The 71,069-nt window shown below is 47.0% G+C and overlaps 15 non-coding genes across 15 annotated transcripts; 12 read left to right on the top strand and 3 right to left on the bottom strand.

Moving 5' to 3' along the window:
- Positions 1-34,334: 34,334 nt before the first annotated feature.
- Positions 34,335-34,498, top strand: LOC134898716 (U1 spliceosomal RNA). The gene has a single exon (XR_010172407.1). It is a non-coding gene; the product is annotated as a U1 spliceosomal RNA (small nuclear RNA).
- Positions 34,499-34,650: 152 nt separating this feature from the next.
- On the top strand, positions 34,651-34,813 carry LOC134899230 (U1 spliceosomal RNA). The gene has a single exon (XR_010172911.1). It is a non-coding gene; the product is annotated as a U1 spliceosomal RNA (small nuclear RNA).
- Positions 34,814-35,484: 671 nt separating this feature from the next.
- On the top strand, positions 35,485-35,648 carry LOC134899060 (U1 spliceosomal RNA). The gene has a single exon (XR_010172746.1). It is a non-coding gene; the product is annotated as a U1 spliceosomal RNA (small nuclear RNA).
- A 152-nt stretch (positions 35,649-35,800) lies between these two features.
- Positions 35,801-35,963, top strand: LOC134899493 (U1 spliceosomal RNA). Its single transcript, XR_010173165.1, has one exon. It is a non-coding gene; the product is annotated as a U1 spliceosomal RNA (small nuclear RNA).
- A 671-nt stretch (positions 35,964-36,634) lies between these two features.
- On the top strand, positions 36,635-36,798 carry LOC134898872 (U1 spliceosomal RNA). The gene has a single exon (XR_010172560.1). It is a non-coding gene; the product is annotated as a U1 spliceosomal RNA (small nuclear RNA).
- Positions 36,799-36,950: 152 nt separating this feature from the next.
- LOC134899355 (U1 spliceosomal RNA) lies at positions 36,951-37,113 on the top strand. The gene has a single exon (XR_010173034.1). It is a non-coding gene; the product is annotated as a U1 spliceosomal RNA (small nuclear RNA).
- A 671-nt stretch (positions 37,114-37,784) lies between these two features.
- On the top strand, positions 37,785-37,948 carry LOC134898871 (U1 spliceosomal RNA). The gene has a single exon (XR_010172559.1). It is a non-coding gene; the product is annotated as a U1 spliceosomal RNA (small nuclear RNA).
- A 152-nt stretch (positions 37,949-38,100) lies between these two features.
- On the top strand, positions 38,101-38,263 carry LOC134899210 (U1 spliceosomal RNA). Its single transcript, XR_010172890.1, has one exon. It is a non-coding gene; the product is annotated as a U1 spliceosomal RNA (small nuclear RNA).
- Positions 38,264-38,934: 671 nt separating this feature from the next.
- On the top strand, positions 38,935-39,098 carry LOC134898996 (U1 spliceosomal RNA). Its single transcript, XR_010172684.1, has one exon. It is a non-coding gene; the product is annotated as a U1 spliceosomal RNA (small nuclear RNA).
- A 152-nt stretch (positions 39,099-39,250) lies between these two features.
- On the top strand, positions 39,251-39,413 carry LOC134899359 (U1 spliceosomal RNA). Its single transcript, XR_010173038.1, has one exon. It is a non-coding gene; the product is annotated as a U1 spliceosomal RNA (small nuclear RNA).
- A 671-nt stretch (positions 39,414-40,084) lies between these two features.
- On the top strand, positions 40,085-40,248 carry LOC134898824 (U1 spliceosomal RNA). Its single transcript, XR_010172514.1, has one exon. It is a non-coding gene; the product is annotated as a U1 spliceosomal RNA (small nuclear RNA).
- A 152-nt stretch (positions 40,249-40,400) lies between these two features.
- Positions 40,401-40,563, top strand: LOC134899442 (U1 spliceosomal RNA). The gene has a single exon (XR_010173121.1). It is a non-coding gene; the product is annotated as a U1 spliceosomal RNA (small nuclear RNA).
- Positions 40,564-63,366: 22,803 nt separating this feature from the next.
- On the bottom strand, positions 63,367-63,529 carry LOC134899620 (U1 spliceosomal RNA). Its single transcript, XR_010173273.1, has one exon. It is a non-coding gene; the product is annotated as a U1 spliceosomal RNA (small nuclear RNA).
- Positions 63,530-63,681: 152 nt separating this feature from the next.
- On the bottom strand, positions 63,682-63,845 carry LOC134899150 (U1 spliceosomal RNA). The gene has a single exon (XR_010172832.1). It is a non-coding gene; the product is annotated as a U1 spliceosomal RNA (small nuclear RNA).
- A 670-nt stretch (positions 63,846-64,515) lies between these two features.
- LOC134899400 (U1 spliceosomal RNA) lies at positions 64,516-64,678 on the bottom strand. Its single transcript, XR_010173076.1, has one exon. It is a non-coding gene; the product is annotated as a U1 spliceosomal RNA (small nuclear RNA).
- Between the last annotated feature and the right edge of the window lie 6,391 nt (positions 64,679-71,069).

Raw genomic sequence — 71,069 nt, 5'->3', positions numbered from 1 at the left:
GACACCTCTTACTGACAGATACCACTTACTGACATGTCACAGACGCATCTTACTGATACAAACACTGACACACATACACTTAATGACACAGACACCGCTTACTGACAGACACCCTTACTGACACAGACAAACACACCTTACTTACACACCACTTACTGGCATATGCATACTTAGAGCCACCCCTTAGTGATACAGATACAAGTTACTGATACAAACATTTACTGACAACCCTTACTGATACAAACACTTACTGAAACACACACTTATTGACACAGAGTCCACCTACTGACAGATATCCCCTACTGACACTATTTACTGACACATTATCATACATATCTACAGGCACACCTTACTGACAGAGAAAACTTACTAACACAGATACCCCTTACTGACACACACAACACACTTATTCACACAGATACGACTGACTGACTGACTGACTGTCTGACATAGACACCACTTATTGGCTGATACCTCTTACTGACACACAAACCTACTGACATGCACACACTAACACACTTACTGACACAAAAACACACACTGACACACTTACTGACATACACACTTCATGGCATACATTCAGTAGCGGATCTTGCCACGGGCAAGCAGGACTTTTGCCCGGGGCGCCGCCTTCCTCTGGGAAGGGAAACTAGACGCGTACGCGTCTAGTTTCCCTTCGTGGAGAGGTCCTTTACTGTGCGGTGCGCGATGATGTCATCGCGCACCGCGCATCATTCCAGTCTGTACAGGGGGCGTAAATGCACGCCCCCTGTATGAAGCCACACACCCCCAATGCCGCCCGGGGCGCCAGAAGCCCCGGAACCGGCCCTGCATACATTCACACAGAAGATGACACTGTGTGGGATTGGCACTCGCCTTTTCAAAATCCAGATTTCTTTACTTGTTTGACCTTTGCCACTTTTTATCAGCTGCAGTCAGAGGTCTGTTCATTCTCTGCTTCAATCCGCTTGGTCTGTCTCTCCTCAGAGAGACGCTGGGAGGAGGTGTGGTCTGCTACTGCTGTACACTGTACAGTAGCTGCGTAACCCTTCGTGCTGCCACTCAGCGATGCAGAATGACTTCAGTGTGCAAGACAGCAGGGGGCGGTTGTGTCAGAGGCAGGACAGCTCTAGCTGGGGCAGTGGCAAACGCAGGATTTTTGTTGGGGGTTTCCGTACATGTATGTACTGTAGGATATAGATATATATATATATATATATATATATATATAGTTACATACATATACAGATGCAGCAGTGCCCGGCACTCTCAACAATATTTACAATGGCCCATAAGGATTTAATAGCAGACATAGTGGAGGCGGCACTCAACGGACATCATGAGGCAAACAAAAATCACTGTACCAACCACATGTACAGCACTAACGTTTCGGAACATTAAGCCTTCATCAGTGAACTCTGATGAAGGAATAAAGTTCTAATACGTTAGTATTTGCGTTATGAAGTCCATTGAGTGCCGCCCCCACTATATGATAGATAGATTTTACTTTTTTTTCCCCCTGGTAAAAAAAAAGGCAGGGGCAATCAGATTTTATTTAAAAAAAAAAAAACTATATACAAGGTCACGGTATACCAATGTGTCGAAGCTACGGGCTCCTGACTTTTTAAACGAATGAAATGAAAAAAAAAAAAAAAACATCTTTCAGCAGCGCTGATGATCGTCGGTCAGGGGGGCCCCCTAAGATTAGAGGGCCTGGGGTACTGACCCCCTGTGACCCCCCCTTAATCCGGCTCTGTCCACAGCCCTATCCCAACACATACTTATCTTGCATATGAGATCTCTTGATCATGAAGATAGTTCTCACAGGGTGAGGTTCATCCATTACATTTTAAAGTAGGAAGGTACAAATTACATATTCGAATTACATATATGTGCTGGATTCAAATGTTTTCCCCCCTTCCTTTCTCAATTGTGCCCATCAGCAGCTATTCTTATGTTGCTGCCAATGGTTGTGACACATTTTTTTCTTCTGTGGGGTACACTGGACTCCACAAGGATTCACATTGGGGTGTAGAGTAGGATCTTGATCTGAGGCACCAACAAGCTCAAAGCTTTTGACTGTTCCCAAGATACTCAGCGCCCCCTCCTCTATAACCTCGCTTCCATGAACAGGGAGCTCAGTTTGTAGTTGGTGCCTTCAGTAGCAGGCCACTTAACAGGGGGCTGCCTCAGGCATCCTATTCTTAGCTATTAATTTTGACAAGAAAAGAAGAACTTTTTTAATAAGAATCTACAAGGGCTGCAGCAGGCTAGGTCTAATAGACATATTTACTGCAGCTCCATCACTCCCAGCGGCACAGTATACTCCAGTGCCCCGGTTGCTGGGTCACTGCAGCGGAGGCTCCGGTTTCTTCCTAAGGTCAGTCACACACACACCGCCCTCCGGGATCACGAGGCCGCTGATGAAAGGGTGGTAAGGGGCTTCTGTGCCCACTTTATACCGTGATCCAGCGTGGCTGTAGGGGGCGGGCCGTGTGCGCACTGGCGTGGACACTGATTACTGGGCAGCTGCTCCACTAGCCACCAGGGACAGTTAAGGAGCACAGCTCTGGGGGTTTTTCTCCTATATTAACCCCATTTTGTACTACCCGCAGTGCATTGTGATAGGTAATAGGGCCTGATTCAGGTTGGATTGCAATCGCAATAAGCAATCCAACTGCAAAAATTGCTAAGAGCATACGCATCCGCCTGCAGATAATGCGATCGATTCTGCCTGTCAATCGGTGCAGGGGGGGGGGGGGGGGGTCAACAACACTCCATTTCCAAGTCGGAGATGGAGCGGTGCGGGGGCAGGGTTTCAATATTGGGTCGGCAACGGAGAAACAGGAGGCGTGGTCAGAGCGGCTGCATGACATCACATGGGCCGGACTCCGCCAGTGGAGCCCCAGCGTCATGCAGTAGATTTTGTAGAGGCCGGGGAGGACTTCTGTTCCTGGGAGCTAGCTGTGTTGTGCATCTTTTTTCCTCTGCCCCTACCTCTGGCAAGAAAGGACGCACCTCGCACTTTCTTGTTTCTTTGTGACCGAAAGGACTGCATTTGATAATGCAGAGCTTTCTTATGCTGTGAGGGAACATAAGGTAAAAAATTTGATTTTCCAGCTGTAGCTGTGCGTGTTAATGCTTTGTCCATCCTAGGGGAGGATTCCCATCGTAACCTATCCGTTGATGGGAAAGGATACGCCATAAGAATCCTTTTGGAAATCTGCAGTCTTTTATCTGGAGATTCCCAAGCTTTTTCACATAACTCGTTCAGCTCGTGTGAGGGGGGAAAGGTTACCTCAGGCTTCTTTCCCTTGTACATATGTACCCTCTTGTCAGGGACAGGGGGTTCCCCTGTGATGTGCAAAACATCTTTTATTGCCATAATCCTATATCGAATGGATTTTGCCAATTTTGGCTGTAACTTTGCATCAACGTAATCGACACTGGAGTCAGAATCCGTGTCGGTATCTGTGTCAACAATCTGGGATAGTGGGCACTTATGAGACCATGACAGTCCCTGCGACATAGGATCAGGCATGGGTTGAGACCCTGACTGTCCCAAAGCTTCAGCCTTGTCTAATCTTTTGTGCAATGAGTTTACACTAGCATTTAAAACATTCCACATATCCATCCAATGAGGTGTCGGTGGAGACACCACATTCATTTGCTCCCGCTCCTCTCTAATATAGCCTTCTTCCTCAGACATGTCGACACTAGAGATGAGCGCCGGAAATTTTTCGGGTTTTGTGTTTTGGTTTTGGGTTCGGTTCCGCGGCCGTGTTTTGGGTTCGACCGCGTTTTGGCAAAACCTCACCGAATTTTTTTTGTCGGATTCGGGTGTGTTTTGGATTCGGGTGTTTTTTTCAAAAAACCCTAAAAAACAGCTTAAATCATAGAATTTGGGGGTAATTTTGATCCCAAAGTATTATTAACCTCAAAAAACATAATTTACACTCATTTTCAGCCTATTCTGAACACATCACACCTCACAATATTATTTTTAGTCCTAAAATTTGCACCGAGGTCGCTGTGTGAGTAAGATAAGCGACCCTAGTGGCCGACACAAACACCGGGCCCATCTAGGAGTGGCACTGCAGTGTCACGCAGGATGTCCCTTCCAAAAAACCCTCCCCAAACAGCACATGACGCAAAGAAAAAAAGAGGCGCAATGAGGTAGCTGTGTGAGTAAGATTAGCGACCCTAGTGGCCGACACAAACACCGGGCCCATCTAGGAGTGGCACTGCAGTGTCACGCAGGATGTCCCTTCCAAAAAACCCTCCCCAAACAGCACATGACGCAAAGAAAAAAAGAGGCGCAATGAGGTAGCTGACTGTGTGAGAAAGATAAGTGACCCTAGTGGCCGACACAAACACCGGGCCCATCTAGGAGTGGCACTGCAGTGTCACGCAGGATGTCCCTTCCAAAAAACCCTCCCCAAACAGCACATGACGCAAAGAAAAAAAGAGGCGCAATGAGGTAGCTGACTGTGTGAGAAAGATAAGCGACCCTAGTGGCCGACACAAACACCGGGCCCATCTAGGAGTGGCACTGCAGTGTCACGCAGGATGTCCCTTCCAAAAAACCCTCCCCAAACAGCACATGACGCAAAGAAAAAAAGAGGCGCAATGAGGTAGCTGACTGTGTGAGAAAGATAAGCGACCCTAGTGGCCGACACAAACACCGGGCCCATCTAGGAGTGGCACTGCAGTGTCACGCAGGATGTCCCTTCCAAAAAACCCTCCCCAAACAGCACATGACGCAAAGAAAAAAAGAGGCGCAATGAGGTAGCTGTGTGAGAAAGATAAGCGACCCTAGTGGCCGACACAAACACCGGGCCCATCTAGGAGTGGCACTGCAGTGTCACGCAGGATGTCCCTTCCAAAAAACCCTCCCCAAACAGCACATGACGCAAAGAAAAAAAGAGGCGCAATGAGGTAGCTGTGTGAGTAAGATTAGCGACCCTAGTGGCCGACACAAACACCGGGCCCATCTAGGAGTGGCACTGCAGTGTCACGCAGGATGGCCCTTCCAAAAAACCCTCCCCAAACAGCACATGACGCAAAGAAAAAAAGAGGCGCAATGAGGTAGCTGACTGTGTGAGTAAGATTAGCGACCCTAGTGGCCGACACAAACACCGGGCACATCTAGGAGTGGCACTGCAGTGTCACGCAGGATGTCCCTTCCAAAAAACCCTCCCCAAACAGCACATGACGCAAAGAAAAAAAGAGGCGCAATGAGGTAGCTGTGTGAGTAAGATTAGCGACCCTAGTGGCCGACACAAACACCGGGCCCATCTAGGAGTGGCACTGCAGTGTCACGCAGGATGTCCCTTCCAAAAAACCCTCCCCAATCAGCACATGATGCAAAGAAAAAGAAAAGAAAAAAGAGGTGCAAGATGGAATTATCCTTGGGCCCTCCCACCCACCCTTATGTTGTATAAACAAAACAGGACATGCACACTTTAACCAACCCATCATTTCAGTGACAGGGTCTGCCACACGACTGTGACTGATATGACGGGTTGGTTTGGACCCCCCCCAAAAAAGAAGCAATTAATCTCTCCTTGCACAAACTGGCTCTACAGAGGCAAGATGTCCACCTCATCTTCACCCTCCGATATATCACCGTGTACATCCCCCTCCTCACAGATTATCAATTCGTCCCCACTGGAATCCACCATCTCAGCTCCCTGTGTACTTTGTGGAGGCAATTGCTGCTGGTCAATGTCTCCGCGGAGGAATTGATTATAATTCATTTTAATGAACATCATCTTCTCCACATTTTCTGGATGTAACCTCGTACGCCGATTGCTGACAAGGTGAGCGGCGGCACTAAACACTCTTTCGGAGTACACACTTGTGGGAGGGCAACTTAGGTAGAATAAAGCCAGTTTGTGCAAGGGCCTCCAAATTGCCTCTTTTTCCTGCCAGTATAAGTACGGACTGTGTGACGTGCCTACTTGGATGCGGTCACTCATATAATCCTCCACCATTCTATCAATGTTGAGAGAATCATATGCAGTGACAGTAGACGACATGTCCGTAATCGTTGTCAGGTCCTTCAGTCCGGACCAGATGTCAGCATCAGCAGTCGCTCCAGACTGCCCTGCATCACCGCCAGCGGGTGGGCTCGGAATTCTGAGCCTTTTCCTCGCACCCCCAGTTGCGGGAGAATGTGAAGGAGGAGATGTTGACAGGTCGCGTTCCGCTTGACTTGACAATTTTGTCACCAGCAGGTCTTTCAACCCCAGCAGACCTGTGTCTGCCGGAAAGAGAGATCCAAGGTAGGCTTTAAATCTAGGATCGAGCACGGTGGCCAAAATGTAGTGCTCTGATTTCAACAGATTGACCACCCGTGAATCCTTGTTAAGCGAATTAAGGGCTGCATCCACAAGTCCCACATGCCTAGCGGAATCGCTCCGTGTTAGCTCCTTCTTCAATGCCTCCAGCTTCTTCTGCAAAAGCCTGATGAGGGGAATGACCTGACTCAGGCTGGCAGTGTCTGAACTGACTTCACGTGTGGCAAGTTCAAAGGCATCAGAACCTTGCACAACGTTGAAATCATTCTCCACTGCACTTGAGACAGGTGCAATCCATCTCCTATATCGTGCTCAATTGTATAGGCTTGAATGGCCTTTTGCTGCTCCTCCAACCTCTGAAGCATATAGAGGTTGAATTCCACCTCGTTACCACTTCTTGCTTCAGATGATGGCAGGCAGGTTCAGTAGTTTTTGGTGGTGCTCCAGTCTTCTGTACGTGGTGCCTGTACGCCGAAAGTGTCCCGCAATTTTTCTGGCCACCGACAGCATCTCTTGCACGCCCCTGTCGTTTTTAAAAATTCTGCACCACCAAATTCAAGGTATGTGCAAAACATGGACGTGCTGGAATTTGCCCATATTTAATGCACACACAATATTGCTGGCGTTGTCCGATGCCACAAATCCACAGGAGAGTCCAATTGGGGTAAGCCATTCCGCGATGATCTTCCTCAGTTGCCGTAAGAGGTTTTCAGCTGTGTGCGTATTCTGGAAAGCGGTGATACAAAGCGTAGCCTGCCTAGGAAAGAGTTGGCGTTTGCGAGATGCTGCTACTGGTGCCGCCGCTGCTGTTCTTGCGGCGGGAGTCCATACATCTACCAGTGGGCTGTCACAGTCATATAGTCCTGACCCTGCCCTGCTCCACTTGTCCACATGTCCGTGGTTAAGTGGACATTGGGGTACAACTGCACTTTTTTAGGACACTGGTGAGTCTTTTTCTGACGTCCGTGTACATTCTCGGTATCGCCTGCCTAGAGAAGTGGAACCTAGATGGTATTTGGTAACGGGGGCACACTGCCTCAATAAATTGTCTAGTTCCCTGTGAACTAACGGCGGATACCGACGCACGTCTAACACCAACATAGTTGTCAAGGACTCAGTTATCCGCTTTGCAGTAGGATGACTGCTGTGATATTTCATCTTCCTCGCAAAGGACTGTTGAACAGTCAATTGCTTACTGAAGTAGTACAAGTGGGCTTACGACTTCCCCTCTGGGATGACCATCGACTCCAGCGGCAACAACAGCAGCGCCAGCAGCAGTAGGCGTTACACGCAAGGATGCATCGGAGGAATCCCAGGCAGGAGAGGACTCGTCAGACTTGCCAGTGACATGGCCTGCAGGACTATTGGCATTCCTGGGGAAGGAGGAAATTGACACTGAGGGAGTTGGTGGGTGGTTTGCGTGAGCTTGGTTACAAGAGGAAGGGATTTACTGGTCAGTGGACTGCTTCCGCTGTCACCCAAAGTTTTTGAACTTGTCACTGACTTATTATGAATGCGCTGCAGGTGACGTATAAGGGAGGATGTTCCGAGGTGGTTAACGTCCTTACCCCTACTTATTACAGCTTGACAAAGGGAACACACGGCTTGACACCTGTTGTCCGCATTTCTGGTGAAATACCTCCACACCGAAGAGCTGAAAGAGCTGATTTTTTTGGTATTTTCACCTGGCATGTCAACGGCCATATTCCTCCCACGGACAACAGGTGTCTCCCCGGGTGCCTGACTTAAACAAACCACCTCACCATCAGAATCCTCCTGGTCAATTTCCTCCCCAGCGCCAGCAACACCCATATCCTCCTCATCCTGGTGTACTTCAACACTGACATCTTCAATCTGACTATCAGGAACTGGACTGCGGGTGCTCCTTCCAGCACTTGCAGGGGGCATGCAAATAGTGGAAGGCGCATGCTCTTCACGTCCAGTGTTGGGAAGGTCAGGCATCGCAAACGACACAATTGGACTCTCCTTGTGGATTTGGGATTTCAAAGAACGCACAGTTCTTTGCGGTGCTTTTGCCAGCTTGAGTCTTTTCAGTTTTCTAGCGAGAGGCTGAGTGCTTCCATCCTCATGTGAAGCTGAACCACTAGCCATGAACATAGGCCAGGGCCTCAGCCGTTCCTTGCCACTCCGTGTGGTAAATGGCATATTGGCAAGTTTACGCTTCTCCTCCGACAATTTTATTTTAGGTTTTGGAGTCCTTTTTTTTCTGATATTTGGTGTTTTGGATTTGACATGCTCTGTACTATGACATTGGGCATCGGCCTTGGCAGACGACGTTGCTGGCATTTCATCGTCTTGGCCATGATTAGTGGCAGCAGCTTCAGCACAAGGTGGAAGTGGATCTTGATCTTTCCCTAATTTTGGAACCTCAACTTTTTTGTTCTCCATATTTTATAGGCAGAACTAAAAGGCACCTCAGGTAAACAATGGAGATGGATGGATTGGATACTAGTATACAATTATGGACGGACTGCCACGGTTAGGTGGTATAAAAAAACCACGGTTAGGTGGTATATATTATAATAATAATACAATTATGGATGGACGGACTGCCTGCCGACTGCCGACACAGAGGTAGCCACAGCCGTGAACTACCGCACTGTACACTGGTTGATAAAGAGATAGTAGTATACTCGTAACAACTAGTATGACACTATGACGACGGTATAAAGAAAGAAAAAAAAATACCACAGTTAGGTGGTATATATTATAATAATAATACAATTATGGATGGACGGACTGCCTGCCGACTGCCGACACAGAGGTAGCCACAGCCGTGAACTACCGCACTGTACACTGGTTGATAAAGAGATAGTAGTATACTCGTAACAACTAGTATGACACTATGACGACGGTATAAAGAATGAAAAAAAAACCACGGTTAGGTGGTATATATTATAATAATAATACAATTATGGATGGACGGACTGCCTGCCGACTGCCGACACAGAGGTAGCCACAGCCGTGAACTACCGCACTGTACACTGGTTGATAAAGAGATAGTAGTATACTCGTAACAACTAGTATGACACTATGACGACGGTATAAAGAAAGAAAAAAAAATACCACGGTTAGGTGGTATATATTATAATAATAATACAATTATGGATGGACGGACTGCCTGCCGACTGCCGACACAGAGGTAGCCACAGCCGTGAACTACCGCACTGTACACTGGTTGATAAAGAGATAGTAGTATACTCGTAACAACTAGTATGACACTATGACGACGGTATAAAGAATGAAAAAAAAACCACGGTTAGGTGGTATATATTATAATAATAATACAATTATGGATGGACGGACTGCCTGCCGACTGCCGACACAGAGGTAGCCACAGCCGTGAACTACCGCACTGTACACTGGTTGATAAAGAGATAGTAGTATACTCGTAACAACTAGTATGACACTATGACGACGGTATAAAGAAAGAAAAAAAAATACCACAGTTAGGTGGTATATATTATAATAATAATACAATTATGGATGGACGGACTGCCTGCCGACTGCCGACACAGAGGTAGCCACAGCCGTGAACTACCGCACTGTACACTGGTTGATAAAGAGATAGTAGTATACTCGTAACAACTAGTATGACACTATGACGACGGTATAAAGAATGAAAAAAAAACCACGGTTAGGTGGTATATATTATAATAATAATACAATTATGGATGGACGGACTGCCTGCCGACTGCCGACACAGAGGTAGCCACAGCCGTGAACTACCGCACTGTACACTGGTTGATAAAGAGATAGTAGTATACTCGTAACAACTAGTATGACACTATGACGACGGTATAAAGAAAGAAAAAAAAATACCACAGTTAGGTGGTATATATTATAATAATAATACAATTATGGATGGACGGACTGCCTGCCGACTGCCGACACAGAGGTAGCCACAGCCGTGAACTACCGCACTGTACACTGGTTGATAAAGAGATAGTAGTATACTCGTAACAACTAGTATGACACTATGACGACGGTATAAAGAAAGAAAAAAAAATACCACGGTTAGGTGGTATATAATATATTGTAATACAATTATGGATGGACGGACTGCCTGCCGAGTTCCGACTGCCGACACAGAGGTAGCCACAGCCGTGAACTACCGCACTGTACTGTGTCTGCTGCTAATATAGACTGGTTGATAAAGAGATAGTATACAATACATACAACAATATACTACTATACTGGTGGTCAGGCACTGGTCACCACTAGTCACACTGGCAGTGGCACTCCTGCAGCAAAAGTGTGCACTGTTTAATTTTAAATTAATATAATATTATGTACTCCTGGGGGCTCCTGCTATAACAACCTGCAGTGCTCCCCAGTCTCCCCCACAATTATTATAAGCTTTGCCTTTTATACATTGATGTGCAGCACACTGGGCTGAGCTGAGTGCACACAGACTGAGTCACACTGTGTGACTGGCTGCTGCTGTGTATCGTTTTTTTTCAGGCAGAGAACGGATATAGCAGAGAACGGATATATTATATTAAAATAAATAAAAGTTAACTAACAACAACTGCACTGGTCACTGTGGTAAACTCTGTCTGACTCTGCACAATCTCTCTCTCTCTTCTAATCTAATTTCTAATGGAGAGGACGCCAGCCACGTCCTCTCCCTATCAATCTCAATGCACGTGTGAAAATGGCGGCGACGCGCGGCTCCTTATATAGAATCCGAGTCTCGCGAGAATCCGACAGCGTCATGATGACGTTCGGGCGCGCTCGGGTTAACCGAGCAAGGCGGGAGGATCCGAGTCTGCTCGGACCCGTGAAAAAAGCATGAAGTTCGTGCGGGTTCGGTTTCAGAGAAACCGAACCCGCTCATCTCTAGTCGACACACGTGTACCGACACACCACACACACAGGGAATGCTTTTTCTGAAGACAGTTTCCCCACAAGGCCCATTGGAGAGACAGAGAGAGAGAGTATGCCAGCACACACCCCAGCGCTATATAACCCAGGAATAACACAGTAACTTAATGTTTGTCCAGTAGCGCTGCTGTATGTCATTTGCGCCGAATTATGTGCCCCCCCTCTCTTTTCAACCCTCTTGTCTACCATGGTATAAGCAGGGGAGAGTCCGGGCAGCTTCCTCTCAGCGGTGCTGTGGAGAAAAAATGGCGCTGCTGAGTGCTGAGGGAGAAGCCCCGCCCCCTCGGCGGCGGGCTTCTGTCCCGCTTAAACTGTAAAATTGGCAGGGGCTCATACATATACAGTGCCCAGCTGTATATATGTTATATTTTTGCCAAAAAGAGGTTTATATTGCTGCCCAGGGCGCCCCCCCTGCGCCCTGCACCCTTACAGTGACCGGAGTATGTGAGGTGTATGGGAGCAATGGTGCACAGCTGCAGTGCTGTGCGTTACCTCAGTGAAGATCATGAACTCTTCTGCCGCCTCTGAAGTCTTCTTTTCTTCTCATACTCACCCGGCTTCTATCTTCTGAATCTGCGAGGGGGACGGCGGCGCGGCTCTGGGACGGACGGCGAGGGTGAGATCCTGCGTAGCAATCCCTCTGGAGCTAATGGTGTCCAGTAGCCTAAGAAGCAGGACCTTGCAACTCAGAGAGTAGGGCTGCTTCTCTCCCCTCGGTCCCCCGATGCAGGGAGTCTGTTGCCAGCAGTGCTCCCTGAAAATTAAAAACCTAACAAAATACTTTCTGTCAGAAAGCTCAGGAGAGCTCCTGAAAAGCACCCAGTCTCAACTGGGCACAGTATCAAACTGAGGTATGGAGGAGGGGCATAGAGGGAGGAGCCAGTGCACACCCAGAACTAAAGTCTTTCTTAAAGTGCCCATGTCTCCTGCGGAACCCGTCTATCCCCATGGTCCTTACGGAGTCCCCAGCATTCTCTAGGACATTAGAGAAACTAGAATTTTAATACCTACCGGTAAATCCTTTTTTTCTTAGTCCGTAGAGGATGCTGGGCACCCGTCCCAGTGTGTACTGTGTCTGCTGTTATTAAATGGCCCTTAACTCCAGAACATCTATGTGGAGACAACTTTCCCGACTTGACCATCTTCCTTGGACGTTTTCCCCCTGTGTGACTGCTCCCCACCTCGAAAGGGTTGCATCCGTGGTCCCTAGGATCCAGTCCTGGATCCCGAACCATCGCCCCTCTAGGAGGTGAGAACTGTGCAGCCACCAATGGAGTGAGATTCTGGTCTTGGAAGACAGGATTATCCTCCGGTGCATGTGTAAGTGGGATCCGGACCACTTGTCCAACAGGTCCCACTGGAACACTCTGGCATGAAACCTGCCAAACTGAATGGCCTCGTAGGCCAAAACCATTTTCCCCAGCAACCGAATGCATTGATGGATTAACACTCTTGCTGGTTTCAGAATTTGTTTGACCAGACTCTGGATCTCCATAGCCTTTCCACTGGAGGAAAACCTCTTCTGTGTCCAGTATCACTCCCAAAAACAACAACCGCGTCATTGGGACCAACTGCGATTTTGGCAAGTTTAGGAGCCAACCATGTTGTTGAAGAACTGTCAGGGAGAGTGCAATGTTTTGCACCAACTGGTCCCTGGATCTCGCCTTTATCAGGAGAACATCCAAGTACGGGATAATTGTGACTCCTTGCTTGCGAAGGAGAACCATCATTTCCGCCATCACCCTGGTGAAAATCCTCGGAGCCGTGGACTGACCAAATGGCAACGTCTGAAATTAGTAATGACAATCCTGAATTGCAAACCTCAGGTAGCTTGATGCAGTGGCTAAATGGGAACATGTAAGTAGGCATCCTTTAAGTTTACCAAAACCATGAAATCTCCTTCCTCCGGACTGGAGATCACTACCGTGAGAGATTCCATCTTGAAATTGAATTTCTTTAGGTAGAAATTGAGGGATTTCAGATTTCAGATTGGTCTGACTGAGCAGTCCGGCTTCGGGACCACGAAGCGGCTTGAATAAAAACCTTCTCCCTGCTGACTAAGGCTGATTTGAACAATCGGTGAGGGGGAACGTCTTGAAACCCCAGTTTGTACCCTTGGGACACTATTTATAAAACCCATGAGTCCAGGTCCGAATGAATCCAGAATTGACTGAAGAGTTTTAGACGTGCCCCCACTGGTGCGGGCTCCTGCAAGAAAGCCCTAGCGTCATGCAGTGGATTTGGCAGAAGCAGAGGACAATCTCTGCTCCTGCAATCTTGAAGAGGCTACAGACCTCTTCCCTCTTCTCCTTCCTCTACCTGCAAAGAAAGGGGAATCTTAACTTCTTGCATATCTATTGGGCCGAAATGACTGTATCAGATAATGATGCGTCTTTATCCGTTGAGAGGGAACATAGTGCAAGAAGGTTGACTTACCTGCGGGAGCTGCCGAGATCAAATTAACTAGGCCGTCGCCAAACAAGGCTTCACCTTCATAGGGAAGAGACTCCCTTTCTTCTTGGAGTCAGTATCAGCATTTCCTTGGTGAATCCAGATATACAGGGAATGGGGGGAAGGGGATGTGTTCTGCACCAGCTATTAAATTCTAAATATTTGTATGAAGAGGCCCCAATAAATGTCCATCAGTTATATTAAATATTAATTGTAGGACGTTCGGGGGTGCTACCAGAGACAAGTAATGTTATGCAGGAAAGGAGAAGAGAAAAGAATGTCTCTTTTGCTGGCGCACAAATGATGATTTAAAAATTAACTTTTAATAAATTTGTTAAAATTGTCTAAACACGAAATAAAGTACAATAAGTTTGTATAATGTAATTACCATATATAATAAATGGAAATACATTTATTAATATCAAGGTTCGCTACCTGTGTTGTGTCTTTATTATTGATCCAAATTGACTATATCAATTAGTCTGATATTGAATTACTGGACACTATGTAATATTAGTTGAATGTATATTAGTAATTCACTTGACAAATGTCAGAACCTGGCAATAGTTCTACATATCATACACTTACAGCACTCTTTCCACAATATTTTCCCTTTATTCCAGATCAAATGGTATAATCCCCCACAGTAATTATTCCTGTTGTAGTATAGTACAGTATGGTTGCTGGGGACGTCTTTAATGAAAAGAGAGGGAACATCTAATGTGTCTCCTTATGGGTAAAATACTTGCAAGCTAAGTGCTATGAATAGCATCAGCATGTAGATAAATGCTGAGTGTTAGGTGAGTAATGCAGATAAATAGGGATATCTAATAATTCTACAGAATAGTGGGTGAATTATTAGATATCCCTATTTATCTGCACCTCTAAGCACACTATTTGACTGTTCACACCCTGCTGTGCCTATTACCCATCTCCTCCACCACCCTCAACACTGACCCACACATCATTCACCCACAAAGATACAATAAAGGTAGTTTGGATAAATTAGCTAAATGAAATGGATTTAACCAATTTATCTAAATGACCATTTTTGGATGTTTTCCAGTGTTTGGGAGCAAATGGTCAATTGTCATTTGCTGCCACATATTAGCATAATTTTGTTTCAACTAGAAAAAAAAATTGGACAGATAATCTAAGTGTGGATCCAGTTTAATGCTGATTTCAGAGCCAACTATAGACTTGATTGAGGTACTGTGTCCCCGGTACCAAATACCAATTAAAATAATATTGTGAGGTGTGAGGTGTTCAAAAAAGACTGAAAATGAGTGGAAATTATGGTTATTGAGGTTAATAATACTATGGGATCAAAATTACCCCCAAATTCTATGATTTAAGCTGTTTTTTAGGGTTTTTTGAAAAAAACACCCGAATCCAAAACACACCCGAATCCGACAAAAAAATTTCGGTGAGGTTTTGCCAAAACGCGTCCGAACCCAAAACACGGCCGCGGAACCGAACCCAAAACCAAAACCCGAAAAATTTCCGGTGCACATCACTACTTAATTAGAACTTCGGTCAATGTGAATTAACCATTGGACTCAACCATGGTTATCCTTAAAACCCAGGGGTCTATTTAAGATCGATCTTAATCGATGTTGGGCTTCCAGGTTGAAAAAAACACACATTTACTAACATTTTAAAATTTATATAAAAAATCATCTGTTCGTAAATGCAGTGCACATGGTTTTGCCCAACTGCTAACAAAATTCCTGCTGCGATCAACTTGGAATTACCCCCATCGATTGATGTTTTCACACTGCTCGTTCCAACCCCAAAAACTATGAAGAGGATGGGGGCATATACGCAGGGTCCATCCTGTGCATGTGCCTACATTTTCTCCGGGTGCCCCGCAGAAAATGCGAATGCCTCTGCCTGTCAATCAGTAGAGGGCGTACCTTCGCAGGTATATCGCGATCATGAGCCATGTCTCCCATTTTTGTCATTATAGGTGCTCTGTGAGCTGCTGACCATGCCCCAGCCCCTCTGTCTCCCGTGAATAGACATTGGGGCTTATTCAGACCAGATCGCTTCAATTTATTTTCACCCAGCGGGCAATCAGGTCTGCACTGCACATGCGTATGCGCCACAATGCGTAGGTGCGACGGTCCGGAGATCACAAGAAGATTGACAAGAAGAGGGTGTTTGTGTGGGTGGCAACTGAATGTTTCTAGGGAGTGTCCGGAATAACACTGGAGGGACCCGGCGTTTTGTGGGAGGATTTGTGACGTCACCTCAATGGCTGAGTAAGTGCTGAGCTGTGCAGCTCTTGTGCACATGTGATCACACACCTGCACAGCAAATTTTCCCTTCCGCTGTAGGCGGCAACCACCTGATCACAGGGATGCAAAAAACACACCCTAGCGATCAGGTCTGAATTACCCACAATGTGCAAGCTACAGGGAGCCTTCCACCCCCCCCCCCTTCCCCATGACTATGGGACACTGGGGGGGGGGGGGGTTGTTTGGGTTAGCTGGACATTCCCAAAAACAGTGACTGTCCTGCAAAAATTGGGTTAGTTGGGAGGTATGTGCAAATACATTTATTGTTTTGCATGCAGGGTAAATACTGGCTTCTTTGACATTTAGCCACAAATGCTGCACAGTTGAATTACAGTATTACACTGCAATTAACAGTTATGCTAGGACATTCCTTCTCCCAAAATCTACCTCTCTCTGCATGTTACATCTGTCCCACAGTGGCGTGCGGTGAGGTCAGTGGCTAGTGAGGCACTACAGCCATAATGTCCGCCGAATCCTGCCGATGACCCTTAGCCAATGCCCGCTACTGCCTCTGAGCCGATACCCACTGCCACCGCCAATGGCTTACAAACTCTCCCACAATCAACTGACCCAGCCCTCCACCACTAATTTCTATCTCAGTCCGATGCCGCCAATGCCCGCTGCCTGCCTGCTCATGTGATATATTATAAATTTTTAAAGAAAAAAAATGAGTGTTTGGGACTGGGAAGGGTGAGGGAGGAGGACATGAATGCAATTTTGTTGTCCAGGGCTTCCATTAACTTAAAGGAGAAGGGTCTGAATGGGTTAAAAAAAATGTGTGAGGTCCCCCCTCCTTAGTATAACCAGCCTCTTTGAGCCGGTCCTGGTTATTTAAATACTGGGGGAAAAATTGGACAGAGGTTCCCCGTATTTAGACAACCAGCACCGGGCTCTTAGACGGGTCCTGGTTCCAAAAATACGTGGGACAAAAGATGTAGGGGTCCCCCATATTTTTAAAACCAGCACCGGGCTCCACTAGCCAGAGAGATAATGCCACAGCCAGGGGACACTTTTATGTAGGTCCCTGCGGCCCTGGCATTACCCCTCCAACTAGTCACCCCTGGCCGGGGTTCCCTGGAGGAGTGGGGACCCCTTAAATCAAGAGGTTCCTCCCCTCGAGGCACCCAAGGGCCAGGGGTGAAGCCCGAGGCTGTCCCCAGCACCCCTGGGTGGTGGGCGACGGGCTGATAGCCATATGTGTAAAAAAAGAATATTGTTTTTTTGTTGTGGAACTACAAGGCCCAGCAAGCCTCCCCCGCTTGCTGGTACTTGGAGAACCTCAAGTACCAGCAGGCGGGGAAATAACGGGCTCGCTGGTACCTGTAGTTCTACAACAACAAAAAATACCCAAATAAAAACACAAACACACACACCGTGACAGTAAAATTATTGAGACAGGCTGTAGCATGTGGATGCATGTAACCCTATAAAAGTGATGGATTGGGTGACTATTACAATACCCACTGTTGCTGTCTGAAAAATGATGGATTTATAGATTGCTCTGCCGAGATATGTTTTTTTTCTAAAATGCACCACAGGTATGGATGGATAGTATACTTGACGACACAGAGGTAGGTAGAGCAGTGGCCTACTGTACCGTACTGCTATATATTATATTATTTATTATTATTATCCTTTATTTATATGGCGCCACAAGGGTTCCGCAGCACCAAATTACAGAGTACATAAACAAATAATCAAACAGGAAAACAGCAACTTACAGTTGATGACAATATAGGTCAAGTACAGGGTAAATAAACATAGCTACATCAGCAGATGACACTGGAATAAGTATCAGGTGGCAGAAGACTGCTGGATTTGGTGCTGCTGAAGATTATTAAAGTAAGAAAAGAGTAAGCACATGAGGGAAGAGGGCCCTGCTCATGAGAGCTTACATTCTAAAGGGGAGGGGTAGAAAGACAGGGGTGAGACAGATGGGGTACATAGAGAGTGTGGAACAGAGGTTTAGGATGAGATTTGGCTGGGTTTGGTGAAGAAGTGGGTCTTGAGAGCCCATTTGAAGTTTTGTAGAGAGGTGGAGAGTCTGAGGGGGAGAGGTAGGGAATTCCAGAGAAGTGGTGCAGCGCATGAAAAATCTTGGAGGTAGGAGTGGGAGGAAGTAATCCGTAGGCAGGAGAGTCGGCGTGCATTAGCAGAGCGAAGAGGACGGGTGGGAGTGTAAAGCGAGATAAGATCAGAGATGTAGATGGGAGAGGAGTGGGTGAGGGTTTTGTAAGCAAGTGTGAGAAGCTTGAAATGGATTCTGAATGGGAAGGGGAGCCAGTGAAGGACTAGTAAGAGAGGAGAGGTGGACGTAGTGCATTTGGTGAGGAAAATGAGCCGGGCAGCAGCATTGAGGATAGATTGGAGTGGAGAGAGGTATTTGTCAGAAATGCCAGTCAGGAGGAGATTACAGTAGTCCAGTCTGGAGATGACCAGTGAGTGGATAAGAGTCTTAGTAGCATCCTGGGTCAGAAAGGGTCTGATCCTGGAAATATTTTTTAGATGAAAACGGCAGGTTTGTGAGAGGTGCTGAATGTGTGGTTTGAAGGAGAGGGAGGAGTCAAGGATTACTCCAAGACAGCGCACTTGGGGGGTAGAGGAGATAGTAGTGCCATCAATAGATAATGAGATTGTAGGAGGTGAGGTTATGCGGGAGGGAGGGAAGATGATCAGCTCGGTCTTAGACATGTTAAGTTTAAGAAAGCGCTGGGACATCCAGGAAGAGATAGCAGAGAGACAGTTGGAGATACGAGTGAGGAGAGTAGGGGAGAGGTCTGGAGAGGAAAGATAGATTTGAGTGTCATCAGCATAGAGATGATATTGGAAACCAAAAGAACTAATGAGCTTACCTAGTGAGGACGTATAGAGAGAGAAGAGGACCAAGGACAGAACCTTGGGGTACCCCTACAGTTAGTGGAAGTGAGGGGGAGGTGGAGTCATGAGAGGAGACAGAGAATGACGGTCAGAAAGGTAGGACGACAACCAAGAGAGGGCAGTGTTACGCAGACCAATGGAGTGAAGGATTTGCAGTAGGAGAGGATGGTCCACAGTGTCAAAAGCAGCAGAGAGATCAAGTAGAATAAGTAGAGAGTAGTGTCCCTTAGATTTAGCAGCATGGAGGTCATTGCATACTTTTGTAAGGGCAGTTTCAGTGGAGTGGAGAGGACGGAAGCCAGACTGGAATGGGTCAAGCAGTGAGTGTGAGGAAAGAAAGGAAGTAAGGCGGTTGTAGACAATACGCTCAAGGAGTTTGGAGGCAAAAGGGAGAAGAGAGATGGGTCGGTAGTTGGAGAGAGTGTTTGGATCAAGGTTAGGTTTTTTAAGAATAGGAGAGATGAGAGCGTGCTTGAAGGCAGAGGGGACAGTGCCTGATGAGAGGGAGAGATTGAGAAGGTGGGAAAGATGGGAACAAGCAGAAGAAGAGATGTGGCAGAGGAGGCGGGAGGGGATAGGGTCAAGTGGGGAGGTGGTGAGGGGACAGGAACGAATGAGGGCCATGACTTCCTCTCCAGATGCATGGGAGAAAGATGACAGAGTTGGTGCGAGGGATGGGGAGGGTTGGTAAGGGATGGGAGAAGGCTGGTTACTGATAGTCTGGTGTGATGTGATGTCCTGACGTATGGAGTCAATTTTGGATGTGAAGTAAGTGGCAAAGTCAAGAGCAGAGAGTGAGGAAGGGAGACGAGGTGGAGGTGGGCAGAGGAGTGAGTTGAGAGTGGCAAAGAGGCGCCGGGGGTTGGAAGACTGGGAGGAGATGAGGTTCTTGAAGTATGACTGTTTAGCAAGAGAAAGGGCAGCACTGAAGGATGAGAGCATAAGTTTGAAATGGAGGAAGTCTGCCTTAGAGCGTGATTTCCTCCAGTGTCGCTCAGCAGTACGTGAGCATTTTTGCAGATATCTGGTGCATTTGGTGTGCCAGGGTTGAGGTGTTAATTTGCGAGGGTGAACAGTGGTTGGTGGAGCAACAGAGTCAAGAGCAGAAGTAAGGGAAGCATTGTATGAGGAAGTGGCTTGTTCAGGGCATGAGAGAGAGAGAGAATAGGAGAGAGAAGTGAGTCAAACAGGGAGGAAAGGAATGTGGTGTCAATAGCTTCAATGTTACGCTTAGTGATGGTAGCCTTAGGAGGTTGAGATGGGGAAGTCGAGAGAGATAGGTTGAAGGAGAGCAGGTGGTGGTCAGAGAGGGGAAATGGGGAGTTGGAAAAATCAGAAATATCACAGCGGTGAGTGAAGACCAGATCCAGTGAGCTCCCATTCACATGGGAGGGTGAGGAGGTCCACTGGGAGAGACCAAGTGAAGAGGTGAGGTTAAGGAGTTTAGAGGCAGGGGATTGTGTGGGGATGTCAATAGGGATGTTGAAATCGCCTAGGATAATGGTGGGAATGTCAGAAGAGAGGAAGTGAGGAAGCCAGGAAGCAAAGTTGTCGATGAATTTGGAAGCAGTGCCAGGGGGGCGGTAAATGACAGCTACTCTAAGATGGACTGGTTGGAAGAGACATATGGAGTGGACCTCAAATGTAGATAATATAAGGGATGGTTCTGGTGGTATGAGTTGGTAGGAGTAACTAGAAGGTATAAGGACTCCAACACCACCCCCATGGCGACCCCCAGGTCGGGGGGTGTGTGTGTGAATGTAAGGCCCCCAGCAGAGAGAGCAGCAGCAGAAGTAGTGTCAGAGGGCGTAATCCAAGTTTCAGTAATGGCTAGTAGGTGTAGGGAGTTGGAAATGAAAAGGTCATGAGTGGGGACCAGTTTGTTACAAACGGATCTGGCATTCCAGAGGGCACAGGATAGGGGGTATGAGTTTGTGGGAGAGATGTGAATTAGATTTTCAGGGTTGCTGTAGCGATGAGGTGGGATTAACTTTGAGGGCAGGGATGAGAGAGTAGTGATGGTACGGGTGCCTGAGATAGGAGGGGAAACTGCAGGAGGTGGGCAGGGAGGGAGGTCAGTGTGATGTGGATGGGGGTGTGGGGAGGTGACAGGGAAGGGAGAGAGGGAGCAGGGCTGAGTTGTGGGGTAGCAGGACCATGGGGCAGAGGTGAATGAAAGTGGGGTAACAGGAAAGGTGGGGGAAGGAAACAGAGGGATGGAGGGGAGACAGAGGAGGAGGTGGAGGAGACTAGGGGGGAAGGATAAAGATACATTATTAGGTAGACACTGAGTGATGTGGGGAGTATAAGAAAGCATTGACATAGTGTTAAGTAGGTAAATAGGTTGAGGGAAAGTGGAAGTAGGAGAGGAGACTGTAAGGGAATCCGAGCAGAAGAATTGTAGAAATGCAGGTGAGAAAAGCAGTGTAGGCTCAAGGGGTGTAGATTTAGTATGAAATGAGTCAAAAGCGTAGATAAAGTGGGTGCAGAAATGTATTTGGAGTGTAAGAAATGAAAGGATTGTGTGAGGTTTAAGAAGCAATGGTAATTATGTTAGATGTTTTAAGTGTTTGCAGGTAAAATTGCATTGGTGCAGCTGTGCTTAAAAAACAAAATTACAATAATACAGATACAGGCATTTGTAGGTGAAATGGATGGTTTATGAAATGTCCAAGTAAGGTAGTTCTGTGCTATGTAATCAGATGCAACAATCAGGAGGTGAGTGATCTGAGGAGTAAGTGACTCACATTTGTTATTAGTTCTTCAGTTTTCTTTGTTTTGTTAGATTGGTGTGCTTCTGTTTTCCTTCTTTTTCACTTCGATTGAACGCTAATTGAACACTGCTGTTATGTGTCAATTTTATCACGCTTTTATAAAAATGCACGCTTAGATCAATAAATGCACAGCCAAATGGCTTTGCACAGCCTACACCATTGGACTTTAGTAGAAGACTATTACAAGTGAAACCAATAATTGAAATCTGTAACCACACCCCACCCCCTCAAATGCCAGGCAATAAATTACCTTAAAAACAACAACCAGGCATTCCACAAAGATTAAACTGGGTCTATATCATTCAAAACTTTAAAAAAGTACTTCAAAATCACATACTATGCAATAATGTTTCAATTTGCATTACCCAGCAGAATTAGCTTTGCATATATAGATATAGTGCAGCAGAATAGATTGGTGGTTGTAGTCAATTGTAATTACCCAGCAGAATTAGCTTTGCATATATAGATATAGTGCAGCAGAATAGATTGGTGGTTGTAGTCAATTGTAATTACCTGTAGGTGACAAGAAGAGAAGAAACGTCAATTCACAATCGATATCAGCTGAAGATAAATTAACGCTGATTGAACGCTGCGTTATGTGTCAATTTTATCACGCTTTGATAAAAATGCATGCTTAGATCAATAAATGCACAGCCAAACAGCTTTGCACATCCTACACCATTGGACTTAAGTAGAAGTCTGGTGGTCAGCAAAATTTTGCACTGTCCTCCTACTATATATAGTGCGCACAACTACTAAAATACACCACAGGTATGGATGGATAGTATACTTGACGACACAGAGGTAGGTAGAGCAGTGGCCTACTGTACCGTATTGCTATATATTATATACTGGTGGTCAGCAAAATTCTGCCCTGTCCTCCTACTATATATACTGCGCACAACTACTAAAATACACCACAGGTATGGATGGATAGTATACTTGATGACACAGAGGTAGGTAGAGCAGTGGCCTACTGTACCGTACTGCTAATTATTATATACTGGTGGTCAGCAAAATTCTGCCCTGTCCTCATACTATATAATACAATGCAGCACAGATATGGAGCATTTTTCAGGCAGAGAACGTAGATATTTTCAGCACGCTGAGCACAGATATTTGCAAGCACACTGAGCACAGATATTTGCAAGCACACTGAGCACAGATATTTGCAGCACACTGAACACAGAAACTGAGAAAACGCTGCACGTCCTCTCCCTATCATCTCCAATGCACAAGTGAAAATGGCGGCGACGCGTGGCTCCTTATATAGAATAGAATAGCTGCTGACGGGCACGATTGAGGGAGGAAAGGGACATTTGAATCCAGCCCATAGATGCAATGTGAATATGTAATTTGTACCTTCCTATCTTAAAATGTATATACAGTGTATATGTCACAACTGAGGGCCTGAGCTGACTGGAGGCAGCCTCAGTTGTAGGGGCTGAGGTGTAGTGGAACCTGGGAGGTTGTATCAGACCCCTGGACATGTAAGTTAAATGTAGAAGAATTGCCCGAAGGCGTGCCCACGACAACCAGGATAAAAGTCAATGATGTTTATTTTGACAAACTCCATGCATCACAGCAGTAATAAAAGAGAAACATAAAATCAGCAGAGAAATAATACAGTTCCTGGGTACTACAGGAGGGCAAGGACCACAGGGCTCTGGTAGTATGAGACAGTTCTTATTATCTTCTAGTTGGAAAGTCCTTACTAGGCCCGACTGTAGCAATGGAGATAGCCCAGGATCATACTAGCTGGTGTTCCAGGAAAAGCTGGGCTGCTGTGGATAAAATGGCTGCTGTGGGTACTGGCTGAAACCAGACTGATGTAAGCACGGAGTGGATTGCTGGATGGAACCAGCCAAATAATAAATGAAGCTTGAGAGCGATGAAATATGATTGATATATGGAGTTTGAGAGCGGTGAAATAATAGTGCCGGTGGTGAGTGGTAATCTGCGGAAATGATACCGGCACTTTAAGAAGAGCTGATCTCTGCTGGAAGCTAGGCTGGAAGCAGGTAAATCTGTAACTGGAAACAGATGAGTCCCAGAGGACTGGAGAGTCAGGCTGCACCGCAGGTGGTAGACTAGAGCGGGTCTCTTTAGTGGAGGTTTGGAGATGGTAACTGGAACCTGGAAAACAACCACGGGAGAGAGACAAACTGGAACTAGGTTTGACAACCAAATCACTGACGCCTTCCTTGCTCAGGCACAGAATACTTATACCTGCAGCAAGGAAGGGATTGGCTAGGCAATTATGCAGATTACAATGGAAACATCGGATTGGTGGAAATGAACAGGTGACAGAATCCAACATGGCTGCGCCCATGCAGACACTTGGAGGGAAGATTGGTTTGATAATCCATGTGGGAACTTTAACAGCAATGGCGGCGCCGGCCACAGTAAACAGGAGACGCCAGACTGATGAGTGCACATTTGAACCACGCGGGCAACAGCGGAGGCCGCGGCTGACATAAGCGCCACTCTGACATCCTGCATGCAGAAACTCAGGGACGGCGGCGGAGGCCGCGGGAGATGCCATTCAAGATGTAACATGGCGCCGCTGTGACAGCGTCTCAGAGTGACAGGAGAGGAGGCAGGAATGGGGACATCAGAATAACAGATGGGATCCGGTCCTGGAGCGCTGAGCCAGCCTTAGGAGGCATCTGAAAGGTAAGTTATGGCGTCCAGATACCCGGATCGTGACAGTATACACTAGAGGTCTTTCCGAACCCCCTAATCCTAACATTGTAATTTGCTTTAGGGCGCACCTCCAATTAGTCTAGTGTTTCTTGCTGCCTTTCCAATGAAGCAAGTTTAATTTAGTAATAGGTGAAAAACCATCCCTACAAAGGTGTTAATCAGAGACTTGGCTTTGTGGACACTTTTCAGAGAACAACTTTGTTAGCATAAAAGTAAAGCCAGAAAATGAAGAGCTGTTTAATCACTAGAGATGAGCGCCGGAAATTTTTCGGGTTTTGTGTTTTGGGTTCGGTTCCGCGGCCGTGTTTTGGGTTCGACCGCGTTTTGGCAAAACCTCACCGAATTTTTTTTGTCGGATTCGGGTGTGTTTTGGATTCGGGTGTTTTTTTCAAAAAACCCTACAAAACAGCTTAAATCATAGAATTTGGGGGTCATTTTGATCCCAAAGTATTATTAACCTCAAAAACCATAATTTCCACTCATTTTCAGTCTATTCTGAATACCTCACACCTCACAATATTATTTTTAGTCCTAAAATTTGCACCGAGGTCGCTGTGTGAGTAAGATAAGCGACCCTAGTGGCCGACACAAACACCGGGCCCATCTAGGAGTGGCACTGCAGTGTCACGCAGGATGTCCCTTCCAAAAAACCCTCCCCAAACAGCACATGACGCAAAGAAAAAAAGAGGCGCAATGAGGTAGCTGTGTGAGTAAGATAAGCGACCCTAGTGGCCGACACAAACACCGGGCCCATCTAGGAGTGTCACTGCAGTGTCACGCAGGATGTCCCTTCCAAAAAACCCTCCCCAAACAGCACATGACGCAAAGAAAAAAAGAGGCGCAATGAGGTAGCTGTGTGAGTAAGATAAGCGACCCTAGTGGCCGACACAAACACCGGGCCCATCTAGGAGTGGCACTGCAGTGTCACGCAGGATGTCCCTTCCAAAAAACCCTCCCCAAACAGCACATGACGCAAAGAAAAAAAGAGGCGCAATGAGGTAGCTGACTGTGTGAGTAAGATAAGCGACCCTAGTGGCCGACACAAACACCGGGCCCATCTAGGAGTGGCACTGCAGTGTCACGCAGGATGTTCCTTCCAAAAAACCCTCCCCAAACAGCACATGACGCAAAGAAAAAAAGAGGCGCAATGAGGTAGCTGACTGTGTGAGTAAGATAAGCGACCCTAGTGGCCGACACAAACACCGGGCCCATCTAGGAGTGGCACTGCAGTGTCACGCAGGATGTCCCTTCCAAAAAACCCTCCCCAAACAGCACATGACGCAAAGAAAAAAAGAGGCGCAATGAGGTAGCTGACTGTGTGAGTAAGATAAGCGACCCTAGTGGCCGACACAAACACCGGGCCAATCTAGGAGTGGCACTGCAGTGTCACGCAGGATGTCCCTTCCAAAAAACCCTCCCCAAACAGCACATGACGCAAAGAAAAAAAGAGGCGCAATGAGGTAGCTGACTGTGTGAGTAAGATAAGCGACCCTAGTGGCCGACACAAACACCGGGCCCATCTAGGAGTGGCACTGCAGTGTCACGCAGGATGTCCCTTCCAAAAAACCCTCCCCAAACAGCACATGACGCAAAGAAAAAAAGAGGCGCAATGAGGTAGCTGACTGTGTGAGTAAGATAAGCGACCCTAGTGGCCGACACAAACACCGGGCCCATCTAGGAGTGGCACTGCAGTGTCACGCAGGATGTCCCTTCCAAAAAACCCTCCCCAAACAGCACATGACGCAAAGAAAAATAAAAGAAAAAAGAGGTGCAAGATGGAATTGTCCTTGGGCCCTCCCACCCACCCTTATGTTGTATAAACAAAACAGGACATGCACACTTTAACCAACCCATCATTTCAGTGACAGGGTCTGCCACACGACTGTGACTGATATGACGGGTTGGTTTGGACCCCCCCCAAAAAAGAAGCAATTAATCTCTCCTTGCACAAACTGGCTCTACAGAGGCAAGATGTCCACCTCATCATCATCCTCCGATATATCACCGTGTACATCCCCCTCCTCACAGATTATCAATTCGTCCCCACTGGAATCCACCATCTCAGCTCCCTGTGTACTTTGTGGAGGCAATTGCTGCTGGTCAATGTCTCCCCGGAGGAATTGATTATAATTCATTTTAATGAACATCATCTTCTCCACATTTTCTGGATGTAACCTCGTACGCCGATTGCTGACAAGGTGAGCGGCGGCACTAAACACTCTTTCGGAGTACACACTTGTGGGAGGGCAACTTAGGTAGAATAAAGCCAGTTTGTGCAAGGGCCTCCAAATTGCCTCTTTTTCCTGCCAGTATAAGTACGGACTGTGTGACGTGCCTACTTGGATGCGGTCACTCATATAATCCTCCACCATTCTTTCAATGTTGAGAGAATCATATGCAGTGACAGTAGACAACATGTCCGTAATCGTTGTCAGGTCCTTCAGTCTGGACCAGATGTCAGCATCAGCAGTCGCTCCAGACTGCCCTGCATCACCGCCAGCGGGTGGGCTCGGAATTCTGAGCCTTTTCCTCGCACCCCCAGTTGCGGGAGAATGTGAAGGAGGAGATGTTGACAGGTCGCGTTCCGCTTGACTTGACAATTTTCTCACCAGCAGGTCTTTCAACCCCAGCAGACTTGTGTCTGCCGGAAAGAGAGATCCAAGGTAGGTTTTAAATCTAGGATCGAGCACGGTGGCCAAAATGTAGTGCTCTGATTTCAACAGATTGACCACCCGTGAATCCTTGTTAAGCGAATTAAGGGCTCCATCCACAAGTCCCACATGCCTAGCGGAATCGCTCCGTGTTAGCTCCTCCTTCAATGTCTCCAGCTTCTTCTGCAAAAGCCTGATGAGGGGAATGACCTGACTCAGGCTGGCAGTGTCTGAACTGACTTCACGTGTGGCAAGTTCAAAGGGCATCAGAACCTTGCACAACGTTGAAATCATTCTCCACTGCACTTGAGACAGGTGCATTCCACCTCCTATATCGTGCTCAATTGTATAGGCTTGAATGGCCTTTTGCTGCTCCTCCAACCTCTGAAGCATATAGAGGGTTGAATTCCACCTCGTTACCACTTCTTGCTTCAGATGATGGCAGGGCAGGTTCAGTAGTTTTTGGTGGTGCTCCAGTCTTCTGTACGTGGTGCCTGTACGCCGAAAGTGTCCCGCAATTCTTCTGGCCACCGACAGCATCTCTTGCACGCCCCTGTCGTTTTTTAAAAAATTCTGCACCACCAAATTCAAGGTATGTGCAAAACATGGGACGTGCTGGAATTTGCCCATATTTAATGCACACACAATATTGCTGGCGTTGTCCGATGCCACAAATCCACAGGAGAGTCCAATTGGGGTAAGCCATTCCGCGATGATCTTCCTCAGTTGCCGTAAGAGGTTTTCAGCTGTGTGCGTATTCTGGAAAGCGGTGATACAAAGCGTAGCCTGCCTAGGAAAGAGTTGGCGTTTGCGAGATGCTGCTACTGGTGCCGCCGCTGCTGTTCTTGCGGCGGGAGTCCATACATCTACCCAGTGGGCTGTCACAGTCATATAATCCTGACCCTGCCCTGCTCCACTTGTCCACATGTCCGTGGTTAAGTGGACATTGGGTACAACTGCATTTTTTAGGACACTGGTGAGTCTTTTTCTGACGTCCGTGTACATTCTCGGTATCGCCTGCCTAGAGAAGTGGAACCTAGATGGTATTTGGTAACGGGGGCACACTGCCTCAATAAATTGTCTAGTTCCCTGTGAACTAACGGCGGATACCGGACGCACGTCTAACACCAACATAGTTGTCAAGGCCTCAGTTATCCGCTTTGCAGCAGGATGACTGCTGTGATATTTCATCTTCCTCGCAAAGAACTGTTGGACAGTCAATTGCTTACTGGAAGTAGTACAAGTGGGCTTACGACTTCCCCTCTGGGATGACCATCGACTCCCAGCAGCAACAACAGCAGCGCCAGCAGCAGTAGGCGTTACACGCAAGGATGCATCGGAGGAATCCCAGGCAGGAGAGGACTCGTCAGAATTGCCAGTGACATGGCCTGCAGGACTATTGGCATTCCTGGGGAAGGAGGAAATTGACACTGAGGGAGTTGGTGGGGTGGTTTGCGTGAGCTTGGTTACAAGAGGAAGGGATTTACTGGTCAGTGGACTGCTTCCGCTGTCGGCCAAAGTTTTTGAACTTGTCACTGACTTATTATGAATGCGCTGCAGGTGACGTATAAGGGAGGATGTTCCGAGGTGGTTAACGTCCTTACCCCTACTTATTACAGCTTGACAAAGGGAACACACGGCTTGACAAATGTTGTCCGCATTTCTGGTGAAATACTTCCACACCGAAGAGCTGATTTTTTGGGTATTTTCACCAGGCATGTCAACGGCCATATTCCTCCCACGGACAACAGGTGTCTCCCCGGGTGCCTGACTTAAACAAACCACCTCACCATCAGAATCCTCCTTGTCAATTTCCTCCCCAGCGCCAGCAACACCCATATCCTCCTCATCCTGGTGTACTTCAACACTGACATCTTCAATCTGACTATCAGGAACTGGACTGCGGGTGCTCCTTCCAGCACTTGCAGGGGGCGTGCAAATGGTGGAAGGCGCATGATCTTCACGTCCAGTGTTGGGAAGGTCAGGCATCGCAACCGACACAATTGGACTCTCCTTGTGGATTTGGGATTTCGAAGAACGCACAGTTCTTTGCGGTGCTTTTGCCAGCTTGAGTCTTTTCAGTTTTCTAGCGAGAGGCTGAGTGCTTCCATCCTCATGTGAAGCTGAACCACTAGCCATGAACATAGGCCAGGGCCTCAGCCGTTCCTTGCCACTCCGTGTGGTAAATGGCATATTGGCAAGTTTACGCTTCTCCTCCGACAATTTTATTTTAGGTTTTGGAGTCCTTTTTTTACTGATATTTGGTGTTTTGGATTTGACATGCTCTGTACTATGACATTGGGCATCGGCCTTGGCAGACGACGTTGCTGGCATTTCATCGTCTCGGCCATGACTAGTGGCAGCAGCTTCAGCACGAGGTGGAAGTGGATCTTGATCTTTCCCTAATTTTGGAACCTCAACATTTTTGTTCTCCATATTTTAATAGGCACAACTAAAAGGCACCTCAGGTAAACAATGGAGATGGATGGATACTAGTATACAATTATGGATGGACTGCCGAGTGCCGACACAGAGGTAGCTACAGCCGTGGACTACCGTACTGTACTGTGTCTGCTGCTAATATAGACTGGTTGATAATGAGATGTAGTATGTATAAAGAAGAAAGAAAAAAAAACCACGGGTAGGTGGTATACAATTATGGATGGACTGCCGAGTGCCGACACAGAGGTAGCTACAGCCGTGGACTACCGTACTGTACTGTGTCTGCTGCTAATATAGACTGGTTGATAATGAGATGTAGTATGTATAAAGAAGAAAGAAAAAAAAACCACGGGTAGGTGGTATACAATTATGGATGGACTGCCGAGTGCCGACACAGAGGTAGCTACAGCCGTGGACTACCGTACTGTACTGTGTCTGCTGCTAATATAGACTGGTTGATAATGAGATGTAGTATGTATAAAGAAGAAAGAAAAAAAAACCACGGGTAGGTGGTATACAATTATGGACGGACTGCCGAGTTCCGACACAGAGGTAGCTACAGCCGTGGACTACCGTACTGTACTGTGTCTGCTGCTAATATAGACTGGATGATAATGAGATGTAGTATGTATAAAGAAGAAAGAAAAAAAAACCACGGGTAGGTGGTATACAATTATGGACGGACTGCCGAGTGCCGACACAGAGGTAGCTACAGCCGTGGACTACCGTACTGTACTGTGTCTGCTGCTAATATAGACTGGTTGATAATGAGATGTAGTATGTATAAAGAAGAAAGAAAAAAAAACCACGGGTAGGTGGTATACAATTATGGATGGACTGCCGAGTGCCGACACAGAGGTAGCTACAGCCGTGGAATACCGTACTGTACTGTGTCTGCTGCTAATATAGACTGGATGATAATGAGATGTAGTATGTATAAAGAAGGAAAAAAAAACCACGGGTAGGTGGTATACAATTATGGATGGACTGCCGAGTGCCGACACAGAGGTAGCTACAGCCGTGGACTACCGTACTGTACTGTGTCTGCTGCTAATATAGACTGGATGATAATGAGATGTAGTATGTATAAAGAAGAAAGAAAAAAAAACCATGGGTAGGTGGTATACAATTATGGATGGACTGCCGAGTGCCGACACAGAGGTAGCTACAGCCGTGGACTACCGTACTGTACTGTGTCTGCTGCTAATATAGACTGGTTGATAATGAGATGTAGTATGTATAAAGAAGAAAGAAAAAAAACCACGGGTAGGTGGTATACAATTATGGATGGACTGCCGAGTGCCGACACAGAGGTAGCTACAGCCGTGGACTACCGTACTGTACTGTGTCTGCTGCTAATATAGACTGGTTGATAATGAGATGTAGTATGTATAAAGAAGAAAGAAAAAAAAACCACGGGTAGGTGGTATACAATTATGGACGGACTGCCGAGTGCCGACACAGAGGTAGCTACAGCCGTGGACTACCGTACTGTACTGTGTCTGCTGCTAATATAGACTGGATGATAATGAGATGTAGTATGTATAAAGAAGAAAGAAAAAAAAACCACGGGTAGGTGGTATACAATTATGGACGGACTGCCGAGTGCCGACACAGAGGTAGCTACAGCCGTGGACTACCGTACTGTACTGTGTCTGCTGCTAATATAGACTGGTTGATAATGAGATGTAGTATGTATAAAGAAGAAAGAAAAAAAAAACACGGGTAGGTGGTATACAATTATGGATGGACTGTCGAGTGCCGACACAGAGGTAGCTACAGCCGTGGACTACCGTACTGTACTGTGTCTGCTGCTAATATAGACTGGATGATAATGAGATGTAGTATGTATAAAGAAGAAAAAAAAAACCACGGGTAGGTGGTATACAATTATGGATGGACTGCCGAGTGCCGACACAGAGGTAGCTACAGCCGTGAACTACCGTACTGTGTCTGCTGCGACTGGATGATAAATAATGATATAAAAAATATATATATATCACTACTGCAGCCGGACAGGTATATATTATATAATGACGGACCTGCTGGACACTGTCTGTCAGCAGAATGAGTTTTTTATAGAATAAAAAAACACCACACAAGTCACACGACGAGTGTTTAACTTTTTCAGGCAATCACAATATAGTATACTATACTGGTGGTCAGTGTGGTCAGGTCACTGGTCAGTCACACTGGCAGTGGCACTCCTGCCTGCAGCAAAAGTGTGCACTGTTTAATTTTAATAATATGTATGTACTCCTGGCTCCTGCTATAACCTATAACTGCTCCCCAGTCTCCCCCACAATTAAGCTGTGTGAGCACAGTCAGATATTATACATAGATGATGCAGCACACTGGGCTGAGCACAGATATGGTATGTGACTGAGTCACTGTGTATCGTTTTTTTTCAGGCAGAGAACGGATTATATTAAATAAAACTGCACTGGTGGTCACTGGTCAGTGGTCAGTCACTAGTAAACTCTGCACTCTCTAGTACTCCTAAGCTCCAGTAAATCAAGTGTCTCTGTCTCAATCTCACTCTCTCTCTTCTAATCTAAATGGAGAGGACGCCAGCCACGTCCGCTCCCTATCAATCTAAATGCACGTGTGAAAATGGCGGCGACGCGCGGCTCCTTATATAGAATCCGAGTCTCGCGATAGAATCCGAGCCTCGCGAGAATCCGACAGCGTCATGATGACGTTCGGGCGCGCTCGGGTTAACCGAGCAAGGCGGGAAGATCCGAGTCGCTCGGATCCGTGTAAAAAAAGCTGAAGTTCGGGCGGGTTCGGATTCCGAGGAACCGAACCCGCTCATCTCTATTAATCACTCAATTGGATTTTTTTGCCAGCATATTTCTTTTTCTCTGCAACCCACTGCTAAATTGTGCTTCCTAGCTGTTTTTATAAAATCACTGAATCAAATCTAACTCTGATTACATCAGAGAAGGCCAGGTACCCTACACCATAACAGGGGGTTTGAAATTTTGACTTGTCTACTTAAAGATCACCAAAATCTGATCAAAAGGTCAATTACGTCCCTGGGTGGGATTGAACCACCAACCTTTTGGTTAATAGCCGAACACACTAACCGATTGCGCCACAGAGACACTTTGCAAAAAGTACATACTGACAAAGGCTAATAAGCATTTATCTAGAACGTTTCCTAGAAAAACTTTAAAAAGTCAATAATCTGGAGAGTTTTTGTAAGATGTTTCTTCCACCAACCAACGAAGAAACACATTGGTACTTTTCCATGATGAGTGAGTGCTTCAGGTTCTCTTGCACTTACATGTGCAGCAGAGTACTGCAATGGAAGCATGCTGGGCCCATAACCCAGAGGTAGGCAGATTGAAACTATCCTTTGCTATATGCATTTTTTTTTTGTTAATTAAAGTAATCCAAAACTGGGATTGATATTTTGGTTCTTTTATTTTTACTTAAAGTACAATAACTTTTACCATTTTAATTTGTTTTAATAGTATATTGACAGTATTGTTTTCTTTCAAAAATCCACTTAATTTTCTTTACCCTATTATTAAAATGGTAATTGACAAAAACAAACTACATTGTCACCAGAAGAGCAATACAAAATGTACAAGTGATATATTAAAATCATCTTTTCAGCTTGAATTTCAATGATGCATTGGGGCAACGATTTTGTTAGCAACATCTTCACCCTTAAATAAAGATTTTCTTAATTCCTTACCTGTGTGCTAATTAGATATCACCTTGTTTTCACATTAAACAGACTTCCACATGAGAAAGCAGCAAGGATGCAGTGGCGTTAATGTTTCCTGGTGTCAACCCGTATTATTTCAGTAGACATTGAAATGAGGATGCATCTTGCTGCCTTTCCAATGAAGCAAGTTTAATTTAGTAATAGGTGAAAAACCATCCTTACAAAGGTGGTAATCAGAGACTTGGCTTTGTGGACACTTTTCAGGAGAACAAATTTGTTAGCATAAAAATAAAGCCAGAAAATGAAGAGCTGTTTAATCACTCAATTGGATTTTTTTGCCAGCATATTTCTTTTTCTCTGCAACCCACTGCTAAATTGTGCTTCCTAGCTGTTTTTATAAAATCACTGAATCAAATCTAACTCTGATTACATCAGAGAAGGCCAGGTACCCTACACCATAAGAGGGGGTTTGAAATTTTGACTTGTCTACTTAAAGATCACCAAAATCTGATAACAAGGTCAATTACGTTCCTGGGTGGGATTGAACTTGGTCGGCTCTCGTATAATTCAGATCTCTTTGTCTCAGGTCTCTCTCCAGCCTAGTTTGCTGTCTGTTTCCACTTCTCTTTTCTTGAGCCGCTCCCTTCTATGCCCTTGCGCACTATCCTGACATCTCCCGTCTGCTTACTTTGTGCATTCCAACGCACAATGCGAACTACAGGTAGTGCTGCAGGGCCCACACCCTTTTACTTGCCTTACAGAGCAGCTCTGGAGCTGTTACAGTGCCCAGCTGCTGCAAGAAATCAGCTTGAATGCTTAAGGGGCTGGGGCATAGCCAACATGAGCCCCACACCGAAGGAGGGTGGAGGTGTTTAATGCGAACTAGGGGTCATCCAAGCGCCGCAAAAGGCCGCCATGCCCTGCACGCCCCTTTTCTCTTTTCATATGCAGACGAGGGTTGAAGCCAACTTTGACCCACTGCTTGGATGACAGAACCATATGCAAATCCATCTGCTGCAGGCCTTCCCCCAGGAATGCTTGCACTAGTTGTTGCATTTGGTTTGTTGTTTGGGGGTGCTTCAGTATTAGGCAGCCTTCTGCCCTCCCATGTTCATCTGAAAATATGTGTTCTCCCTGCAGTTGTTGTCCCCAGATGAGAGTTCCCTTGTGCTGCCTCAGTTGAATCTCCTTTACTTGACAGAGATGTGCCTGAGCAGCGGCCCTCCCCAGCCCTATCCCAAATCATACTTATTTTGCATAGGAGATACCATGGTCATGAAGATTGTTCTCCCAGGGTGAGGTTCATTCATTGCATTCTGGGTATGCTGACCCCTGTGATTTCCCCAAATGTGGGAAACTCGACTGCATTATTTGTGGTAGTGGGGGACTGTGTTTGTGCTTTCCTCTGGTCAGCTCTGGTAAAAGTCAGATTTCTTTGTCTCAGATCTTCCTCTAGCCTTGTTCTTCTTTCGAGAGTTCCCTTGCGCTGCCTCAGTTGGATCTCCTTCACTTGACAGGGGGGTGCCCGAGCAGTGACCCTCCCCAGCTCTAGCCCAACTCCTACTTACCTGCCAGGTGAGATACTATGATCATGAAGGTGCTTCTCCCAGGGCAAAGCTCACCCATTGCACTCTGGGTGTGCTGCTCCTGCGATTTCCCCAAATGTGGGAAACTTGACTGCATAATTTTTGTTTCCCTTGGTCGGCTCTCGTATAATTCAGATCTCTTTGTCTCAGGTCTCTCTCCAGCCTAGTTTGCTGTCTGTTTCCACTTCTCTTTTCTTGAGCCGCTCCCTTCTATGCCCTTGCGCACTATCCTGACGTCTCCCGTCTGCTTACTTTGTGCCTTCCAATGCACAATGCAAACTACAGGTAGTGCTGCAGGGCCCACACCCTTTTACTTGCCTTACAAAGCAGCTCTGGAGCTGTTACAGTGCCCAGCTGCTGCAAGAAATCAGCTTGAATGCTTAAGGGGCTGGGGCATAGCCAACATGAGCCCCACACCGAAGGAGGGTGGAGGTGTTTAATGCGAACTAGGGGTCATCCAAGCGCCGCAAAAGGCCGCCATGCCCTGCACGCCCCTTTTCTCTTTTCATATGCAGACGAGGGTTGAAGCCAACTTTGACCCACTGCTTGGATGACATCACCATATGCAAATCCATCTGCTGCAGGCCCTCCCCCAGGAATGCTTGCACTAGTTGTTGCATTTGGTTTGTTGTTTGGGGGTGCTTCAGTATTACGCAGCCTTCTGCCCTCCCATGTTCATCTGAAAATATGTGTTCTCCCTGCAGTTGTTGTCCCCAGATGAGAGTTCCCTTGTGCTGCCTCAGTTGAATCTCCTTTACTTGACAGAGATATGCCTGAGCAGCGGCCCTCCCCAGCCCTATCCCAAATCATACTTATTTTGCATAATAGATACCATGGTCATGAAGATTGTTCTCCCAGGGTGAGGTTCATTCATTGCATTCTGGGTATGCTGACCCCTGTGATTTCCCCAAATGTGGGAAACTCGACTGCATTATTTGTGGTAGTGGGGGACTGTGTTTGTGCTTTTCTCTGGTCAGCTCTGGTAAAAGTCAGATTTCTTTGCCTCAGATCTTCCTCTAGCCTTGTTCTTCTTTTGAGAGTTCTCTTGTGCTGTCTCAGTTGGATCTCCTTCACTTGACAGGGGGGTGCCCGAGCAGCGACCCTCCCCAGCTCTAGCCCAACTCCTACTTACCTGCCAAGTGAGATACTATGATCATGAAGGTGCTTCTCCCAGGGCAAGGCTTACCCATTGCACTCTGGGTGTGTTGCTCCTGCGATTTCCCCAAATGTGGGACACTTGACTGCATAATTTGTGTTTCCCCTGGTCGGCTCTCGTATAATTCAGATCTCTTTGTCTCAGGTCTCTCTCCAGCCTAGTTTGCTGTCTGTTTCCACTTCTCTTTTCTTGAGCCGCTCCCTTCTATGCCCTTGCGCACTATCCTGACTTTTCCCGTCTGCTTACTTTGTGCATTCCAACGCACAATGCGAACTACAGGTAGTGCTGCAGGGCCCACACCCTTTTACTTGCCTTACAGAGGAGCTCTGGAGCTGTTACAGTGCCCAGCTGCTGCAAGAAATCAGCTTGAATGCTTAAGGGGCTGGGGCATAGCACTCATGAGCCCCACACCGAAGGAGGGTGGAGGTGTTTAATGCGAACTAGGGGTCATCCAAGCGCCGCAAAAGGCCGCCATGCCCTGCACACCCCTTTTCTCTTTTCATATGCAGACGAGGGTTGAAGCCAACTTTGACCCACTGCTTGGATGACATCACCATATGCAAATCCATCTGCTGCAGGCCTTCCCCCAGGAATGCTTGTACTAGTTGTTGCATTTGGTTTGTTGTTTGGGGGTGCTTCAGTATTAGGCAGCCTTCTGCCCTCCCATGTTCATCTGAAAATATGTGTTCTCCCTGCAGTTGTTGTCCCCAGATGAGAGTTCCCTTGTGCTGCCTCAGTTGAATCTCCTTTACTTGACAGAGATGTGCCTGAGCAGCGGCCCTCCCCAGCCCTATCCCAAATCATACTTATTTTGCATAGGAGATACCATGGTCATGAAGATTGTTCTCCCAGGGTGAGGTTCATTCATTGCATTCTATGTATGCTGACCCCTGTGATTTCCCCAAATGTGGGAAACTCGACTGCATTATTTGTGGTAGTGGGGGACTGTGTTTGTGCTTTCCTCTGGTCAGCTCTGGTAAAAGTCAGATTTCTTTGTCTCAGATCTTCCTCTAGCCTTGTTCTTCTTTCGAGAGTTCCCTTGCGCTGCCTCAGTTGGATCTCCTTCACTTGACAGGGGGGTGCCCGAGCAGCGACCCTCCCCAGCTCTAGCCCAACTCCTACTTACCTGCCAGGTGAGATACTATGATCATGAAGGTGCTTCTCCCAGGGCAAGGCTCACCCATTGCACTCTGGGTGTGTTGCTCCTGCGATTTCCCCAAATGTGGGACACTTGACTGCATAATTTGTGTTTCCCCTGGTCGGCTCTCGTATAATTCAGATCTCTTTGTCTCAGGTCTCTCTCCAGCCTAGTTTGCTGTCTGTTTCCACTTCTCTTTTCTTGAGCCGCTCCCTTCTATGCCCTTGCGCACTATCCTGACTTTTCCCGTCTGCTTACTTTGTGCATTCCAACGCACAATGCGAACTACAGGTAGTGCTGCAGGGCCCACACCCTTTTACTTGCCTTACAGAGGAGCTCTGGAGCTGTTACAGTGCCCAGCTGCTGCAAGAAATCAGCTTGAATGCTTAAGGGGCTGGGGCATAGCACTCATGAGCCCCACACCGAAGGAGGGTGGAGGTGTTTAATGCGAACTAGGGGTCATCCAAGCGCCGCAAAAGGCCGCCATGCCCTGCACACCCCTTTTCTCTTTTCATATGCAGACGAGGGTTGAAGCCAACTTTGACCCACTGCTTGGATGACATCACCATATGCAAATCCATCTGCTGCAGGCCTTCCCCCAGGAATGCTTGTACTAGTTGTTGCATTTGGTTTGTTGTTTGGGGGTGCTTCAGTATTAGGCAGCCTTCTGCCCTCCCATGTTCATCTGAAAATATGTGTTCTCCCTGCAGTTGTTGTCCCCAGATGAGAGTTCCCTTGTGCTGCCTCAGTTGAATCTCCTTTACTTGACAGAGATGTGCCTGAGCAGCGGCCCTCCCCAGCCCTATCCCAAATCATACTTATTTTGCATAGGAGATACCATGGTCATGAAGATTGTTCTCCCAGGGTGAGGTTCATTCATTGCATTCTATGTATGCTGACCCCTGTGATTTCCCCAAATGTGGGAAACTCGACTGCATTATTTGTGGTAGTGGGGGACTGTGTTTGTGCTTTCCTCTGGTCAGCTCTGGTAAAAGTCAGATTTCTTTGTCTCAGATCTTCCTCTAGCCTTGTTCTTCTTTCGAGCGTTCCCTTGCGCTGCCTCAGTTGGATCTCCTTCACTTGACAGGGGGGTGCCCGAGCAGCGACCCTCCCCAGCTCTAGCCCAACTCCTACTTACCTGCCAGGTGAGATACTATGATCATGAAGGTGCTTCTCCCAGGGCAAGGCTCACCCATTGCACTCTGGGTGTGCTGCTCCTGCGATTTACCCAAATGTGGGAAACTTGACTGCATAATTTTTGTTTCCCTTGGTCGGCTCTCGTATAATTCAGATCTCTTTGTCTCAGGTCTCTCACCAGCCTAGTTTGCTGTCTGTTTCCACTTCTCTTTTCTTGAGCCGCTCCCTTCTATGCCCTTGCGCACTATCCTGACTTCTCCCGTCTGCTTACTTTGTGCCTTCCAATGCACAATGCAAACTACAGGTAGTCCTGCAGGGCCCACACCCTTTTACTTGCCTTACAAAGCAGCTCTGGAGCTGTTACAGTGCCCAGCTGCTGCAAGAAATCAGCTTGAATGCTTAAGGGGCTGGGGCATAGCCAACATGAGCCCCACACCGAAGGAGGGTGGAGGTGTTTAATACGAACTAGGGGTCATCCAAGCGCCGCAAAAGGCCGCCATGCCCTGCACGCCCCTTTTCTCTTTTCATATGCAGACGAGGGTTGAAGCCAACTTTGACCCACTGCTTGGATGACATAACCATATGCAAATCAATCTGCTGCAGGCCTTCCCCCAGGAATGCTTGCACTAGTTGTTGCATTTGGTTTGTTGTTTGGGGGTGCTTCAGTATTAGGCAGCCTTCTGCCCTCCCATGTTCATCTGAAAATATGTGTTCTCCCTGCAGTTGTTGTCCCCAGATGAGAGTTCCCTTGTGCTGCCTCAGTTGAATCTCCTTTACTTGACAGAGATGTGCCTGAGCAGCGGCCCTCCCCAGCCCTATCCCAAATCATACTTATTTTGCATAGGAGATACCATGGTCATGAAGATTGTTCTCCCAGGGTGAGGTTCATTCATTGCATTCTAGGTATGCTGACCCCTGTGATTTCCCCAAATGTGGGAAACTTGACTGCATTATTTGTGGTAGTGGGGAACTGTGTTTGTGCTTTCCTCTGGTCAGCTCTGGTAAAAGTCAGATTTCTTTGTCTCATTTCTTCCTCTAGCCTTATTCTTCTTTCGAGAGTTCCTTTGTGCTGCCTCAGTTGGATCTCCTTCACTTGACAGGGGGGTGCTTGAGCAGCGACCCTCCCCAGCTCTAGCCCAACTCCTACTTACCTGCCAGGTGAGATACTATGATCATGAATGTGCTTCTCCCAGGGCAAGGCTCACCCATTGCACTCTGGGTGTGCTGCTCCTGCGATTTCCCCAAATGTGGGACACTTGACTGCATAATTTGTGTTTCCCCTGGTCGGCTCTCGTATAATTCAGATCTCTTTTTCTCAGGTTTCTCTCCAGCCTAGTTTGCTGTCTGTTTCCACTTCTCTTTTCTTGAGCCGCTCCCTTCTATGCCCTTGCGCACTATCCTGACTTCTCCCGTCTGCTTACTTTGTGCCTTCCAACACACAATGCGAACTACAGGTAGTGCTGCAGGGCCCACACCCTTTTACTTGCCTTACAGAGCAGCTCTGGAGCTGTTACAGTGCCAAGCTGCTGCAAGAAATCAGCTTGAATGCTTCAGGGGCAGGGGCATTGCCAACATGAGCCCCACACCAAAGGAGGGTGGGGGTATTTAATGCGAACTAAGGGTCATCCAAGCGCCGCAAAAGGCCGCCATGCCCTGCATACCCCTTTTCTCTTTTCATATGCAGATGAGGGTTCCAGCCAACTTTGTCCCACTGCTTGGATGACATCACTGTATGCAAATGCGTCTTCTGCAAACCTTCCCCCAGGAATGCTTGTACTAGTTGTTGCATTTGGTTTGTTGTTTGGGGGTGCTTTAGTATTAGGCAGCCTTCTGCCCTCCCATGTTCATCTGAAAATATGTGTTCTCCCAGCAGTTGTTGTCCCCAGATGAGAGTTCCCTTGTGCTGCCTCAGTTGAATCTCCTTTACTTGACAGAGATATGCCTGAGCAGCGGCCCTCCCCAGCCCTATCCCAAATCATACTTATTTTGCATAGGAGATACCATGGTCATGAAGATTCTTCTCCCAGGGTGAGGTTCATTCATTGCATTCTGGGTATGCTGACCCCTGTGATTTCCCCAAATGTGGGAAACTCGACTGCATTATTTGTGGTAGTGGGGGACTGTGTTTGTGCTTTCCTCCGGTCAGCTCTGGTAAAAGTCAGATTTCTTTGTCTCAGATCTTCCTCTAGCCTTGTTCTTCTTTCGAGAGTTCCCTTGTGCTGCCTCAGTTGGATCTCCTTCACTTGACAGGGGGGTGCCCGAGCAGCGACCCTCCCCAGCTCTAGCCCAACTCCTACTTACCTGCCAGGTGAGATACTATGATCAGGAAGGTGCTTCTCCCAGGGCAAGGCTCACCCATTGCACTCTGGGTGTGCTGCTACTGCGATTTCCCCAAATGTGGGACACTTGACTGCATAATTTGTGTTTCCACTGGTCGGCTTTCATATAATTCAGATCTCTTTGTCTCAGGTCTCTCTCCAGCCTAGTTTGCTGTCTGTTTCCACTTCTTTTTTTTTGAGCCCCTCCCTTCTATACCCTTGTGCACTATCCTGACTTCTCCTCCTGTCTGCTTACTTTGTGCCTTCCAACGCACAATGCGAACTACAGGTAGTGCTGCAGGGCCCACACCCTTTTACTTGCCTTACAGAGCAGCTCTGGAGCTGTTACAGTGCCAAGCTGCTGCAAGAAATCAGCTTGAATGCTTCAGGGGCTGGGGCATTGCCAACATGAGCCCCACACCGAAGGAGGGTGGGGGTGTTTAATGTGAACTAGGGGTCATCCAAGCGCCGCAAAAGGCCGCCATGCCCTGCACGCCCCTTTTCTCTTTTCATATGCAGACGAGGGTTGAAGCCAACTTTGACCCACTACTTGGATGACACAACCATATGCAAATCCATCTGCTGCAGGCCTTCCCCCAGGAATGCTTGCACTAGTTGTTGCATTTGGTTTGTTGTTTGGGGGTGCTTCAGTATTAGGCAGCCTTCTGCCCTCCCATGTTCATCTGAAAATATGTGTTCTCCCTGCAGTTGTTGTCCCCAGATGTGAGTTCCCTTGTGCTGCCTCAGTTGAATCTCCTTTACTTGACAGAGATGTGCCTGAGCAGCGGCCCTCCCCAGCCCTATCCCAAATCATACTTATTTTGCATAGGAGATACCATGGTCATGAAGATTGTTCTCCCAGGGTGAGGTTCTATTCAAAATCGCAGTTGGTCCCAATGACGCGGTTGTTGTTTTTGGGAGTCATACTGGACACAGAAGAGGCTTTCTTCCAGTGGAAAGGCTATGGAGATCCAGAGTCTGGTCAAACAAATTCTAAAACCAGCAAGAGTGTTAATCCATCAATGCATTCTGTTGCTTGGAAAGATGGTTGCGGCCTACGAGGCCATTCAGTTTGGCAGGTTCCATGCCAGAGTGTTCCAGTGGGACCTGTTGGACAAGTGGTCCGGATCCCACCTACACATGCACCGGAGGATAATCCTGTCTTCCAAGACCAGAATCTCACTCCATTGGTGGCTGCACAGTTCTCACCTCCTAGAGGGGCGATGGTTCGGGATCCAGGACTGGATCCTAGGGACCACGGATGCAACCCTCCGAGGCTGGGGAGCAGTCACACAGGGGAAAACATCCAAGGAAGATGGTCAAGTCAGGAAAGTTGTCTCCACATAAATATTCTGGAGTTAAGGGCCATTTAATAACTGCAGACACAGTACGCACTGGGACGGGTGCCCAGCATCCTCTACGGACTAAGAGAAAAGGATTTACCGGTAGGTATTAAAATCCTATTTTCTCTAACGTCCTAGAGGATGCTGGGGACTCCGTAAGGACCATGGGGATAGACAGGCTCCGCAGGAGACATGGGTACTTTAAGAAAGACTTTAGTTCTTGGTGTACACTGGCTCCTCCCTCTATGCCCCTCCTCCAGACCTCAGTTTGATACTGTGCCCAGTGGAGACTGGATGCTTTCAGGAGCTCTCCTGAGCTTTCTGACAGAAAGTATTTTGTTAGGTTTTTAATTTTCAGGGAGCACTGCTGGCAACAGATTCCCTCATCGAGGGACTGAGGGGAGAGAAGCAGCCCTACTCTGAGTTGCAAGGTCCTGCTTCTTAGGCTACTGGACACCATTAGCTCCAGAGGGATTGGTACGCAGGATCTCACCATCGCCGTCCGTCCCAGAGCCGCGCCTCCGTCCCCCTTGCAGAGCCGGAGGATAGAAGCCGGGTGAGTATGAGAAGAAAAGAAGACTTCAGAGGTGGCAGAAGACTTCATGATCTTCACTGAAGTAACGCACAGCACTGCAGCTGTGCGCCATTGCTCCCATACAGCTCACACACTCCAGTCACTGCAGGGTGCAGGGCGCAGGGGGGGGGGGGGGCACCTGGGCAGCAATATAACCTCTTTTTGGCAAAAATATAACACATATACAGCTGGGCACTATATATATGTATGAGCCCCCACCAATTTTACAGTTTAAGCGGGACAGAAGCCCGCCGCCGAGGGTGCGGGGCTTCTCCCTCAGCACTCACCAGCGCCATTTTTTCTTCACAGCACCGCTGAGAGGAAGCTCCCCGGACTCTCCCCTGCTTATACCATAGTAGACAAGAGAGTTGAAAAGAGGGGGGGGGGGGCACATAATTCGGCGCAAATTACATACAGCAGTACTACTGGGCAAACATTAAGTTACTGTGTATTCCTGGGTTATATAGCGCTGGGGTGTGTGCTGGCATACTCTCTCTCTGTCTCTCCAAAGGGCCTTGTGGGGAAACTGTCTTCAGAAAAAGCATTCCCTGTGTGTGTGGTGTGTCGGTACACGTGTGTCGACATGTCTGAGGAAGAAGGCTATATTAGAGAGGAGCAGGAGCAAATGAATGTGGTGTCTCCACCGACAGCTGATTGGATGGATATGTGGAATGTTTTAAATGCTAGTGTAAACTCATTGCACAAAAGATTAGACAAGGCTGAAGCTTTGGGACAGTCAGGGTCTCAACCCATGCCTGATCCTATGTTGCAGGGACTGTCAGGGTCTCATAAGCGCCCACTATCCCAGATTGTTGACACAGATACCGACACGGATTCTGACTCCAGTGTCGATTACGATGATGCAAAGTTACAGCCAAAATTGGCAAAATCCATTCGATATATGATTATGGCAATAAAAGATGTTTTGCACATCAGAGAGGAATCCCCTGTCCCTGACAAGAGGGTACATATGTACAAGGGAAAAAAGCCTGAGGTAACCTTTGAGGGGGTCACACGAGCTGAACGAGTTATGTGAAAAAGCTTGGGAATCTCCAGATAAAAGACTGCAGATTTCCAAAAGGATTCTTATGGCGTATCCTTTCCTATCAATAGATAGGTTACGATGGGAATCCTCCCCTAGGGTGGACAAAGCATTAACACGCTTATCCAAGAAGGTAGCCCTCCCGTCCCAGTATACGGCTACCCTCAAAGAGTCTGCTGACCGCAAACAGGAGATTACCCTGAAGTCCATTTATACACATTCAGGTACCTTACTCAGACCGGCAATTGCGTCGGCCTGGGTGTGTAGTGCTGTAGCGGCATGGACGGATACCTTATCTGAGGGGATGGATACCCTAGATAAGGATACTATTTTATTGACCCTGGGGCATATAAGAGATGCTGTCCTATATATGTGTGTATGCAAACTACAGGTGGTGCTGCAGGGCTCACACCCTTTTACTTGTCTTGTAGAGCAACTCTGGAGCTGTTACTGGGTCCAGCTGCTGCAAGAAATCAGCTTGAATGCTTCAGGGGCTGGGGCATGGCCAACATGAGCCCACACTGATGGGGGGTGGGGGTGTATAAAGCGATTTAGGCGTCATCCAAGCGCAACCCCACAAAGGCCGCCATGCCCTGCGTGACCCTTTTCTCTTTTCATATGCAGACGAGGGTTGCAGCCAACTATGCCCACTGCTTGGATGACATCACCATATTCAAATCCATCTGCTGCAGGCCTTCCCCCAGGAATGCTTGCACTAGTTGCTGCATTTGGTTTGTTGTTTGGGGGTGCTTCAGTATTAGGCAGCCTTCTGCCCTCCCACATTCGTCTGAAAATGTGTTCTCCCTGCAGTTGTTGTCCCCAGATGAGAGTTCCCTTGTGCTGCCTCTGTTGAATCTCCTTAACTTGACAGGGGTGTGCCCGAGCAGCCGCCCTCCACAGCCCTATCCCAACACATACTTATCTTGCATATGAGGTCTCTTGATCATGAAGATAGTTCTCACAGGGTGAGGTTCATCCATTACATTTTAAAGTAGGAAGGTACAAATTACATATTCAAATTACATATATGTGCTGGATTCAAATGTTTTCCCCCCTTCCTTTCTCAATTGTGCCCATCAGCAGCTATTCTAATGTTGCTGCCAATGGGTGTGACACATTAATTTCTTCTGTGGGGTACACTGGACTCCACAAGGATTCACATTGGGGTGTAGAGTAGGATCTTGATCTGAGGCACCAACAGGCTCAAAGCTTTTGACTGTTCCCAAGATGCTCAGCGCCCCCTCCTCTATAACCTCGCTTCCATGAACAGGGAGCTCAGTTTGTAGTTGGTGCCTTCAGTAGCAGGCCACTTAACAGGGGGATGCCTCAGGCAGCCTATTCTTAGCTATTAATTTTGGCAAGAAAAGAAGAACTTTTTTTATAAGAATCTACAAGGGCTGCAGCAGGCTAGGTCTAATAGACTTCTTTACTGCAGCTCCATCACTCCCAATGGCGCAGTATACTCCCGTGCCCCGGTTGCTGGGTCACTGCAGCGGAGGCTCCGGTTTCTTCCTAAGGTCAGTCACACACACACACCGCCCTCCGGGATCACGAGGCCGCTGATGGGGGCGGGCCGTGTGCGCACTGGCGTGGACACTGATTACTGGGCAGCCGCTCCACTAGCCACCAGGGACAGTTAAGGTTGGGGTTTTTTCTCCTATATTAACCCCATTTTGTACTACCCGCAGTGCATTGTGATAGGTAATGGGGCCTGATTCAGGTTGGATCGCAATCCAACTGCAAAAACTGCTAAGAGCATACGCATCCGCCTGCATTTTCTGCGACACCCCGCAGATAATGCGATCGCCTCTGTCTGTGAATCGGTGAAGGGGGGGGTGGGAGGGGGGTCAACAACACTCCATTTCCAAGTCGGTGATGGAGCGGTGCGGGGGCATGGTTTCAAAATGGGGTCGGCAACGGAGAAACAGGAGGTGTGGTCAGAGCAGCTGCATGACATCACATGGGCCGGACTCTGCCAGTGGAGCCCCAGCGTCATGAGGTAGATTTTGTAGAGGCCGGGGAGGACTTCTGTTCCTGGAAACTAACTGTGTTGTGCAGCTTTATTCCTCTGCCCCTACCTCTGGCAAGAAAGGACGCACCTCGCACTTTCTTGTTTCTTTGTGACCGAAAGGACTGCATTTGATAATGCGGAGCTTTCTTATGCTTTGAGGGAACATAAGGTAAAAAATTTGATTTTCCAACTGTAGCTGTGCGTGTTAATGCTTTGTCCATCCTAGGGGAGGATTTCCATCGTAACCTATCCGTTGATGGAAAAGGATACGCCATAAGAATCCTTTTGGAAATCTGCAGTCTTTTATCTGGAGATTCCCAAGCTTTTTCACATAACTCGTTCAGCTCGTGTGACCCCCTCAAAGGTTACCTCAGGCTTCTTTCCCTTGTACATATGTACCCTCTTGTCAGGGACAGGGGGTTCCTCTGTGATGTGCAAAACATCTTTTATTGCCATAATCATATATCGAATGGATTTTGCCAATTTTGGCTGTAACTTTGCATCATCGTAATCGACACTGGAGTCAGAATCCATGTCGGTATCTGTGTCAACAATCTGGGATAGTGGGCGCTTATGAGACCCTGACAGTCCCTGCAACATAGGATCAGGCATGGGTTGAGACCCTGACTGTCCCAAAGCTTCAGCCTTGTCTAATCTTTTGTACAATGAGTTTACACTAGCATTTAAAGCATTCCACATATCCATCCAATCAGGTGTCAGCGGAGACACCACATTCATTTGCTCCCGCTCCTCTCTAATATAGCCTTCTTCCTCAGACATGTCGATACACGTGTACCGACACACCACACACACAGGGAATGCTTTTTCTGAAGACAGTTTCCCCACAAGGCCCTTTGGAGAGACAGAGAGAGAGTATGCCAGCACACACCCCAGCGCTATATAACCCAGGAATAACACAATAACTTAATGTTTGTCCAGTAGCGCTGCTGTATGTAATTTGCGCCGAATTTTGTGCCCCCCCCTCTTTTCAACCCTCTTCTCTACCGTGGTATAAGCAGGGGAGAGTCCGGGGAGCTTCCTCTCAGCGGTGCTCTGGAGAAAAAATGGCTCTGGTGAGTGCTGAGGGAGAAGCCCCGCCCCCTCGGCGGCGGGCTTCTGTCCCGCTTAAACTGTAAAATTGGCGGGGGCTCATACATATATACAGTGCCCAGCTGTATATATGTTATATTTTTGCCAAAAAGAGGTTTATATTGCTGCCCAGGGTGCCCCCCCTGCGCCCTGCACCCTTACAGTGACCGGAGTATGTGAGGTGTATGGGAGCAATGGCGCACAGCTGCAGTGCTGTGCGTTACCTCAGTGAAGATCATGAACTCTGCGGAGCCCGTCTATCCCCAAGGTCCTTACGGAGTCCCCAGCATCCTCTAGGACGTTAGAGAAACTAGGATTTTAATACCTACCGGTAAATCCTTTTCTCTTAGTCTGTAGAGGATGCTGGGCACCCGTCCCAGTGCGTACTGTGTCTGCAGTTATTAAATGGCCCTTAACTCCAGAACATTTATGTGGAGACAACTTTCCTGACTTGACCATCTTCCTTGGACGTTTTCCCCCTGTGTGACTGCTCCCCAGCCTCGGAGGGTTGCATCTGTGGTCCGTAGGATCCAGTGCTGGATCCCGAACCATCGCCCCTCTAGGAGGTGAGAACTGTGCAGCCACCAATGGAGTGAGATTCTGGTCTTGGAAGACAGGATTATCCTCCGGTGCATGTGTAGGTGGGATCCGGACCACTTGTCCAACAGGTCCCACTGGAACACTCTAGCATGGAACCTGCCAAACTGAATGGCCTCGTAGGCCACAACCATCTTCCCCAGCAACCGAATGCATTGATGGATTAACACTCTTGCTGGTTTCAGAATTTGTTTGACCAGACTCTGGATCTCCATAGCCTTTCCCCTGGAAGAAAACCTCTTCTGTGTCCAGTATGACTCCCAAAAACAACTACCGCGTCATTGGGACCAACTGCGATTTTGGCAAGTGTAGGAGCCAACCATGTTGTTGAAGAACTGTCAGGGAGAGTGCAATGTTTTGCACCAACTGGTCCCTGGATCTCACCTTTATCAGGAGATCATCCAAGTACGGGATAATTGTGACTCCTTGCTTGCGAAGGAGAACCATCATTTCCGCCATCACCCTGGTGAAAATCCTCGGAGCCGTGGACAGACCAAACGGCAATGTCTGAAATTGGTAATGACAATCCTGAATTGCAAACCTTAGGTAGCTTGATGCAGTGGCTAAATGGGAACATGTAAGTAGGCATCCTTTATGTCTACCAAAACCATGAAATCTCTTTCCTCCGGACTGGAGATCACTACCCTGAGAGATTCCATCTTGAAATTGAATTTCTTTAGGAAGAAATTGAGGGATTTCAGAATTTAGATTGGTCTGACTGAGCCGTCCGGCTTCGGGACCACGAAGAGGCTTGAATAAAAACCTTCTCCCTGCTGACTAAGGCCGATTTGAACAATCGGTGAGGGGGAACGTCTTGAAACCCCAGTTTGTACCCTTGGGACACTATTTGTAAAACCCACGAGTCCAGGTCCGAATGAATCCAGAACTGACTGAAGAGTTTTAGACGTGCCCCCACTGGTGTGGGCTCCTGCAAGAAAGCCCCAGCGTCACGCAGTGGATTTGGCAGAAGCAGAGGACAATCTCTGCTCCTGCGATCTTGAAGAGGCTACAGACCTCTTCCTTCTCCTTCCTCTACCTGCAAAGAAAGGGGAATCTTAACTTCTTGCATATCTATTGGGCCAAAATGACTGCGGTAGATAATGATGCGTCTTCATCCGTTGAGAGGGAACATAGGGCAAGAAGGTTGGCTTACCTGCGGGAGCTGCCGAGATCAAATTAACTAGGCCGTCGCCAAACAAGGCTTCACCTTCATAGGGAAGAGACTCCCTTTCTTCTTGGAGTCAGCATCAGCATTCCCTTGGTGAATCCACAATGCCCTCCTATCCGAGACTGCCATGAAATTGGCCCGTGAACTCAAGAGTCCTATATCCCTTGCAGTCGTAAGTATGCTGCAGTGTCAACAGGCCAGCTAAACCCTCCCCCCTCCTTTTACCCCATCACTTTGTCCAGTCCCTGTTGTCCATACTGTATTGCCATTATTATGCATGTTGCTGTGCTGGCCCTTTTCTGAATGTCCCTGCCACCGCCACCGAAGAGCTGGATAGCCCAGTATGAAAACCACCTGCCGGCCTCACTGACGGTCCGAGTCAAAGGCTCCTTTTTTTTTTTAAAGATCCCTCTGCCAAGTTAAGGGGGGCTTAAGGGGGCCCCAGAGATATCAGTGTACTGGGGCCCAAGATTTCTGTTGCTGGCCCTGACCCTCAGGGGCGTATCTACCCCTTGGCCAGGATGTCACTTGCCAGGAGCACCATCCAGGTTTCAGTTGTGGGATTAGAGTTCATACAGTAATTAAATGTTTTCATATTGAGAACTACATCTCCCAGCATATACAGTGTGCTGGGGATGCTAACAAGCTTTATTTAAAAGTTTAAAAAAACATTGCTTTTATAATTGCAATGGTTAAAAAGGGAGAGCTATAAATCAATTTATCAGTGAATGATCGCAGTTTGAGCCGTTACATTTTACTGAACCACCTATCCCTCCACACTCACTACCTGTCCTCAGGATACATTTACCATCCCGGCAGATGGTATACCGGCGGTCATTTGACCGATGTTGGAATCCTGACACCACTTGGGAGACTGGTGCCGGCACACAGACAGCCAACATCCCGAAGGTGAGTATTGGAGGGAGGGTTAGGAGTCGGACCAGGGGAGGTGGTGTAAGGGAAGGCACTAGGAGGGGGGGGGGGGGAAGCCCTAGCTGCCACCCCCTGAGGGTTAGCCCTATCCGCCACCCCCCCAGAGGGTTAGTATTAGGATTGGGGATCATGTGACCTCTGGAATCCCGAGCGCCGGATGCCATACCCAACCCCCTTTACTTTTTCAGGCATTTCTATCTCTCCTCTCTCTATGGTGTTCCAATTGCCCACTTTCCCTTGTGCTTTACTCTCTCTCTCTCTCTCTCTCTCCTTTGTTTAGAGCATCAGTTTCTGTAGTCCACTTATACCCTTATTTTTTCCAGTGTTTCACTAACTCTCTGATGTAATGAGGATGTATGGTCTAGAGGGATCAGTAATGCATTGTACTGTATAGAGGCGTCAGGGATGTAGCGTAGGGAATAGAGGCGTCAGGGATGTAGCGTAGGGAATAGAGGCGTCAGGGATGTGGCGTAGGGAATAGAGGCGTCAGGGATGTGGCGTAGGGAATAGAGGCGTCATGGATGTGGCGTAGGGAATAGAGGCGTCAGGGATGTAGCGTAGGAAATAGAGGCGTCAGGGATGTGGCGTAGGGAATAGAGGCGTCAGGGATGTGGCGTAGGGAATAGAGGCGTCAGGGATGTGGCGTAGGGAATAGAGGCATCAGGGATGTGGCGTAGGGAATAGAGGTGTCAGGGATGTAGCGTAGGGAATATAGGCATCAGGGATGTACTAGCAGGTATATAGAGGTCAGTGTACTGTAAAGAGGGGTCAGTAATGCAGTGATGGTTATAGAAAGGTCAGTGATGTAGTGTAGGGTATAGAGGGGTCAGTTATGTAGTGTGGGGTAAAGAGGGGTCAGTAAAGATACTAAGCTGAAGTACTTAGAACACTTCTTGAATTAAGACACAACCTGCAAGAAAAAGTATGCAATATGGGTGAAAAGGCAAATGTCAGAGGTCTGATACAAGTGACCAGCTCCATACCTTGCACCACATAGCGTTATGTTAAACTGGGATATGTTCTTTTTTGGTGTGTGTGTGTGTGTGTGTGTGTGTGTGTGTGTGTGCCAAAGGCTGCCTGCCTTATTGCTCCTCCCCCATCCGGCTCCCAAGCACCTCTGCTGCCCAGTGATCCAGGAGCCTGCTGCTAGGAAGAAGTGGCCGAGCTTCAGCAAGCGAGTCTGGAAACTGGCGGAGGAAGTCATGATAACCAGATAATGGGGAGTGGAGAGCCAGTTCCAAGGTAATACTTTATACAGCTGGTTGAGATCCTGGTCGGTGGATATGGATTCCAAGAAAACCCTGGAGGTGCTTCCTATCAAGGGAGACACTCTCTTTGGAGAAGACCTCAATAAGATTGTAGCTGATCTGGCTACTGCTAAAACAACTTGCCTACCTAGTATGACTCCTACCACGTAGAAGGCTAAAAGTACTTTTCCTTGGCCCTTTCATCCTCCAGGTAAAGCGTACCCATGGTCAGGCATACCCAAAGCAAGCTCATGCTTCCAGACCTGCCAAGCCCAGACTGAAGCAAGCCTGGGCTGCCCGTCAGCCTGCTTCCAAAACGGACAAGCCTGCCGCATGACGGGGCGGGCCTCCCTCTGGGGGATCCCAGGGTGGGGGGCCCGACTTCTAAGTTTGGCATAGAAAGGTATAATTCTAAGATAGAGAATTCTATTTGGAGCTCACCTTGTACTTTGTGAAGAAATAATCAGCATTGTGGCTGAGCAGATACATGTAGTGTGTGGCTGCAAACTGCATGGATCTGCTGCGTTGCAATGCTGATACTTTTTTTTTCAAAGTACCAATAGCTTCATATAATGTTCACAATTTTTATGCAGGATCAAATAGCTCAATGGGTAGGGTGTTTGATTAGAATTCAACAGGTTATAGGTTTGAATCCTTGGTATTGTAGTTTGAGATGTCGGCATCCTATCACCTGGGATATCATACTAAATAAATGGAGTTGATCAATTTTTTTTTTTTTTATTAAACTAGGGACAATTTCCAGATACTTTTATTTATAACTGAGATTGCCCCCTGGAACTTCACATCAGTTGACAACTATGCATGAGTGGGCAGTGCTTGCCCTGGATCTGCCCACCCATTTGTGTGCCATCATAAAAGAAAGCATAACTGACAGTTATCCTGGGCGTACACTACACAATTATCTGTCAGGCTATCTATCCAGTCTGGATGGATGGAATAAAAATCTGGTAATGTATAGGAGCAAATGTCAATTAACCATTTGCTCCCAAACACTAGAAAAGTGGTCAAAAATGGTCATTACACAAATTGGTTAAACCCAAAATTTAACCAATTTGTTTAGGGGACCATTTTTGTCCATTTTCTAGTGTTTGAGAGTAAATCGTTGATGGTCATTTGCTCACATAGATAACCGGATTTCTATTCCAATCAGCCAGTGTTGGAGAGATGGTCTGCCAGATTACATAATGCATACCAGAGCCATAACTAGACTTTTTAGTGCCCTGTGACAGAGAATTATATGCCCCCCCCCCCCCCACTATTTTTGCAATATGGACAAAAGGTGCATGCCTCGTGGGGAAGGGGCATAACAAGATTGGTCTCAGAGAAAGCACATGAGATATGAAGATATATCTAGTATACTTGACACTCAATGGTTTGTGGTATTGCCGGGGGGCCCTCCTTAAATGCATATACAGTCACACATGGCTTGCTTGTGCAAATGGCATATCAGCAGTCAGCACTAACTGGTGACATGCCATTTGTACAAGTAAGCCATGTGTGACTAATATATAAACACACTTTATTAAATAACACCTCAAACTACCATACCCAGGATTCAAACCTATAACCTGTTGAATTCTAATCAAACACCCTACCCATTGAGCTACTTGATCCTGCATAAAAATTGTGAACATTATATGAAGCTATTGGTACTTTGCAAAAAAAAATTATTAGCATTGCAACTCAGCAGATCAATGCAGTGTGCAGCCACACACTCCATATATCTGCTCAGCCACAATGCTGATTATTTCTTCACAAAGTACAAGGTGAGCTCCAAATAGAATTCTCTAGCTTAGATTATACCTTTCTATGCAAGGGTAAATAGCTCAATTGTTTGACTGCAATGCCACAGGAAATGGTTTGGATCCAAGACAGTGTGACTGAATAATAAAGAAACCTTAAGATGAGTTCATGAATGTTGTATAAGTATTAGTGAGAGAAGGGGTCAGGAGCATGCTAGGCTGCAAAAAATAAGGTAGGCTGCAAGTGAAAGTAATGATCTCCTATATATTTTCCCAGATCTGTCACTCTGTGTGGCTAACTCTGGGGGAAGTCACAGCAATGGGCGGAGACGGCATCTGCAGGACGATACACCAGTGCCAGCAGCAGACCGTAACAAAGTGACAGATTTGGGAGAATATATAGGAGGTAGGGAGGTGGCCATGGTACATGGCTGACCAAGGGACACTAGCTCATGTACCCCTTTACCACTGAGGCTAGCCACCAAGGATGGACCTGTCACCAGTGCACATGCAATAACCTCTTCTGCTGCCCTCTTTGCAACTCAGATTGCCCAGTGCTCCCCTTCGCTAACAGTCCACAAAGTTTCCCCATCTCACGATCTGCCTCCTCACCGCCACTTTCATCTCTACAGCACACGCGCATATCATACAAGATCCCATCATGCGTACGTAGGTCTGAAATGCCAGAGGGAGGTTGGGGGGAGATTGACATGCGCCAGCAACACCACACAGCTCACTGTGACCACAGTGGAGAGGCGCTGCAACAGGACAATACACCAACCTCGGAGCAAGGAACTGCGTCGGTCAGGAGGAGAACTATTTCAATAGCATAAAAAGGTTAGTGCGTCCCACCCTATGGACACCAGACTCATCAATTCACTGTTGCCAGAGTCTCATACAATGACTCTGAACCTCTAAGCACACTATTTGACTGTCCACACCCTGCTGTGCCTATTACCCATCTCCTCCACCACCCTCAACACTGACCCACACATCATTCACCCACAAAGATACAATAAAGGTAGTTTGGATAAATTAGCTAAATGAAATGGATTTAACCAATTTATCTAAATGACCATTTTTGGATGTTTTCCAGTGTTTGTGAGCAAATGGTCAATTGTCATTTGCTGCCACATATTAGCATAATTTTGTTTCAACTAGAAAAAAAAAATGGACAGATAATCTAAGTGTGGATCCAGTTTAAAGGTCCGTATTCACGGACCGATTTTGGGGAGAGATGTGTGCTGAGCGAACTGCTCAGCACACATCTCTCCCCCGCTCAGCACAGCGTGATGTGTGCTGAGCGTACGGGGGGTGGGGGGGCGCTCATTTCACCCCCTGTGTAGGGCATTCTGTGTGTATCCAGCTTAACAGGTGTGAGCATCATACAACTACTGACTTGCGAGTAACTATACAGCAGCTCCATACCTTGTGACTTGAAGAAACACCAGTTAACCCCGGGAATGCTGCAGTCAAAGCAACAATTCCTCTTCTTACATTCCGCTGCACTTATTGTGGGGTAGCCGCAATCCCTTCTGCTGTACGGTTCCACATTACATTGTTTCTTGTCACTTCCTGTTGATGCAGTAAGGAAACATCCAGGAATTACAGCAGCTTAGTTTTTTTTTTTTTTTAACTGGTGCAATTTAGCTAGATCACAGGGCAATTTAGCTCCTTTGGTCCTTTTTTAGGACCAGTTAATCAGACAGTTGAGCAAACTGAAAAACAGCTAACAGGAAATTTCCACTTAAATGGTATTTTCTAATCTTATCTGACCATGACTAAGAATAAAGGATACACAAGATAAACTCTTATAGCTATTGACCTTATCCATGTTTAAGCTCCATCAAATCTGTAATCAATAGCACTACATGCTCCCACTCTACCACTGTACTGTATACTCTACCTGTGTTTTTAAGGTAAAAACACCATTTAACCCCAGTGACACTTGAATTAAAGCAGCAGCCTCTATAATAGCATTCTTTAGCATTAATCCCAGGAAATCTGCAATCTTCACGCTCTTTGATAGCCACGCTACATTGCTGTTTACTTGGATGGAGCAGAGAGCACAACATCAGGACATAGGAAATATTACAATGCATGATAAGAAAGGTGTGAGTTCTACAGCAAGGCTCTAACCCTTTGCCAGTGCCAAATACATAGGGCTTAACTCAGATCTGATCACAGCAGCAAATTTATTAGCTAAAACCATGTACACTGCAGGGGGGGGGGGGTGTATAATATGTGCAGAGAGAGTTAGATTTTGGTGCGGTGTGTTCAAACTGAAATCTACATTGCAGTGTAAAAACAAAACAGCCAGTATTTACCCTGCACACAAACAATATAACCCACCTAAATCTCTCTGCAAATGTTATATCTGCCCCCCCCCCCCCCATCCCTGCAGTGCACATGGTTTTGCCCACTAGCTAACAAATTTGCTGCATCTGGGAATTACAGCATCTTAATATTTCTTTTTACAGAGGGTTCAGCAAATTAAATCATTTAGTGAAATACTGTAATCATAACAGTTACAGGGATATTGTAGGTAGATTTATTGTCAGTGGATAAATGTAAAAATTAAACCCTTAGGCATAGTTCCCAAATGCTGTCATTGCAATCCAGATTTTAAGGATATCATGCTTGAGCACGGGTGACTTAATTAGAACTTCGGTCAATGTGAATTAACCATTGGACTCAACCATGGTTATCCTTAAAACCCAGGGGTCTATTTAAGATCGATCTTAATCGATGTTGGGCTTCCAGGTTGAAAAAAAAACACACATTTACTAACATTTTAAAATTTATATAAAAAATCATCTGTTCGTAAATGCAGTGCACATGGTTTTGCCCAACTGCTAACAAAAATCCTGCTGCGATCAACTCAGAATTACCCCCCATGGCCCTCATTCCGAGTTGTTCGCTCGCAAGCTGCTTTTAGCAGCATTGCACACGCTAAGCCGCCGCCTACTGGGAGTGAATCTTAGCATCTTAAAATTGCGAACGAAAGATTTGCACTATTGCGATAAGACATCTCTGTGCAGTTTCTGAGTAGCTCGAGACTTACTCTGCCAGTGCGATCAGTTCAGTGCTTGTCGTTCCTGGTTTGACGTCACAAACACACCCAGCGTTCGCCCAGACACTCCTCCGTTTCTCCAGCCATTACCGCGTTTTTCCCAGAAACGGTAGCATTTTTTCCCACACGCCCCTAAAACGGTCTGTTTCCGCCCAGAAACACCCACTTCCTGTCAATCACATTACGATCACCAGAACGATGAAAAAACCGTGAGTAATATTCCTAACTGCATAGCAAATTTACTTGGCGCAGTCGCAGTGCGAACATTGCGCATGCGCATTAAGCGGAAAATCGCTGCGATGCGAAGAAAATTACCGAGCGAACAACTCGGAATGACCACCTATGTGCACTGCAGGGAAAGCAGATTTAACATGTGCAGAGAGAGTTAGATTTGGGTGTGGTGTGTTCAATCTGCAATCTAATTTGCAGTGTAAAAATAAAGCAGTCAGTATTTACCCTGCACAGAAACAAAATAACTCACCCAAATCTAACTCTTTCTGCACATGTTCTATCTGCCTCCCTTGCAGTACACATGGTTTTGCCCAACTGCTAACAAAATTCCTGCTGCGATCAACTTGGAATTACCCCCATCGAATTACCCCCATTTTCACACTGCTCGTGTATATAAGACATAGGGCCTAATTCAGTTTGGATCGTAATACGCGTTCCAACCGCAAAAACTATGAAGAGGATTGGGGCATATACGCAGGGTCCATCCTGTGCGCGTGCCTACATTTTCTCCGGGTGCCCCGCAGAAAATGCGAATGCCTCTGCCTGTCAATCAGTAGAGGGCGTACCTTCGCAGGTATATCGCGATCATGAGCCATGTCTCCCATTTTTGTCATTATAGGTGCTCTGTGAGCTGCTGGCCATGCCCCAGCCCCTCTGTCTCCCGTGAATAGACATTGAGGCTTATTCAGACCAGATCGCTTCAATTTATTTTCACCCAACGGGCAATCAGGTCTGCACTGCACAAGCGTATGCGCCACAATGCGTAAGTGCGACGGTCCGGAGATCACAAGAAGATTGACAAGAAGAGGGTGTTTGTGTGGGTTGCAACTGAATGTTTCTAGGGAGTGTCCGGAAAAACACTGGAGGGACCCGGCGTTTTGTGGGAGGATTTGTGACGTCACCTCAATGGCTGAGTAAGTGCTGAGCTGTGCAGCTCTTGTGCACATGTGATCACACACCTGCACAGCAAATTTTCCCTTCCGCTGTAGGCGGCAACTACCTGATTACAGGGATGCAAAAAACACACCCTAGCGATCAGGTCTGAATTACCCACAATGTGCATATTTGCAGAGCAACAAGCTACAGGGAGCCTTCCACCCCCCCCCCCTTCCCCATGACTATGGGACACTGCGGCCCCCACAGGGGGGGGGGGGTTGTTAGCTGGACATTCCCAAAAAAAGTGACTGTCCTGCAAAAATTGGTATAGTTGGGAGGTATGTTCAAATACATTTATTGTTTTGCATGCGGGGTAAATACTGGCTTCTTTGACATTTAGCCACAAATGCTGCACAGCTGAATTACAGTATTACACTGCAATTAACAGTTATGCTAGGACATTCCCCCTCCCAAATCTACCTCTCTCTGCATGTTACATCTGTCCCACAGTGGCGTGCGGTGAGGTCAGTGGCTAGTGAGGCACTACAGCCATAATTTCCGCCGAATCCTGCCGATGACCCTTAGCCAATGCCCGCTACTGCCTCTGAGCCGATACCCGCTGCCACCGTCAATGGCTTACAAACTCTCCCACAATCAACTGACCCAGCCCTCCACCACTAATTTCTATCTCAGTCCGATGCCGCCAATGCCCGCTGCCTGCCTGCTCATTGTTCTTGTTATATATTATACATTTTTAAAGAAAAAAAAATGAGTGTTTGGGACTGGGAAGGGTGAGGGAGGAGGACATGAATGCACTTTTGTTGTCCAGGGCTTCCATTAACTTAAAGGAGAAGGGTCTGAATGGGTTAAAAAAAATGCGTGAGGTCCCCCCTCCTTAGTATAACCAGCCTCGGGCTCTTTGAGCTGGTCCTGGTTATTTAAATACTGGGGGGAAAATTGGACAGGGGTTCCCCGTATTTAGACAACCAGCACCGGGCTCTTAGAACGGTCCAGGTTCCAAAAATACGTGGGACAAAAGATGTAGGGGTCCCCCATATTTTTAAAACCAGCACCGGGCTCCACTAGCCAGAGAGATAATGCCACAGACGGGGGACACTTTTATGTAGGTCCCTGCGGCCCTGGCATTACCCCTCCAACTAGTCACCCCTGGCCGGGGTTCCCTGGAGGAGTGGGGACCCCTTAAATCAAGAGGTTCCTCCCCTCGAGGCACCCAAGGGCCAGAGGTGAAGCCCGAGGCTGTCCCCAGCACCCCTGGGTGGTGGGTGCCGGGCTGATAGCCATGTGTGTAAAAAAAGAATATTGTTTTTGTTGTTGTGGAACTACAAGGCCCAGCAAGCCTCCCCCGCTTGCTGGTACTTGGAGAACCTCAAGTACCAGCAGGCGGGGAAATAACGGGCTTGCTGGTACCTGTAGTTCTACAACAACAAAAAATACCCAAATAAAAACACAAACACACACAGCGTGACAGTAAAATTATTGAGACAGGCTGTAGCATGTGGGTGCATGTAACCCTATAAAAGTGATGGATTGGGTGACTATTACAATACCCACTGTTGCTGTCTGAAAAATTATGGATTTATAGATTGCTCTGCCGAGACATGTTTTTTTCTAAAATGCACCACAGGTATGGATGGATAGTATACTTGACGACACAGAGGTAGGTAGAGCAGTGGCCTACTGTACCGTACTGCTATATATTATATTATTTATTATTATTATTATTATTATCCTTTATTTATATGGCGCCACAAGGGTTCCGCAGTGCCCAATTACAGAGTACATAAACAAATAATCAAACAGGAAAACAGCAATTTACAGTTGACAACAATATAGGACAAGTACAGGGTAAATAAACATAGCTACATCAGCAGATGACACTGGAATAAGTATCAGGTGGCAGAAGACTGCTGGATTTGGTGCAGCTGAAGATTATTAAAGTAAGAAAAGAGTAAGCACATGAGGGAAGAGGGCCCTGCTCGTGAGAGCTTACATTCTAAAAGGGAGGGGTAGACAGACAGGGGTGAGACAGATGGGGTACATAGAGAGCGTGGAACAGAGGTTTAGGATGAGATTTGGCTGGGTTTGGTGAAGAAGTGGGTCTTGAGAGCCCGTTTGAAGTTTTGTAGAGAGGTGGAGAGTCTGAGGGGGAGAGATAGGGAATTCCAGAGAAGTGGTGCAGCACGTGAAAAATCTTGGAGGTAGGAGTGGGAGGAAGTAATCCGTAGGCAGGAGTCGGTGTGCATTAGCAGAGCGAAGAGGGCGGGTGGGAGTGTAAAGCGAGATAAGATCAGAGATGTAGATGGGAGAGGAGTGGGTGAGGGCTTTGTAAGCAAGTGTGAGAAGCTTGAAATGGATTCTGAAAGGGAAGGGGAGCCAGTGAAGAACTAGTAAGAGAGGAGAGGTGGACGTAGTGCGTTTGGTGAGGAAAATGAGCCGGGAAGCAGCATTGAGGATAGATTGGAGTGGAGAGAGGTATTTGTCAGGAATGCCAGTCAGGAAGAGATTACAGCAGTCCAGTCTGGAGATGACCAGTGAGTGGATAAGAGTCTTAGTAGCATCCTGGGTCAGAAAGGGTCTGATCCTGGAAATATTTTTTAGATGAAAACGGCAGGTTTGTGAGAGGTGCTGAATGTGTGGTTTGAAGGAGAGGGAGGAGTCAAGGATTACTCCAAGACAGCACACTTGGGGGCTAGAGGAGATAGTAGTGCCATCAATAGATAATGAGATTGTAGGAGGTGAGGTTATGCGGGAGGGAGGTAGGATGATCAGCTCGGTCTTAGACATGTTAAGTTTAAGAAAGCGCTGGGACATCCAGGAAGAGATAGCAGAGAGACAGTTGGAGATACGAGTGAGGAGAGTAGGGGAGAGGTCTGGAGAGGAAAGATAGATTTGAGTGTCATCAGCATAGAGATGATATTGGAAACCAAAAGAACTAATGAGCTTACCTAGTGAGGACGTATAGAGAGAGAAGAGAAGAGGACCAAGGACAGAACCTTGGGGTACCCCTACAGTTAGTGGAAGTGAGGGGGAGGTGGAGTCATGAGAGGAGACAGAGAATGAACGGTCAGAAAGTTAGGACGACAACCAAGAGAGGGCTGTGTTACGCAGACCAATGGAGTGAAGGATTTGCAGTAGGAGAGGATGGTCCACAGTGTCAAAAGCAGCAGAGAGATCAAGTAGAATAAGTAGAGAGTAGTGTCCCTTAGATTTAGCAGCATGGAGGTCATTGCATACTTTTGTAAGGGCAGTTTCAGTGGAGTGGAGAGGACGGAAGCCAGACTGGAATGGGTCAAGCAGTGAGTGTGAGGAAAGAAAGGAAGTAAGGCGGTTGTAGACAATACGCTCAAGGAGTTTGGAGGCAAAAGGGAGGAGAGAGATGGGTCGGTAGTTGGAGAGAGTGTTTGGATCAAGGGTAGGTTTTTTAAGAATAGGAGAGATGAGAGCGTGCTTGAAGGCAGAGGGGACAGTGCCTGATGAGAGGGAGAGATTGAGAAGGTGGGAAAGATGGGAAAAAGCAGAAGAAGAGAGGTGGCAAAGGAGGCGGGAGGGGATTGGGTCAAGTGGGGAGGTGGTGAGGGGACAGGAACGAATGAGGGCCATGACTTCCTCTCCAGATGCATGGGAGAAAGATGACAGAGTTGGTGCGAGGGATGGGGAGGGTTGGTAAGGGTTGGGAGAAGGCTGGTTACTGATAGTCTGGTGTGATGTGATGTCCTGACGTATGGAGTCAATTTTGGATGTGAAGTAAGTGGCAAAGTCAAGAGCAGAGAGTGAGGAAGGGAGACGAGGTGGAGGTGGGCAGAGGAGTGAGTTGAGAGTGGCAAAGAGGCGCCGGGGGTTGGAAGACTGGGAGGAGATGAGGTTCTTGAAGTATGACTGTTTAGCAAGAGAAAGGGCAGCACTGAAGGATGAGAGCATAAGTTTGAAATGGAGGAAGTCTGCCTTAGAGCGTGATTTCCTCCAGTGTCGCTCAGCCGTACGTGAGCATTTTTGCAGATATCTGGTGCATTTGGTGTGCCAGGGTTGAGGTGTTAATTTGTGAGGGTGAATAGTGGTTGGTGGAGCAACAGAGTCAAGAGCAGAAGTAAGGGAAGCATTGTATGTGGAAGTGGCTTGTTCAGGGCATGAGAGAGAGAGAATAGGAGAGAGAAGTGAGTCAAACAGGGAGGAAAGGAATGTGGTGTCAATAGCTTCAATGTTACGCTTAGTGATGGTAGCCTTAGGAGGTAGAGATGGGGAAGTCGAGAGAGATAGGTTGAAGGAGAGCAGGTGGTGGTCAGAGAGGGGAAATGGGGAGTTGGAAAAATCAGAAATATCACAGCGGTGAGTGAAGACCAGATCCAGTGAGCTCCCATTCACATGGGAGGGTGAGGAGGTCCACTGGGAGAGACCAAGTGAAGAGGTGAGGTTAAGGAGTTTAGAGGCAGGGGATTGTGTGGGGATGTCAATAGGGATGTTGAAATCGCCTAGGATAATGGTGGGAATGTCAGAAGAGAGGAAGTGAGGAAGCCAGGAAGCAAAGTTGTCGATTAATTTGGAAGCAGTGCCAGGGGGGCGGTAAATGACAGCTACTCTAAGATAAACTGGTTGGAAGAGGCATATGGCGTGGACCTCAAATGTAAAGAATATAAGGGATGGTTCTGGTGGTATGAGTTGGTAGGAGTAACTAGAAGGTAAAAGGACCCCAACACCACCCCCATGGCGACCCCCAGGTCGGGGTGTGTGTGTGAATGTAAGGCCCCCAGCAGAGAGAGCAGCAGCAGAAGTAGTGTCAGAGGGCGTAATCCAAGTTTCAGTAATGTCTAGTAGGTGTAGGGAGTTGGAAATGAAAAGGTCATGAGTGGGGACCAGTTTGTTATAAACAGATCTGGCATTCCAGAGGGCACAGGATAGGGGGTATGAGTTTGTGGGAGAGATGTGAATTAGATTTTCAGGGTTGCTGTAGCGATGAGGTGGGATTAACTTTGAGGGCAGGGATGATGAGAGAGTAGTGATGGTACGGGTGCCTGAGCTAGGAGGGGAAACTGCAGGAGGTGGGCAGGGAGGGAGGTCAGTGTGATGTGGATGGGGGTGTGGGGAGGTGACAGGGAAGGGAGAGAGGGAGCAGGGCTGAGTTGTGGGGTAGCAGGACCATGGGGCAGAGGTGAATGAAAGTGGGGTAACAGGAAAGGTGGGGGAAGGAAACAGAGGGATGGAGGGGAGACAGAGGAGGGGAGAGAGGAGGAGGTGGAGGAGACTAGGGGGGAAGGCTAAAGATACATTATTAGGTAGACACTTAGTGATGTGGGGAGTATAAGAAAACCTTGACATAGTGTTAAGTAGGTAAATAGGTTGAGGGAAAGTGGAAGTAGGAGAGGAGACTGTAAGGCAATCCGAGCAGAAGAATTGCAGAAATGCAGGTGAGAAAAGCTGTGTAGGCTCAAGGGGTGTAGATTTAGTATGAAATGAGTCAAAAGCGTAGATAAAGTGGGTGCAGAAAAGTATTTGGAGTGTAAGAAATGAAAGGATTGTGAGAGGTTTAAGAAGCAATGGTAATTATGTTAGATGTTTTAAGTGTTTGCAGGTAAAATTGCATTGGTGCAGCTGTGCTTAAAAAACAAAATTACAATAATACAGATACAGGCATTTGTAGGTGAAATGGATGGTTTATGAAATGTCCAAGTAAGGTAGTTCTGTGCTATGTAATCAGATGCAACAATCAGGAGGTGAGTGATCTGAGGAGTAAGTGACTCACATTTGTTATTAGTTCTTCAGTTTTCTTTGTTTTGTTAGATTGGTGTGCTTCTGTTTTCCTTCTTTTTCACTTCGATTGAACGCTGATTGAACACTGCTGTTATGTGTCAATTTTATCACGGTTTGATAAAAATGCACGCTTAGATCAATAAATGCACAGCCAAATGGCTTTGCACAGCCTACACCATTGGACTTAAGTAGAAGACTATTACAAGTGAAACCAATAATTGAAATCTGTAACCACACCCCACCCCCTCAAATGCCAGGCAATAAATTACCTTAAAAACAACAACCAGGCATTCCACAAAGACTAAACTGGGTCTATATCATTCAAAACTTTAAAAAAGTACTTCAAAATCACATACTATGCAATAATGTTTCAATTTGCATTACCCAGCAGAATTAGCTTTGCATATATAGATATAGTGCAGCAGAATATATTGGTGGTTGTAGTCAATTGTAATTACCTGTAGGTGACAAGAAGAGAAGAAACGTCAATTCACAATCGATATCAGCTGAAGATAAATTAATGCTGATTGAACACTGCTGTTATGTGTCAATTTTATCACGCTTTGATAAAAATGCATGCTTAGATCAATAAATGCACAGCCAAACGGCTTTGCACAGCCTACACCATTGGACTTAAGTAGAAGACTATTACAAGTGAAACCAATAATTGAAATCTGTAACCACACCCCACCCCCTCAAATGCCAGGCAATAAATTACCTTAAAAACAACAACCAGGCATTCCACAAAGATTAAACTGGGTCTATATCATTCAAAACTTTAAAAAAGTACTTCAAAATCACATACTATGCAATAATGTTTCAATTTGCATTACCCAGCAGAATTAGCTTTGCATATATAGATATAGTGCAGCAGAATATATTGGTGGTTGTAGTCAATTGTAATTACTCAGCAGAATTAGCTTTGCATATATAGATATAGTGCAGCAGAATATATTGGTGGTTGTAGTCAATTGTAATTACCCAGCAGAATTAGCTTTGCAAATATAGATATAGTGCAGCAGAATATATTGGTGGTTTTAGTCAGTTGTAATTACCCAGCAGAATTAGCTTTGCATATATATAGTGCAGCAGAATATATTGGTGGTTGTAGTCAAATTAAGCAGACGGGAGAAGTCAGGATAGTGCGCAAGGGCATAGAAGGGAGCGGCTCAAGAAAAGAGAAGTGGAAACAGACAGCAAACTAGGCTGGAGAGAGACCTGAGACAAAGAGATCTGAATTATACGAGAGCCGACCAGGGGAAAAACAAATTATGCAGTCAAGTTTCCCACATTTGGAAAAATCACAGGAGCAGCACACCCAGAGTGCAATGAGTGAGCCTTGCCCTGGGAGAAGCACCTTCATGATCATAGTATATCACCTGGCAGGTAAGTAGGAGTTGGGCTAGAGCTGGGGAGGGTCGCTGCTCGGGCACCCCCCTGTCAAGTGAAGGAGATCCAACTGAGGCAGCACAAGGAATCTCTCGAAAGAAGAACAAGGCTAGAGGAAGATCTGAGACAAATAAATCTGACTTTTACCAGAGCTGACCAGAGGAAAGAACAAACACAGTCCCCCACTACCACAAATAATGCAGTCGAGTTTCCAACATTTGGGGAAATCATACGGGTCAGCATACCCAGAATACAATGAATGAACCTCACCCTGGGAGAACAATCTTCATGACCATGGTATCTCCTATGCAAAATAAGTATGATTTGGGATAGGGCTTGGGAGGGCCGCTGCTCAGGCACATCTCTGTCAAGTAAAGGAGATTCAACTGAGGCAGCACAAGGGAACTCTCATCTGGGGACAACAACTGCAGGGAGAACACATATTTTCAGATGAACATGGGAGGGCAGAAGGCTACCTAATACTGAAGCACCCCCAAACAACAAACCAAATGCAACAACTAGTGCAAGCATTCCTGGGGGAAGGCCTGCAGCAGATGGATTTGCATATGGTGATGTCATCCAAGCAGTGGGTCAAAGTTGGCTTCAACCCTCGTCTGCATATGAAAAGAGAAAAGGGGCGTGCAGGGCATGGCAGCATTTTTCGGCGCTTGGATGACCCCTAGTTCGCATTAAACACCTCCACCCTCCTTCGGTGTGGGGCTCATGTTGGCTATGCCCCAGCCCCGAAGCATTCAAGCTGATTTCTTGCAGCAGCTGGGCACTGTAACAGCTCCAGAGCTGCTCTGTAAGGCAAATAAAAGGGTGTGGGACCTGCAGCACTACCTGTAGTTCGCATTGTGCGTTGGAAGGCACAAAGTAAGCAGACGGGAGAAGTCAGGATAGTGCGCAAGGGCATAGAAGGGAGCAGCTCAAGAAAAGAGAAGTGGAAACAGACAGCAAACTAGGCTGGAGAGAGACCTGAGACAAAGAGATCTGAATTATACGAGAGCCGACCAGGGGAAACACAAATTATGCAGTCAAGTTTCCCACATTTGGGGAAATCGCAGGAGCAGCACACCCAGAGTGCAATGGGTGAGCCTTGCCCTGGGAGAAGCACCTTCGTGATTATAGTATCTCACCTGGCAGGTTAGTAGGAGTTGGGCTAGAGCTGGGGAGGGTCGCTGCTCGGGCACCCCCCTGTCAAGTGAAGGAGATCCAACTGAGGCAGCACAAGGGAACTCTCGAAATAAGAACAAGGCTAGAGGAAGATCTGAGACAAAGAAATCTGACTTTTACCAGAGCTGACATCACATCACACCAGACTATCAGTAACCAGCCTTCTCCCATCCCTTACCAACCCTCCCCATCCCTCGCACCAACTCTGTCATCTTTCTCCCATGCATCTGGAGAGGAAGTCATGGCCCTCATTCGTTCCTGTCCCCTCACCACCTCCCCACTTGACCCTATCCCCTCCCGCCTCCTCTGCCACATCTCTTCTTCTGCTTGTTCCCATCTTTCCCACCTTCTCAATCTCTCCCTCTCATCAGGCACTGTCCCCTCTGCCTTCAACCACGCTCTCATCTCTCCTATTCTTAAAAAACCTACCCTTGATCCAAACACTCTCTCCAACTAACGACCCATCTCTCTTCTCCCTTTTGCCTCCAAACTCCTTGAGCGTATTGTCTACAACCGCCTTACTTCCTTTCTTTCCTCACACTCACTGCTTGACCCATTCCAGTCTGGCTTCCGTCCTCTCCACTCCACTGAAACTGCCCTTACAAAAGTATGCAATGACCTCCATGCTGCTAAATCTAAGGGACACTACTCTCTACTTATTCTACTTGATCTCTCTGCTGCTTTTGACACTGTGGACCATCCTCTCCTACTGCAAATCCTTCACTCCATTGGTCTGCGTAACACTGCCCTCTCTTGGTTGTCGTCCTACCTTTCTGACCGTTCATTCTCTGTCTCCTCTCATGACTCCACCTCCCCCTCACTTCCACTAACTGTAGGGGTACCCCAAGGTTCTGTCCTTGGTCCTCTTCTCTCTCTATACGTCCTCACTAGGTAAGCTCATTAGTTCTTTTGGTTTCCAATATCATCTCTATGCTGATGACACTCAAATCTATCTTTCCTCTCCAGACCTCTCCCCTACTCTCCTCACTCGTATCTCCAACTGTCTCTCTGCTATCTCTTCCTGGATGTCCCAGCGCTTTCTTAAACTTAACATGTCTAAGATCGAGCTGATCATCTTCCCTCCCTCCCGCATAACCTCACCTCCTACAATCTCATTATCTATTGATGGCACTACTATCTCCTCTACCCCCCAAGTGCGCTGTCTTGGAGTAATCCTTGACTCCTCCCTCTCCTTCAAACCACACATTCAGCACCTCTTACAAACCTGCCGTTTTCATCTAAAAAATATTTCCAGGATCAGACCCTTTCTGACCCAGGATGCTACTAAGACTCTTATCCACTCACTGGTCATCTCCAGACTGGACTACTGTAATCTCCTCCTGACTGGCATTCCTGACAAATACCTCTCTCCACTCCAATATATCGTCAATGCTGCTGCCCGGCTCATTTTCCTCACCAAATGCACTACGTCCACCTCTCCTCTCTTACTAGTCCTTCCCTGGCTCCCCTTCCCTTTCAGAATCCATTTCAAGCTTCTCACACTTGCTTACAAAGCCCCTAACCACTCCTCTCCCATCTACATCTCTGATCTTATCTCGCTTTACACTCCCACCCGTCCTCTTCGCTCTGCTAATGCACGCCGACTCTCCTGCCTACGGATTACTTCCTCCCACTCCTACCTCCAAGATTTTTCACGTGCTGCACCACTTCTCTGGAATTCCCTACCTCTCCCCCTCAGACTCTCCACCTCTCTACAAAACTTCAAATGGGCTCTCAAGACCCACTTCTTCACCAAACCCAGCCAAATCTCATCCTAAACCTCTGTTCCACGCTCTCTATGTACCCCATCTGTCTCACCCCTGTCTGTCTACCCCTCCCCTTTAGAATGTAAGCTCTCACGAGCAGGGCCCTCTTCCCTCATGTGCTTACTCTTTTCTTACTTTAATAATCTTCAGCTGCACCAAATCCAGCAGTCTTCTGCCACCTGATACTTATTCCAGTGTCATCTGCTGATGTAGCTATGTTTATTTACCCTGTACTTGTCCTATATTGTCATCAACTGTAAGTTGCTGTTTTCCTGTTTGATTATTTGTTTATGTACTCTGTAATTGGGTGCTGCGGAACCCTTGTGGCGCCATATAAATAAAGGATAATAATAATAATAAATAATATAATATATAGCAGTACGGTACAGTAGGCCACTGCTCTACCTACCTCTGTGTCATCAAGTATACTATCCATCCATACCTGTGGTGCATTTTAGAAAAAAAACATATCTCGGCAGAGCAATCTATAAATCCATCATTTTTCAGACAGCAACAGTGGGTATTGTAATAGTCACCCAATCCATCACTTTTATAGGGTTACATGCATCCACATGCTACAGCCTGTCTCAATAATTTTACTGTCACGGTGTGTGTGTTTGTGTTTTTATTTGGGTATTTTTTTGTTGTTGTAGAACTACAGGTACCAGCGAGCCCGTTATTTCCCCGCCTGCTGGTACTTGAGGTTCTCCAAGTACCAGCAAGTGGGGGAGGCTTGCTGGGCCTTGTACTTCCACAACAAAAAAACAATGTTCTTTTTTTACACTTATGGCTATCAGCCCGGCACCCACCACCCAGGGGTGCTGGGGACAGCCTCGGGCTTCACCCCTGGCCCTTGGGTGCCTCGAGGGGAGGAACCTCTTGATTTAAGGGGTCCCCACTCCTCCAGGGAACCCCGGCCAGGGGTGACTAGTTGGAGGGGTAATGCCAGGGCCGCAGGGACCTACATAAAAGTGTCCCCCGTCTGTGGCATTATCTCTCTGGCTAGTGGAGCCCGGTGCTGGTTTTAAAAATATGGGGGACCCCTACATCTTTTGTCCCACGTATTTTTGGAACCAGGACCCGTCTAAGAGCCCGGTGCTGGTTGTCTAAATACGGGGAACCTCTGTCCATTTTTCCCCCCAGTATTTAAATAACCAGGACCGGCTCAAAGAGGCTGGTTATACTAAGGAGGGGGGACCTCACACATTTTTTTTTAACCCATTCAGACCCTTCTCCTTTAAGTTAATGGAAGCCCTGGACAACAAAAGTGCATTCATGTCCTCCTCCCTCACCCTTCCCAGTCCCAAACACTCATTTTTTTTTTCTTTAAAAATTTACAATATATCACAAGAACAATGAGCAGGGCATTGGCGGCATCGGACTGAGATAGAAATTAGTGGTGGAGGGCTGGGTCAGTTGATTGTGGGAGAGTTTGTAAGCCATTGGCGGTGGCAGTGGGTATCGGCTCAGAGGCAGTAGCGGGCATTGGCTAAGGGTCATCGGCAGAATTCAGCGGACATTATGGCTGTAGTGCCTCACTAGCCACTGACCTCACCGCACGCCACTGTGGGACAGATGTAACATGCAGAGAGAGGTAGATTTTGGGAGAAGGAATGTCCTAGCATAACTGTTAATTGCAGTGTAATACTGTAATTCAACTGTGCAGCATTTGTGGCTAAATGTCAAAGAAGCCAGTATTTACCCTGCATGCAAAACAATAAATGTATTTGCACATACCTCCCAACTAACCCAATTTTTGCAGGACAGTCACTTTTTTGGGAATGTCCAGCTAACCCAAACAACCCCCCCCCCCCCCAGTGTCCCATAGTCATGGGGAAGGGGGGGGGTGGAAGGCTCCCTGTAGCTTGTTGCTCTGCAAATATGCACATTGTGGGTAATTCAGACCTGATCGCTAGGGTGTGTTTTTTGCATCCCTGTGCTCAGGTAGTTGACGCCTACAGCGGAAGGGAAAATTTGCTGTGCAGGTGTGTGATCACATGTGCACAAGAGCTGCACAGCTCAGCACTTACTCAGCCATTGAGGTGACGTCACAAATCCTCCCACAAAACGCCGGGTCCCTCCAGTGTTTTTCCGGACACTCCCTAGAAACATTCAGTTGCCACCCACACAAACACCCTCTTCTTCTCAATCTTCTTGTGAACTCCGGACCGTCGCACCTACGCATTGTGGCGCATACGCATGTGCAGTGCAGACCTGATTGCCCGCTGGGTGAAAATAAATTGAAGCGATCTGGTCTGAATAAGCCACAATGTCTATTCACGGGAGACAGAGGGGCTGGGGCATGGTCAGCAGCTCACAGAGCACCTATAATGACAAAAATGGGAGACATGGCTCATGATCGCGATATACCTGCGAAGGTACGCCCTCTACTGATTGACAGGCAGAGGCATTCGCATTTTCTGCGGGGCACCCGGAGAAAATGTAGGCACATGCACAGGATGGACCCTGCGTATATGCCCCCATCCTCTTCATAGTTTTTGCGGTTGGAACGAGCAGTGTGAAAACATCAATCGATGGGGGTAATTCCAAGTTGATCGCAGCAGGAATTTTGTTAGCAGTTGGGCAAAACCATGTGTACTGCAGGGGAGGCAGATATAACATGTGCTGAAAGAGTTAGATTTGGGTGAGTTAATTTGTTTCTGTGCATGGTAAATACTGACTGCTTTATTTTTACACTGCAAATCAGATTGCAGATTGAACACACCACACCCAAATCTAACTCTGGTGGTCATTCCGAGTTGTTCGCTCGGTAATTTTCTTCGCATCGCAGCGATTTTCCGATTATTGCGCATGCGCAATGTTCGCACTGTGACTGCGCCAAGTAAATTTGCTATACAGTTAGGAATTTTACTCACGGCATTACGAGGTTTTTTCTTCGTTCTGGTGATCGGCATGTGATTGACAGGAAGTGGGTGTTTCTGGGCGGAAACTGGTCATTTTATGGGCGTGTGGGAAAAAACGCTACCGTTTCTGGGAAAAACGCGGGAGTGGCTGGAGAAACGGAGGAGTGTCTGGGCGAACGCTGGGTGTGTTTGTGACGTCAAACCAGGAACGACAAGCACTGAACTGATCGCACTGGCAGAGTAAGTCTCGAGCTATTCAGAAACTGCACAGAGATGTCTTTTCGCAATATTGCGAATCTTTCTTTCGCAATTTTAAGATGCTAAGATTCACTCCCAGTAGGCGGCGGCTTAGCGTGTGCAATGATGCTAAAAGCAGCTTGCGAGCGATCAACTCGGAATGAGGGCCTCTCTCTGCACATGTTAAATCTGCCTTCCCTGCAGTGCACATGGGGGGTAATTCTGAGTTGATCGCAGCAGGATTTTTGTTAGCAGTTGGGCAAAACCATGTGCACTGCATTTACGAACAGATGATTTTTTATATAAATTTTAAAATGTTAGTAAATGTGTGTTTTTTTCAACCTGGAAGCCCAACATCGATTAAGATCGATCTTAAATAGACCCCTGGGTTTTAAGGATAACCATGGTTGAGTCCAATGGTTAATTCACATTGACCGAAGTTCTAATTAAGTAGTGATGTGCACCGGAAATTTTTCGGGTTTTGTGTTTTGGTTTTGGGTTCGGTTCCGCGGCCGTGTTTTGGGTTCGGACGCGTTTTGGCAAAACCTCACCGAAATTTTTTTGTCGGATTCGGGTGTGTTTTGGATTCGGGTGTTTTTTTCAAAAAACCCTAAAAAACAGCTTAAATCATAGAATTTGGGGGTCATTTTGATCCCATAGTATTATTAACCTCAATAACCATAATTTCCACTCATTTTCAGTCTTTTTTGAACACCTCACACCTCACAATATTATTTTAATTGGTATTTGGTACCGAGGACACAGTACCTCAATCAAGTCTATAGTTGGCTCTGAAATCAGCATTAAACTGGATCCACACTTAGATTATCTGTCCATTTATTTTTTCTAGTTGAAACAAAATTATGCTAATATGTGGCAGCAAATGACAATTGACCATTTGCTCCCAAACACTGGAAAACATCCAAAAATGGTCATTTAGATAAATTGGTTAAATCCATTTCATTTAGCTAATTTATCCAAACTACCTTTATTGTATCTTTGTGGGTGAATGATGTGTGGGTCAGTGTTGAGGGTGGTGGAGGAGATGGGTAATAGGCACAGCAGGGTGTGGACAGTCAAATAGTGTGCTTAGAGGTGCAGATAAATAGGGATATCTAATAATTCACCCACTATTCTATAGAATTATTAGATATCCCTATTTATCTGCATTACTCACCTAACACTCAGCATTTATCTACATGCTGATGCTATTCATAGCACTTAGCTTGCAAGTATTTTACCCATAAGGAGACACATTAGATGTTCCCTCTCTTTTCATTAAAGACGTCCCCAGCAACCATACTGTACTATACTATAACAGGAATAATTACTGTGGGGGATTATACCATTTGATCTGGAATAAAGGGAAAATATTGTGGAAAGAGTGCTGTAAGTGTATGATATGTAGAACTATTGCCAAGTTCTGACATTTGTCAAGTGAATTACTAATATACATTCAACTAATATTACATAGTGTCCAGTAATTCAGTATCAGACTAATT

Source organism: Pseudophryne corroboree, chromosome 3 (genome assembly GCF_028390025.1).
Source record: "Pseudophryne corroboree isolate aPseCor3 chromosome 3, aPseCor3.hap2, whole genome shotgun sequence".
NCBI classification, from domain to species: domain Eukaryota; kingdom Metazoa; phylum Chordata; class Amphibia; order Anura; family Myobatrachidae; genus Pseudophryne; species Pseudophryne corroboree.
This window is presented reverse-complemented; position numbering and strand designations above follow the sequence as displayed.